Below are 60868 nucleotides of genomic sequence, written 5' to 3'. Positions count from 1 at the left end.
AGTTTTGGGATAAACAGTAAACAATAAACTACCAATTCTATATAAATCTTTATATCCGATTGTATTCAGAAGACATGGATTAAATCATATGGGTTACATTTTTATAAAACATGGTTTACATTTATATCTTTATGTTCTAGAGAAGAAAGGAAGCCATAAAAAACTATGCACTAAATAAGAGTAAATAAATGCTCAATGTTATAATTATCCATATGGATTGCAGCTACTTGAACAGTAATTTTTTGAAGGACCGGACTCTTGCTGAGCACTTTAAATCAAAAGACTAATAAACAATTTTTAATTTTGTCAAAAGTGTATATTATTATTTAGGATAGTTCACATTGAGGGCATAAAACAAGCCAAAGAGGAGAGTAACAGCTGTGGCAAAATTCTTGCACATTATCCAGCCCAATCTGTTCTTATAGTATTACAGAGAGACACCTTATACTGTATTTGGGTTTGAGTGGATAGCGGCAACATCATCTTCACCGATAGTTAAGATCCTCATCTTCTCCCCTTGTGAATGTCTTCTAGCTCTGTGTCATGCAGTAGAAAATAAATCGGCATCTTTTGTTGATTAACAGGAAGGACACAGCAGCAGATAAAATATTTTCACCTTAAACATACTTCACACATACTACACATTCTATTATTTAATATACAAAGCAAACATAGATATTTTTAACATAACTGATCTTACGTCTGTCAGAGCAGAAACTAAAGCTGATGCTCTAGAAATCAGGACAGAAGTGGTTGAAAGTGGACAAAAGTGACGGATTAAAACACCGGGTGTAAATGGGAATCTCCCTTGTCTACTTGCGATCCGATCGACTAAAACGCATCTTAATACCAGGTGTAAACAGGGCCTACACTGCAAAAAAAAAAGCTTTTCTTACTTAGTATTTTTTGTCTGGTTTCCAGTCCAGATATCTAAAAATTCTTAAATCAAGATGCATTTACTAGATAAGTAAAATTAGACAAGATATTATGTCTTGTTTTCCGGGGGAATTAATCAAAATTAAGTGAGTTTTTTCTTAAAACAAGCAAAATTATCTGTCCATGGGGTAAGAAAAATAATCTTAATTCAAACAGAAACAAGATTATTTTTATTAGCCCATGGACATATAATTTTGCTTGTTTTAAGCAAAAACTCACTTAATTTTGATTTATTTCCCCAGAAAACAAGACATAATATCTAATGGCATTTTACTATTTTAGTAAATGCATCTTGTTTTACGAATCTTTTTGATATTTGGACTGGAAACAAGACAAAAATACTAAGTAAGAAAAGCATTTTTGCAGTGTAGAATAATAAATAAATACTTTATATATCCACAATTAGGCACTCACCTTCAGAGCATCATGAAACACAGGAACTCCAGGATGGTACGTACACGCATCTGCAAAACACATCAGTCATGAAACTCTAGAGGGCGCAGGCTGATAGTCTTTTACATGCAATCTGCACAAAATCACATCATTACTGCATGGCACAAGCTGATTGGCCTCTGCTGATCCTGCAGCCAATGAGATCGCTTGCTCAACATTTAAATGGTCTGGTTGTTTGTTTGCTGTAAGCTGGTCCTGAAGTTCCTCTGAACCCCTCCTCCTCCCCAGCTCCACCTAGATGTGCTACAGGATTTATGTATATTATTTATGCAGCCGCCGCATATCTTACATGATCTGTGTATCTATTAGCAGTAGCGAGTCCATAATCAACAGTAATAATCAACAGCAGTGTAGCAGATCTAATCCACCAAGACCAAATACGTAAACATTACCATATTCAATAACATGCTAAAACTATCCGAGAGTTGTCAGGATTGAAATTATTTTATACTTACAACACTTAGAATCACGTGTAACATTATTATCCAATCACTTATTTTAACATTTGTGAATGATACAATCATTGGTAGTGGCATAAGTGTATTATTGTTAATTTTTTTTTTTTACATTACTGTTTTTATTAAATTCATATTTTTGTCATTTTTTTCTTAATTTTTATTTTATTTTTAATCAGAGTAGCTGAAACTGAATGAGAGCAAAAACAATGTTTCAAGGATTTTCTGTAAAATTGTTCATTTTTCACAGTAAAGTTCAAGAAAAAGCTCTATTATAATTAGACGTAAACTCGGGTAACACTTAAAATAATATTAACATACATTATATACAGTAAGTAACACTTTCGATCATGAATAAACTTTGTAACTAGATTAGTGTAACAAACACTCACCCAATGGATTGATTTCTGGATCAAATCTCAGCCCGCACTCATATCACAGTTTTTTAGTTGTTGGCTTTAGAAATACTTGATACATCAAGAGGAATATGATAGAAATTAACATTGCAAGTAGGGGCAGGAGGGAAAAAAATAAGAAACCAGTAAAAGAATGTGAAGATTTATTTGGAAACATTAATAGATCATCATATAAAAAATGTATTAATAATAAAACAAATATTTGACAGAAATAAATGTTAAGTGAAAATATTTGCATAATCTTTGTCTTCCTCTGTTGGTATAATATACAACATCTCTTCTGTAGTGAAACTCTTGATAAAACTTAAAACACTTTTCCCAACGCTGTCTGTATTGCACAATAAATCTATTGTCTAAGGCTTGTTTTCACTTTGCTTTAACCGTTTGCCACATATTTTGAGTGTTTCACGATCTACATTGTGATCAATATCTAACAAATGTGAAACAATTCAAAGCTGCTATTTTCAGAACTCATTTTCATGAGCCATTACTATAAAACAAGAAACTGGTGTGAAGTCACACACACACGTCAGTGTGATCGCTGTGTGTCTCTGTGTCTTCAGTCTCTGTAGCGGCTCTTTATTCACCATCAGCTGATCCTGAGGAAACTGAACTGACGTCTAAACACTGAGAGTCCTACAATAAAACACACAGACAGACACATATGAGTATGAGACATTACTGAGTCACATCACATCTGGAGATCATTTCAGGAAAACACAGCCAGAGATATTAATGACAAACTGGAATAGATTAATAACAGCAAATGATAAACAATTTTCTATTCTTTATCAAACACACACACACACACACACACACACACTCACACTCACACACACTACATTTCCATGCAACCAAATAATCTTTTAGTAATCAGATTGACGGCTCGGACTGAAAAGCTTTCATGTAAACACCTTAATCGTATGATTAATGAAATGAATCGATCTGAATGAAATTTGGATCGGATTGAGTGGTTTATTCCTTTTCTAATCCGATCGAGAGGACATGTCAACACTTGATCAGATTGAAAACCCAATCTGGAAAGTTCTGTGTGTGTGCAATGACGTAATGGCGTATGATGCGTACGAGTTGTTGTAGTTGTTGAATGAAGTGTCATGAATGACCAACACAATCTCACGGCCTTCAGTCCTTCATTCAGACTCTCATCCACAGGCTGTTTCGGGTGCAGGTAGGGGTGTTTTTACTGCGGGATAAATATAAGCAGCACGGCACAACGGTTCATGTGCTCATTGTCTCCTAATTAGGACCCGACCCGTAATATTAAGTCTGCTGTTTAAAACAAACAAAGTAGGAGAATACTATGTGCAAACAGCGGGAAATATTCGTGCAGTGTGTGCATGTCAAAAACTCAATTCCCATTTGAAGCTTGTGACATATAAACACACACATCAACCCGATCATTTTATTTATCGTTCATTTAAACACTACATTTGGATTCATCAATCGGAAGTAATTAATTCCAATTGAAACAAAATGTAAACATGGATGAAAATATTCATATAGACCTAGCCTATTCATAGATCATATACCTATTCATATTCACATCACAGAATTAAACTCTCATTAAAAACAATTTTCAGAGACTAAAGTGGAGCTGAATTGTTATCTTTTATTCTCCAGTTACACACATTTGAGACCTGTCACTGAAATTGGGTAAATTTAAAGGCATGAATAAAGATATACTCACAGCAGTGTAATGTCTCCAGTTTATAATGTGGATCATCCTTCAGTTTAGAGACACACTTCACTCCTGATTCTCCTATTTTATTCCCAGACAGATTCAGTTCTCTCAGGTGTTCAGGGTTTGATCTCAGAGCTGAAGTCAGAGCAGCAACACCTTTATCTGTGACACCACACTTACTCAACCTGTAGAGAACAATGACACACACTTCACTCTCTCAGTTCAGATCAGATCAGTTTAGCAGTGAATCCATTATTAAAGAGAAAGTTCAAACTTAAAGCACAAATTAATATGTTTGATGGATCATTAGATTGAGATCTAAAATGTCTTGTGTTCAGTCTGCTTTAATAAGACTATTTACTATATACGTTAGATTTACTATGTTACTTACTAGATCTGTACTACGTAATATATATGGAGTGTCAATTAGTGTGTGTGTTTTCATTTTACAAAATTAAAAACAATACTTTAGAAAGTGTCAATGCAGAAAGATGAACATAATTAACAGTAAGAATGAATCCAGCATGTTCTTCATTTCTCAGTTCTGACTGTGTTGAGCTCGAGTCTGTTTAAAGTCAAGAGACTGAAATGTTGATTGTGTGTGAAAGTGTGTATTTCAGTGTGACTCTCAGTCCTGCAGTTTCATGTTATTGAGGATCAGCTCATGTGTTCAATCATTTACAGCTCAATAATCTGAACTCACAGCAGCAGAAAGAGGCTGAACACTTCAAATATACTTTACATTGTGATTCATGTGTGAGAGTCAAATATGATCTTACCTCAGTTTCTCCAGTTTACAGTGAGGATTCTGTAGTACATCAGACAGCAGATTCACTGATTTTCCTATTTTATTCCCAGACAGATTCAGTTCTCTAAGGTGTTCAGGGTTTGATCTCAGAGCTGAAGTCAGAGCAGCAAAACCTTCATCTGTGACGCCACAATCATACAACCTGTAGAGAACAATGACACACACTTCACTCTCTCAGTTCAGATCAGATCAGTTTAGCAGTGAATCCATTATTAAAGAGAAAGTTCAAACCTAAAGCACAAATTAATATGTTTGAGGGATCATTAGATTGAGATCTAAAATGTCACAAAACATGATCATAAAACATCTAAAGTATCATTCAATCAGGAAAAATAATCTCTTATTTGATTAAAAGTCAGTCTTGTGTTCAGTCTGCTTTAATAAATAAGACTATTCACTACATACGTTAGTTATACTATACTAGATCTGTACTATGTAATATACATGGAGTGTCAATTAGTGTGTGTGTGTGTGTGTTTTCATTTTACAAAATTAAAAACAATACTTTAGAAAGTGTCAATGCAGAAAGATGAACATAATTAACAGTAATCAGGGCGGTCTCTAGTGGGGTGAAAAGTGGTGATAATTATAGGGGCCTCCGCTGCCCAGGGGGCCCCACAAAATACAGCAGTTATACTATATATACTATATATTATATAGGCCAGTGATCTCAAACTCAATTCCTGGAGGGCCACAGCTCTGCACAGTTTTGCTCCAACCCTAAATCAAACACACCTGATCCAGCTAAACAAGGTCTTCAGGATTACTAGAAACTTCCTTGCAGGTGTGAGTTGGAGCTAAACTGTGCAGAGCTGTGGCCCTCCAGGAATTGAGTTTGAGACCACTGTTATAGGCACTCTGTTGTATGAATAATTCTAATATTTATATTAGGTTGTATGCCTGAGATTTAAAGGGGTCATATAATGGTACATGAACTTTTACAAGTTGATTGTACTGAAATGTGTGTTGGCAGTGCCTGTACACAACCATCATAAAATCCATCCATCCAGTGTTTTTTTTTTAAATCATCTTATATGTTTTCCCCTCTCTCAAATCAAGCCGTTCGACCGTGTGACGTCACACGGTCGGACACCCCTCCCTCGATTATTAATTGACAGCAGTGTTTCAACACAGACCCGCCCTCGCTCATTGTCTGCCATTGTTGATATGCTGGAGCAGAATGGCTTCTAAGCGATTGTGGTGTTCTGTTCTTGGGTGTAATAAGGGACACAGCAGTCTTTTTGATGTTCCTAAATCCGAACCGCTGAAGACGCAGTGGCTGAGTTTTGTTTTCGAAGGGAATATTCCCCACGATCAATGTCAATGCTTTCATGTTTGCGCGAATCATTTCACCAGACTGCTTTATAAACGAGGGTCAGTATAAAGCTGGTTTTGCTAAGAAGCTGCTCCTGAAAAAAGGATCGGTACCAACTATTCGTGTTCCAGCTGCACCTCCAGAAGAAGTGAGTGTAACGTTTTATTAACCATTATATTAATCTTTATGTAACGACTGAGACAAGTCAGACACAAGTATTTGTTATAGTTTAACAAATGATAATGAACAAATGAAATTAACAAAATAACTCACTCTCGGGATCTATGGTCCCATTCCCCCAAACAGGGCAAGACGGTCTTCGTTACCACGACCACGATCAGATAAGTTAGTTTTATAACCCTTAGCAATGTGAACAAGGCCCCTGCTACAAAACCCACAGATGTTAGAACAGACTCTCCTGCATTCATTTAATGATGAACTGATTAACCCTCTGGGGTCTGAGGTGTTTTCTGGGCCCTGGAGGTGTTCTGACATACTCTGACATTTGCGCTTATTTCTGTTATTGTGACATTTTCATGGCTAAAGTCTGATTACACTGTATTTAGCACAAACTCTGCTACAATAATATGTCAGCAGCATGTATGTAAAAGTTTGTAGTTTTGATATAATGACATTTATGCGTGGTTTGTGAAAAAAACAAAAATTGTCACTGAAATAAGGTCATGAAACCCATACTGATTATTTCTTCATAAGGCTTTTGAAAATTGTATCACGTAGCCTAGAATATTTGCTCCAAAACTATGTGAAAATCATTCTGCATACTCATTCAGATAAGACAATACATTGATTTAAAATTTGCAAGACATGTTTTGTGTGAGAAAGCTTTATGCGTATAGGCGTGGACATCATGAATATTTAATTTATTTCACACCTGAGAAAGACAAAGACCCTCCCATAATGGCCCTATTAGGTGCTAACAGGCCTATCATTCTGAGCAACCTTGCACAAAGAATGAGGAGATTTAACCCCCTGTTTTTTTCATATCAGTGCAAAATACTCTGTTGATTTTGAGTTTACATACTTGTGTTGTACATCATTCAAAACTGTTAAATGTCTTCTTTTATTGTGTACACTCATAATAAAAACAAAATGTTGTGTTTTACGTAAAACAAAGAAAATAAACATGATGTGCGTTCTGCCGTCAGTCTCAATGTGAAACTCATTCTGAAACGCGACAGAAAACGACCTGTAACTCAGCGAATGTTTGTCACACAGACTTGAAACGCATGTCTATACAACACTTGGAATCTCTATTTTTAAAGTATGTAAATTATATAAAAAACAAATATTCTATTTTTAAGTAATCCATACAAAAGCAGCGGCATGTACAGTTTCTCAAACGCATCCTCATTAAATTTAATTTGACCGCGCCCATGCGCGCACGAGCGATTGACATGCAAATGATCCATGCGGAGAAACGCAGACCTGTAAACGCCCTCATCACCTCAAAACAAAGAATCGGAGACTTAGGTAACTTACTCCTCTGCTTTTCATCGAGTCTGGAAGACTGTTTGTGCTGTGCTGTTTACCTTGGATTTACCTCAGAAGAATTAGAAGAACGTGATTTGAAGATGAGACGATTTTTAAGGTAAGATAAAAACTGGTGGTGCCAGATTAAAATGTATGTTATGAAATGAGTTTGGAGTAAAAACATGAACTAAGCCATAATGTCATATATGTATATGTATATATACTAGAATGGTAGGCAACCTTTCAGTGCTTGTATACGACACAAGGATGTTTTTATATTCTATAATAAAACACAGCATGGTAAAAGTAGGCTAGTATATATATATATATATATATATATTAGGGCTGTGACATTAACGCGTTAATTTCGATTAATTAATCTGAGAAAAAATAACGCGTTAAAAAAAAATAACGCAGATTAATCCATTCTGTATTGACCTTGGAACCTGGAGCCGTTCTAGCCACCATTCGATTGTAAAATGAAGGAGGGAGACGAGAACGCGCTGGCGCTGCCTGGATCATTGATTGGAACATTTACTTATAAAAAAACAGCCGGCATTTCATTGTTAATTCACCGGTGAACTTAAGGGACCAAGGTCGAATCAATGTTGGATTATGTTCCGATTGTGCAAAACGAATCAACGGTGAAATCGTGACGTTGTTTCATTGTTGATTTCGTGACGTTGTTTCACCGTCTCTTCTTTCAATGTGAGTGAATAAAGATTGTATGTCGACGTTGAACCAATGTTGAATTATGCTTCGGTTTTGCAAATTGAATCAACGTTGATATCGTGACATTGTTTCACCGTCCATCATGGGATAATGAGTCATGACAATGCTGACTGAATTTGTGATTAACTGTACACTAAAATATTTTTAACTGTCAAATTACTTGCAGCAATGGCTTAAACACATTTAATAAAAATATAACGCATGCAAAAGATTGTAAAAGAAGTTTTATTCTGAAAAAAAACAAGTCTAAAAATACTTTCTAAAACAGATGAAAAACATCTCAAACTTTAAATTGCAGCATTTTCGAAGTAATGTTAAAAACCTGTAAAGCAAGTGTAAATAATGTTTATAATTTAATGTTTAATATTAAATGTATAATTTAATAATGTTCAATAATTTAATAATGTTCAATTGTATTGTATTGATTATTTGCTAGGCACAATTATTCCAATGCTCACCATTTGAACATTATTTCAATAACATGTTCAACACAATAATTTTTAATTGATTGACAGCCCTAATTTATATGCGATTAATTTCGATTAATTAATTACAAAGCCTCTAATTAATTAGATTAATTTTTTTAATCGAGTCCCGGCCCTAATATATATATATATATATACACACACTTTTTTTAGTTGTGTACTTACATTATCCCGACTGTTTCCAACAACTTTCAAACCAGGAGAAATTTGTAATTTAATTCGAAGACACGTCCTGTTTCTTTATTTCCGTCGCCGTAAATGGCGTCATATCCGCGTTGTCCCTGGTTTCCGCTCATACTGCCATGGCAACCAGAGCTATGAACCGGAGCCCTCTGATAGTAACCAAAGCGACAGACGTGGACCACTGTGTAGTTCGCAATGTCTATCTGCACGCTGTTGTTGCTTCGTTCAAACGTAATGGACCATGGCAAGCAGCCTTTGGATAAAAAAGGAGAACTAAAAACGAGAGTCAATATCAGCGCGGTGTTTTCGAGATGCCTAGAGCTCCCATAGACAGTATATAAACGAGAGCTCCACGTCCGAGACTTCGACCGCTCCTACATGTACTTTATTAAACAGGTGAGCACATTTACATAAAACTAATCAATGTTATATAGTTCAACAATGATAAAATGTTATAATATGATCTGTATGTTATTCAAATGTTGATCTAGCTTACTGCTAGTCTCATACAGACAAACTAACACATACATTTCAACACATTCAAATGCAGTTTAGTGTGATAGTGTAATGTTAGACCAAGTGAAACAGCGCTGCGTTACCTCACAAGTTTAATTTGTCTAATAAACTGACCTGTGAGTTGTAATTCTGCACTCGCGTGTAGATCGGTAGAATGAAATGTCCATATTCCTTTTATATCCGCGGGACTCGCGTCGCGTGTGGAGCTGATAGCTGTCTCTTAGCAATCCCGACCTGCTTTATATCACAGTCATGATAAAAGCATCGATGTATTCACTCATCCATAAACATTATTAGATCGGTCGGCTTGACGTTGACGACAAGATACATAATTCTTAGCAAATGTTGCGTCATCAAACTACGCCTTTGTTATTGTAAAGAGGTTAGCGACCCCTAGTGGCGAAAAAAAATCCATACTGTACTTTATTAAAAAATAAGACAATAAATGACTTTATTTTTTAAATTTGACTGCATTCTTGTCAATTTATAAATGTTTACTTTTTGATTTATTAATTATAACAGACTGATGGGGAAAACATTATTTTGCTGTTACTTTTTAGAAATTGATTTTATTATTATTTAACAATTTATTTTTATTTTTATATAAATTTAACTTTTAAAATAAAGGTTTTACAACAACATCACCTTCTTCTGTTATATGTAGACCTCCATGCTCATCTATTGTACAGTATGTGATATTGGTGGAGGGTGGTGGGGGCCCGCATCAATATTTTTTCAGGGGGCCCCGAATCCTCTAGCTACGGCCCTGACAGTAAGAATGAATCCAGCATGTTCTTCAGTTCTCAGTTCTGACTGTGTTGAGCTCGAGTCTGTTTAAAGTCAAGAGACTGAAATGTTGATTGTGTGTGAAAGTGTGTATTTCAGTGTGACTCTCAGTCCTGCAGTTTCATGTTATTGAGGATCAGCTCATGTGTTCAATCATTTACAGCTCAATAATCTGAACTCACAGCAGCAGAAAGATAGCCTGGTTCTACCAGACTCTCGTACATTTCATTTGTACAGAGAGTCTGGCCTCTCTCCATTGAGAAACGTTTACTTCCTTGTAGGCGGGTTCTCTGTTAAAGTTCAAAACTATTGGATCTGCCCAGAGTCACTCAGGATCTGCCATAGCCAATCACTAACGTGTGGTCGTGACGTATGTCATGCGCCGAAACCGGCCGGAAACAAGAAGTCCAAATGATCAGAGGATTATGTTTAGAATAAACTTTTCTCAAACTTTTATCTGTGCGATGATCGCAGCAACAAATATAAACAATCCAGCAATAACGTGGGGACAGAGTTGCAACAACAGAGTTCGCGGGGCCGCAGACACACCGTTTCAGTTCCTTCGCTTTTTTGAGCAGTCTGTGATTTAACGTCAATTACCATCAGCTGTTAATCTGCTAATCAGCCGTCATACGAACACCTAAGAGAGTACAGGGGGGTGTTGCCCAACATTCTAAATCACAATCAAACAATAATACGTGCATAGAAAATAATCAAAGAAAGTCAAAGGAAAAAAAGGAAAAACAACAGTGCAAAATACACACGCACACAAAAACACAGCCAAATAAAATAGACCATAATCTCTACATATGACATTATTATATTTTATTATGGCTATAATGAACAGGCTGCAATGCTGGAATATGGTGTGTGTGTGTGTCGGCGGGCGCGATCAAACAGTGGAAACATGAAAACATAGGCTAGGCTACTATTTTGTTCAGGGCATCTACGAATATTATTTATTTATAAATTATAATTAAACTTGTTTAAATGTACAGTTTGGTGTTGTTTTGTTTTTAAAAGACATCATAATACAATAAATGCATTAATCTCTCAATTGGGTATTTATCATTAAAGATATAGAGTTTTGAATCTAGCGATCAAAATGACCGCTTGCGGCAGTTCTAGTAGTTATGGAATTCTGGCACTTCTAGTGCTATCGGAGTGAGCTGGAAAATCAAACTTTTCCCGAACCCCGTGGGGAGGAGGGCCACAACATCATGGCCACCAACAAAACTTAGCAAACATTGTTCTTGCTCCGGCATTAACTTCTGTATATTCGGCAGTTTTGCAACAACGGACCGAATAGCTTTTCTCACGTCTTTATCCGCTGCCATTACTCCAACTCAAACTGACGCACTACATCAACGTCATCGTTCTCAGCCACTCCCTCTGTTCGCTGATTGGTCCTACAAAAAATTGGTTTCTGGAAACCTAAGAATATACAGCAGTCCCAGACGTAGTACTGAAGTAAAATGAAATTGAGCGGAAGTACGCGGAGCCAGGCTAGCAGAAAGAGGCTGAACACTTCAAATATACTTTACATTGTGATTCATGTGTGAGAGTCAAATATGATCTTACCACAGTTTCTCCAGTTTACAGTGAGGATTCTGTAGTACATCAGACAGCAGATTCACTGATTTTCCTATTTTATTTCCAGACAGATCCAGTTCTCTCAGGTGTTCAGGGTTTGATCTCAGAGCTGAAGTCAGAGCAGTAAAACCTTCATCTGTGACGCCACAATATCTCAACCTGTAGAGAACAATGACACACACTTCACTCTCTCAGTTCAGATCAGATCAGTTTAGCAGTGAATCCATTATTAAAGAGAAAGTTCAAACTTAAAGCACAAATTAATATGTTTGATGGATCATTAGATTGAGATCTAAAATATCACAAAACATGATCATAAAACATCTAAAGTATCATTCAATCAGGAAAAATAATCTCTTAAATTACACTATTCACTACATAGGCTAGTTTTGCTGTTACTTAGATCTGTTTGTAATATTTATGGAGTAATAAACTGGGGGGTGTGTGTGTGAGTGTTTACAAAATTAAAAACAATCCTTTAGAAAGTGTCAATGCAGAAAGATGAACATAATTAACAGTAAGAATGAATCCAGCATGTTCTTCATTTCTCAGTTCTGACTGTGTTGAGCTCGAGTCTGTTTAATGTCAAGAGACTGAAATGTTGATTGTGTGTGAAAGTGTGTATTTCAGTGTGACTCTCAAGGGGGTCACACACCGGATGCGCAGCTCAGCGCCGCGCCGCGCTACGTCTAGGACAACTGTCACCTGAAAATCCGATAACATCAGCAATTTTCTGATTTCTGTAAATAAATATAAAACTAAATGTATATTGCAGCACAGGGTTAAGTCCATATATTCATTAACTATGATTTGAGACACATAAATGTAAATTTAATATAAAACTGTTTAAATGGCGCTCTGTGGCGCGGCAGGATTTTGAACACGGTCCTGAGCCGTTGCTGGGCGCCGCGGACAGACGCCGCCGGTGTGTGTACTCTCATAGAGAATAATGTGTTCGAATTTAAAAAACGTGGCGCTGCGCTGCGCGTTCGGTGTGCGACCCCCTTCAGTCCTGCAGTTTCATGTTATTGAGGATCAGCTCATGTGTTCAATCATTTACAGCTCAATAATCTGAACTCACAGCAGCAGAAAGAGGCTGAACACTTCAAATATACTTTACATTGTGATTCATGTGTGAGAGTCAAATATGATCTTACCTCAGTTTCTCCAGTTTACAGTGAGGATTCTGTAGTACATCAGACAGCAGATTCACTGATTTTCCTATTTTATTCCCAGACAGATCCAGTTCTCTCAGGTGTTCAGGGTTTGATCTCAGAGCTGAAGTCAGAGCAGCAAAACCTTCATCTGTGACGCCACAATAACTCAACCTGTAGAGAACAATGACACACACTTCACTCTCAGTTCAGATCAGATCAGTTTAGCAGTGAATCCATTATAAAAGAGAAAGTTCAAACTTAAAGCACAAATTAATAAATATAGGCTAGTTTTACTGTTACTTAGATCTGTACTATGTGATATGTATGGAGTGTCAATTAGTGTGTCTGTGTTTTTTCATTTTACAAAATTAAAAACAATCCTTTAGAAAGTGTCAATGGAGAAAGAAGAACAATTAACAGTGTGAAAGTGTATTTCAGTGTGACTCTCAGTCCTGCAGTTTCATGTTATTGAGGATCAGCTCATGTGTTCAATCATTTACAGCTCAATAATCTGAACTCACAGCAGCAGAAAGAGGCTGAACACTTCAAATATACTTTACACTGTGATTCATGTGTGAGAGTCAAATATGATCTTACCACAGTTTCTCCAGTTTACAGTGAGGATTCTGTAGTACATCAGACAGCAGATCCACTGATTTTCCTATTTTATTAAATGACAGATCCAGTTCTCTCAGGTGTTCAGGGTTTGATCTCAGAGCTGAAGTCAGAGCAGCAAAACCTTTATCTGTGACGCCACAATCATACAACCTGTAGAGAACAATGACACACACTTCACTCACTCAGTTCAGATCAGATCAGTTTAGCAGTGAATCCATTATTAAAGAGAAAGTTCAAACTTGAAGCACAAATTAATATGTTTGATGGATCATTAGATTGAGATCTAAAATGTCACAAAATATGATCATAAAACATCTAAAGTATCATTCAATCATAGGTTAGTTTTACTGATAAGCCGACTGCACACTGTGTGATTTTGGCCATGATTTGGCCGTCTGAGACAAATTTTTTAAATCCTAAAAGTTTCCTCTGATCTTAGGCCAAAACCTGAAGTGTTTGATCGTTAGTTTGTCTTTGTTTGGAAAGATGTTTGATGTGTTTCTTTTTCAAATGCACATTAAAAGCGACTCAAACTCGCAGTGCTTTCAGATGGAGCAGCGTTTACTACTGATCAGAGCCGTACGTCACTGACAAGCTGCATATAATAAATAATTGCAGCTTTTGCAATTTCATAATAGCGATTAGCAAAATCGATTTCGTGTTAATTGTGATTAATCGTGCAGCTCTATTTGATATGTTCACCGACAGCCGATTAATGACCGTTGTGATCAAATTTTCCCTCCGACGAGATTCTGACAGTGTCTGAAGATTTGACTCTCAGTCCTGCAGTGACTTCTCCTACGACAACCGTCACATTGTCTTCGTTTTTCAAGAAAAGCCATGACCAAAATAAACATTTAGAGATTTCTGTAGCCACCATTTCAATCCCGTGTGTGATTGATTGATGATGTAAAATGTGTTCAATCATTTACAGCTCAATAATCTGAACTCACAGCAGCAGAAAGAGGCTGAACACTTCAAATATACTTTACATTGTGATTCATGTGTGAGAGTCAAATATGATCTTACCACAGTTTCTCCAGTTTACAGTGAGGATTCTGTAGTACATCAGACAGCAGATTCACTGATTCTCCTATTTTATTAAATGACAGATCCAGTTCTCTCAGGTGTTCAGGGTTTGATCTCAGAGCTGAAGTCAGAGCAGCAAAACCTTTATCTGTGACGCCACAATAACTCAACCTGTAGAGAACAATGACACACACTTCACTCTCTCAGTTCAGATCAGATCAGTTTAGCAGTGAATCCATTATTAAAGAGAAAGTTCAAACTTAAAGCACAAATTAATATGTTTGATGGATCATTAGATTGAGATCTAAAATGTCACAAAATATGATCATAAAACATCTAAAGTATCATTCAATCAGGAAAAATTAATCTCATAAATGACACTATTCACTACATAGGCTAGTTTTGATTGTTACTTAGATCTGTATGTAATATGTATGGAGTAATAAATTGGTGTGTGTGTGTGTGTGTGTGTGTGTGTGTGTGTGTGTGTGTGTGTGTGTGTGTGTGTGTGTGCTATTTTACAAAATTAAAAACAATCCTTTAGAAAGCGTCAATGCAGAAAGATGAACATAATTAACAGTAAGAATGAATCCAGCATGTTCTTCATTTCTCAGTTCTGACTGTGTTGAGCTCGAGTCTGTTTAAAGTCAAGAGACTGAAATGTTGATTGTGTGTGAAAGTGTGTATTTCAGTGTGACTCTCAGTCCTGCAGTTTCATGTTATTGAGGATCAGCTCATACAATACAATATGATATTTATTTATAAAGCACATTTAAAAACAACCAAGGCTGACCAAAGTGCTGTACAGAACAGAAGGGTAAAAATAATAATAATAAAACAACCAATAAGATAACACAAAACAATAAATAAGCAATAATCGTATCTGAGTCAAGGAGTATTAAGGACCTCTGAATGACCCAGAGTTAAAATCTTTTCCAGCCACAGAGACTGAGATTTTACCTACAAAAATACATAAAATCATCCCAGAACAATTTTCGATGGACTTATAATCAAACATCATGCAACTACATAATTCTATGTTGTGTCTACCACTTATATGTGTGTATAATATGCTTAGATCCCATATAAGTCATGATTTATTATAACTATTAGATGTTTGAATGAAAGTGGGTCTCATTTCCTATCTGTATGATCGTATGTTCTTAATTCAAAAGATGGCTTGATTGAAATCTGTGTAAAATGTTTCATATTCTTATAATAGTAATAATGTCTAAACTTTGGCCCCTGTCCTCTCTGCTAGAGCTTGAGAGTAAGGAGATCCCAGATAAGCATGATTTAAGTGAAGAGAATGCCACCTCCTAAATTACGCCAGTGTCTAATTGGTCAGAACTCATCCAGGAGGCTGGACAAATGTTTGAGTTTAAAATCTTAGACCTGAAAAAAAGCTTTCTCTCAAGAGTTACAACAGTTAGGAAAAATGCGCAAAGGGAGATGAAGATGAAGATAGACTAGTAACCATGTAAACGCGCAGACGAAAGAACCCAAATTAAGATCAGAAGAACATGGGTTAAACAGCTTCATTCAAGTCATCTAACTACTCTCGTCTCAATTTTCTTTCTTTCTTAGTTTTCTTTTCTTTTCCGTGTGAGTCTCGGTTCTAAGTTAAGTTTTGCGGCACAGTTTCGGTCCACGATTCAACTGCAAAGCCTGCTTTCCAGGAACAAAGACTCTCCATCCATCCGCCAGCACTCCACGTGATTGGCCGCCCCAGACATCAGGCATGAGGACACCAGCCAATGAATGAACTCGGGAAACCCCTTTTACACAACAAAAAGGGAACCCCAAAAGGAACGCAAATATGTAAGTAGCCTCCAGACTCTTAAAGGTCCCGTTCTTCGTGATCCCATGTTTCAAACTTTAGTTAGTGTGTAATGTTGTTGTTAGAGTATAAATAATATCTGTAAAATTATAAAGCTCAAAGTTCAATGCCAAGCGAGATATTTTATTTAACAGAAGTCGCCTACAGCGAACGGCTCGTTTGGACTACACCCCTCTACTTCCTTCTTTAATGATGTCATTAAAACCGTTTTTTGACTAACCTCCGCCCACAGGAATGCTCCCTCAACTCTACCGAAATTCGTTTATGTACTTGCGCACTTCTAATAACTTACTGTGTTTACTCAGCTCTTACTGTGATTTTCTGAAGTAAAACTGACGCTTCATCTTTTGTGTGCTGTACAATAAACTTTATTAAACTCATCAGTATATGTTTGATCATCATTCAGACAGCAGACTTGTAGGCTATTAATAAATAATGGATACATACAAGCAGATGACAAATACGTTATAATAACCGTAATTAAACTACTAAACTATACCTGTTTCATCTCTATACAGCACTCTGACTCTGTAGGCATTATTGTCCGACTCGAAATGAACACGTTACTGAGAGTTTCTGATATTATCATCATTCCGTGAGATGAAATTGTCCTGAGAGACTGAGCGCGAGCTCATGAAGCTCCGCCCCCTGAGTCGTCCAGCAGCAGCTTATTTGCATTTAAAGGGCACACACTGAAACAGCTCGTTTTTCTGAGCCCCCCAAAAACACAATTTAAACATGCTGTAAAAAATGATCTGTTGGGTATTTTGAGCTGAAACTTCACATACACACTCTGGGGACATCAGAGACTTATTTTGCATCTGGTGAAAAGGGGCATAGAACGGGACCTTTAAGCTGAACTGGTGTATTGATATAAATTTAATAACCCACATAAGAAACGATAGAAGGGTTAAATTAATGATTGATGGTTCGTTCCAGGTCATGTCTTATCAGTGCATATAGAAACTTGGATTTCGTCATCTCACTCTTTCCTCACTCTCTCTTTCTTTCTGCAACTCGTATGAATGTGTGTGCGTGTGTTTGTGTTAGATATTAGTTTTATGTGTTAGAATAATCAATAAAGTCTTGTTTGTATTTTAAAGAGAAGTGTTACTTGTGTTATGTGCTTACGAATTTAATGTCTTAAACTGCTGATCTAAGTTACCTTGCTAACAAATAGTATATAACTATAGTTTGGATATTTATATCCGCTGCAGAGCTGATAGTTACAACCAGTTCAAATGAACCCTGAACGAGTCATTTGCTCGGTTGTAATAAGTGATTCTTTCGAATTCCCTATAAATTAATTAATAATTCCTTTTGAGCTAAATTGACCTGTCAGAATTACTAAATTATCTTACATACCCGTCTAAGGGTACGAGTAGTGTCAGTGTGCCAGGGCACTGGTGCAGGCTTGTGATTTTTGTACTTCAAGGGCACAATAGAATTCATGTGCAAGTGGAATTAAAAAGATTAAAGGGATAGTTCACTGTGGCGAGCAGGACGAGGTCGAGGGCCGTGGGAGGACGGCTCGAGGCCGGTGGCGTGATTAGTGATGAGCCACACCTGTGAGACGCACCGGTCTCGCATCTCTCACGGAGGAGCGGAGGCATAAAGGAGGAGCGATGATAGTGAAGAGCGAGAGAGGACAGGCCTGATTTTTAGTTCATGTTTTGTTTCTGTTTGTGTCGCCAGCAGTCGTCCGTGAGGGGCTGCTGGCTTTTACTTTCATTTTTGTATTTGTTTATTTATCATTAAAATATGTTGAATGTTCGCCGGTTCCCGCCTCCTTCTTCCCATAACATCTGAACCCCGTTACATTCACCCAAAAATGAAAATTCTGTGATTTTCTGTAGCCTACCATGATGTACGTAACTGTTTGGAGTCTGACTCTACTCTGCATAACCTGGACGCTGATGCATACCTTAAAGGGATAGTTCACCCAAAAATTAAAATTCTGTGATCATTTACTCTCCCTCAAGTTGTTCCAAACCTGTATGACTTTCTTTCTTCTGCTGAACACAAAAGAAGATATTTTGAAGAAAGTCAGTAACCAAATGTCTTATGGACCCCATTGACTTCCATAGAAAAAAAAAAATGGAAGTCAATGGGGACCAGCAACTGTTTAATTACCAACCTTCTTTAAAATATCTTCTTTTGTGTATAGCAGAAGAAAGAAAGTCATACAGGTTTGGAACAACTTGAGGGAGAGTAAATGATCACAGAATTTTAATTTTTGGGTGAACTATCCCTTTAAAGCTAGGGTAGGTAAGATTTTTCTAAAAAAACAACATTCCAAATTTGTTTAAACTGTCTTTATATACCAATACATAATTAAAATGTAAGTACTCTGAAAAAGAGAGTATAAAAATCGAGTGTCTGTAGACCTCTCACGACTGTTGTAAACACAGCTCATTATTTCCATTCACTCCACCCCCTCCCTTCTGGGCTCCTTCCAAAGCCACGCCCCCAAAACACATGAACGCGCGACGCCAAACGCTCAGGCTCAGCTGGAAGACGCATTTATTTACCTGAGACGAGTGGAGAGGAAGGAGCGCAGTGCATGCAGCGACATCATGTCAGAATCACATGTAATAAAATACCTAACTTTATCCCTATGAATATAAACAAATATGATGGCTTTTAGTACTCACTATCAAGCTAGCATATCGATACTGGTAAAGTTTAAAATATATTTTGTTTGATTCGGTAACGAGCTATATTTATAAGGCAAAGCTAGGTTGCACTGATACACGTTTTTCCATTACCATCAGTTACACTGTGATGAAGGTGAATTTCGTGTAAGAGTCATAACATATACAGTGTTTTGCATGTAAGAGTTTCCATGATGAAAACATTGTTGACTCTGATGAGGACTAACGTTACACTCCGGTGACAAGTACCGCATCGTCGGTTCGAGGACAGGTCCACTCCGGGGTCGAGGGCGAAGCAGAGGAGGTTGTTCAAGAGTGCGGGCAGGGTCCGAGGAAGTAGTTTAGCAAAGTAGCAAAGCTGGCATTGGTCCTTTTTGCTGCATTTTCTCAGCCATTGTGCGGCAAACTCCTGCTTACTCGGTGTAGTGAGCTGAATGTTTCCGGGAACGGTGACATGTGATGAGTGCACGCAGGGCTGTGCACGCAGTAGTGCTCGGGCACGAGACATGAAGGCATCTGATTGGTTCTTTACATTCGCACCGAATGGCAGTGATTGGTCAGAGTTTTTACTGTCCTACAGCTGCTACAGAGGTCAGATTTTTTTCATTCCTTTTTCTGAACACATAATGTATTGACTACTATCAGAATGGAAGGACCATTTCACCCAGTATAAAAAAAAATGTTTCTGAACAGGATTACCTACCCTACCTTTAAGGTATGCATCAGCGTCCAGGTTATGCAGAGTAGAGTCAGACTCCAAACAGTTACGTACATCATGGTAGGCTACAGAAAATTATTCACTAGAACGTTGAGTAAGACAGCGAGTTAAAAGTGCCAGTGATGGATTTCTGAGTATACGTCCAGTGAGAGCTCATGTGTTCAATCATTTACAGCTCAATAAACTGAACTCACAGCAGCAGAAAGAGGCTGAACACTTCAAATATACTTTACATTGTGATTCATGTGTGAGAGTCAAATATGATCTTACCACAGTTTCTCCAGTTTACAGTGAGGATTCTGTAGTACATCAGACAGCAGATTCACTGATTTTCCTATTTTACTCCATGACAGATTCAGTTCTCTCAGGTGTTCAGGGTTTGATCTCAGAGCTGCAGTCAGAGCAGCAAAACCTTTATCTGTGACGCCACAATCCCTCAACCTGTAGAGAACAATGACACACACTTCACTCTCTCAGTTCAGATCAGATCAGTTTAGCAGTGAATCCATTATTAAAGAGAAAGTTCAAACTGAAAGCACAAATGAATATGTTTGATGGATCATTAGATTGAGATCCAAAATGTCACAAAATATGATCATAAAACATCTAAAGTATCATTCAATCAGGAAAAATAATCTCTTATTTGCACTATATTAAAATTCAGTCTTGTGCAAAATCTGCTTTAATAAATGACACTATTCACAACATGGGTTAGTTTTACTGTTAAGCCGAATACACACTGTGCAATTTTGGCCATGATTTGGCTGTCTGAGACAAATTTTTAAAATCCTAAAAGTTTCCTCTGATCTTAGGCCAAAACCTGAAGTGTTTGATAGTTAGCTCACATCACCAAGCGTGTGATTGATTGATGATGTAAAACGTGTTCAATCATTTACAGCTCAATAATCTGAACTCACAGCAGCAGAAAGAGGCTGAACACTTCAAATACTTTACATTGTGATTCATGTGTGAGAGTCAAATATGATCTTACTCTAATTTCTCCAGTTTACAGTGAGGATTCTGTAGTACATCAGACAGCAGATTCACTGATTTTCCTATTTTATTTCCAGACAGACTCAGTTCTCTCAGGTGTTCAGGGTTTGATCTCAGAGCTGAAGTCAGAGCAGCAAAACCTTCATCTGTGACGCCACAATCCCTCAACCTGTAGAGAACAATGACACACACTTCACTCTCTCAGTTCAGATCAGATCAGTTTAGCAGTGAATCCATTATTAAAGAGAAAGTTCAAACTTAAAGCACAAATTAATAAATATAGGCTAGTTTTACTGTTACTTAGATCTGTACTATGTGATATGTATGGAGTGTCAATTAGTGTGTCTGTGTTTTTTCATTTTACAGAATTAAAAACAATCCTTTAGAAAGTGTCAATTCAGAAAGATGAACATAATTAACAGTAAGAATGAATCCAGCATGTTCTTCATTTCTCAGTTCTGACTGTGTTGAGCTCGAGTCTGTTTAAAGTCAAGAGACTGAAATGTTGATTGTGTGTGAAAGTGTGTATTTTAGTGTGACTCTCAGTCCTGCAGTTTCATGTTATTGAGGATCAGCTCATGTGTTCAATCATTTACAGCTCAATAATCTGAACTCACAGCAGCAGAAAGAGGCTGAACACTTCAAATATACTTTACATTGTGATTCATGTGTGATTCAAATATGATCTTACTCTAATCTCTCCAGTTTACAGTGAGGATTCTGTAGTACATCAGACAGCAGATTCACTGAGTTTCCTATTTTACTCCATGACAGATTCAGATGTCTCAGGTGTTCAGGGTTTGATCTCAGAGCTGAAGTCAGAGCAGCAAAACCTTTATCTGTGACGCCACAATCACTCAACCTGTAGAGAACAATGACACACACTTCACTCTCTCAGATCAGATCAGATCAGTTTAGCACTGAATCCATTATTAAAGAGAAAGTTCAAACTTGAAGCACAAATTAATATGTTTGATGGATCATTAGATTGAGATCTAAAATGTCACAAAATATGATCATAAAACATCTAAAGTATCATTCAATCATAGGTTAGTTTTACTGATAAGCCGACTGCACACTGTGTGATTTTGGCCATGATTTGGCCGTCTGAGACAAATTTTTTAAATCCTAAAAGTTTCCTCTGATCTTAGGCCAAAACCTGAAGTGTTTGATCGTTAGTTTGTCTTTGTTTGGAAAGATGTTTGATGTGTTTCTTTTTCAAATGCACATTAAAAGCGACTCAAACTCGCAGTGCTTTCAGATGGAGCAGCGTTTACTACTGATCAGAGCCGTACGTCACCGACAAGCTGCACATAATAAATAATTGCAGCTTTTGCAATTTCATAATAACGATTAGCAAAATCGATTTCGTGTTAATGAATGAATGAATGAATGAATGAATTAATGAAGGTTCATTCGGTTACTAAAACATAGGACAGAATATATATGTACAGAAAATTTATTACAAACAAGGATGGTAAACGAAAAGGTGTAGGCTGAAGGGTGTAGGTGTAGGCTGAAGCCATGGCTTATTACGCCTACCCTATTTACAATAAAACACCTACCCATCAAAATTTAAGCATAAACAATATACATGTATAAACATATACATACATACACACATACATACATATATGTAACGGAGTAAAAATAGTTGCTAGTTAAATTATATTAAAAGTGATGCAACTGCGCCATCTAGGGGCAGTTTGATTCAGTGTGACTGTGGGATTTGCGTTGCATTTACCCACACTGGAGATAAAGAGATAATGGGTAAGTCACGCAATTTGGGAGGTCTGGGACAATCGATGTTTTCTTATAATTCGAAGTACATATGTCTCGTATTTTGTCACGCAATGTACTTATAATGATTTCAGTTAACTATTTTGAGTTTAGTTGATGATTTATGTGTCTTGTAAAGCCATGTTTTAGAGATTTGCAACCAAGCATATTTTCATGTGAACTAGCGTGCTAATTGTCATTTGCTTTACATATTTTGCTATACATATTTTTACTATTTAGATTGTTGTCCCGAGATCTATTTGCTGAATCCACGATTCCACACTGTCATACTGTGTTCCAGCAATAAAGAAACCTGATCCAAGTGGTTGTCCGTGGTGATGTGTAGAAGCAACAGTAGGATGGAGTGACCCCGTCACATTGGTGCCATGACTCATCGATTTGAAGTTGGATCTTCACCCTGACCTGGGACCATTCTACTGGACGGCTTCATCATGCTGTCAGGTGGACAGCATATCGTTTCGCACATTAGTATAGGCCTCAGTTGTTTTTATTTACTGATACATTTTTCTTTGCTAGTCTTATCTGACTATATTTCAAGCAGTTTGTTGTTACTGATTGGCTGACACTGTGTTACTGATTGTTTGATGTTGCATGATACGCCAATATGAGCTACAGACAAGGGTATATCAGCACACCTTTTGGTGAAGGCATTGGTAGGGGGAGGGGGATTCCGATTTTTTTGGATTTTGACAGTCCTGTTCAGGGAGGTGACGTTCATGTCGTGGGGGATAGTCAGATTGCCGCAACGGCCCCTATAGCTAGTGGAGTCGGATTTTCTTCCCAGAATCACCACACTGAGCATGCACCACACGCACAAGTTGTTGATACGTCCACCCCAATCTCTACCCCCTGCTACCTGACATAGTGAGTCAAATGAGTGACATAATAAGGAATGTTGGTCAGCAGCTGGCGGATAGCGTTATCGCACGCCTCAGCCCAACACAAGCAGTGTCCACGCCTAGAACAGCACACATGCTCAACGCACCCACTAACACATCCACACAGAGTCTAGACTTGTCTCAAGTCCAACTGGTACCTCACAGGAAGGTGAAGGAGCCTCCAACCTTCAGAGGGGATAGCACAGACACAGTGAATGTTCGTTAGTGGGAAGACTTAATGAGGAGTTACATAGAGAAAATAAATATCAGAGCAGAGCAACAGGCAGAAGAAATACTCACGCATCTCAGAGGCCAAGCAAAAGATGTTGTGAAGTTTGGGATGAGGAACAGTGGAATTAAAGTAATTGAGAACCCGGAGGCCATCTATGGTCTTCTTTGTAAACATTTTGCTGCGGTCCCCTGTTCACCCCCTGTTCTCCCCCTAGCAGACTTTTACACTACACTGCCAAAGAGTGATGAGGGTGCATATGACTACTGGCTACGGCTCCATCAGGCTGCGGATGTTGCTACTGACCGGCTTAAAGAATAGGGTAAAACACTAGACTGCCCCGCCCTGGAAGTGACGCGCATGTTTATCAAAAATTGTCCATCTAGAGAGCTTGCCTTGACGTTCAGGTCAAAGACAATAGATAAGTGATCTGTTGAAGAGGTCCCAGATGTGCTAGATGAATATCACACTGAGATTCGCTCTAAGGGCACTGCCTCTGCTGTGGATAAGAGACTCAATGAGAAGGTGCACGTGAACAAGGTTGAAATGCAGTGCGCTGGTGTGTCTTCACCTGACAGACAAGACCTTCATGCAGCCAACTTAACTGAGTCCCCTGCTCTTGACCACGTCATCACAATGTTAGAAAAAATTCTACTTCAGAGAGCTACTCCTGCCCAGGCCATGTCAAACAGGGTGTCTAAGCCTAGACTTCCCAGGATTGAGGGTCTGAATACCATGCCATGTGCTGTATGTGGTCATGCTGCACATTCTGCCTTGACTCACTGTCGTGACAGGAAACTCTGCTTCCTATGCCATTCACCTGACCACTCTAGACGCAGCTGCCCAGCACAGAAGTCCGCTCAGTCGGGAAACTGATGGGTCTGCATCAAGAGGAGGACAGTGCAGACCCTGTTTGTGAGCCTCCTACTGACGAAACAGATGATTTTGAGTCACTATACCAGTCATTCAGTTCCAAAGTACCCCCAAGCATAACCGTTGTATTTCAAGGCCTACATAAAATACAGAGGTCTGATAGTTTGTTCTATACCACTATCTCAGCAGCGAACATAACTCTGAAAGCAATGATAGATAGTGGTTCCATGGCATGCACACTGAACGAAGCAGCAGAAGCACGCCTCTTGCAGCATAACTCAAGCCTGAGAAAATATTCTGCTGATGGGGTCATCATTGTCGGATGTGGCGGTCATCAAGTCACACCTAAAGCTATATATGATGTGGATGTGGTGGTGAACGATTGCAAGATGGTCATCCCAATGCTTGTGGTGCCTGGCCAGACTGATGAAGTGATATTGGGTAGCAATGCTATTAAGAAGATCCTTCATTTCATGAGAAAGACTGACAGCTATTGGCGGTTGATGTCTGAACCCAGTGGTGGCATTGATGAGGATTGTCATCACTTCTTCTCTGTTCTTTCAAATATGGAGAAATGGAGAGGTGACACAGTACCTGTCAAGGTTGGTACCAAGCGTGCTGCACAAGCCCTGAAAAGTGAAGCCAAAACGTCTCGATCGCCCCCCGGTGACTGGTCCTAGTATAGGTCATAACCCCCTTCTCCCCGTGTTATTCAACGGGACGTGAGAACAACTAAACAATTAAGTTACACTTCAAATATCTTTTTACCAAACGTGGTTTCTTTCATTTGCTGTTGTTTTTATCACGCTGATGTAAATTCAAGTGTCTGATTAAAAAATAAGTTGTTTTTTAGTTAGTTACGTGATGCGGTGGTGTAACGTCATGATGGACAGCTGTGATTGACAGGTTCTCTGAGCAAAGTAGTCAATGAAGCACCAACGGACATTTTTTTCGGGATCTTTGGAGGACTGAGGAGATTGTATTTACTTTATTTTAACAAGCCTCTTATCATACTGCAATCATTTTTTTGCCTGCCTGCATCAGCACCTATATCAGCAGGCAGCACAGTGGTTGTAGAACCAACTCAATCAAGATGCAGGCCAAGAAAGGTTTTGGTTGGTAGAGTTGTTGCACCGATGTGGGGCGACAGATGGCTGCCAGTGAAGATCATGAACCCCACCACTGAGCTGGTAGTGTTAAAGAGAAACACAAAATTAGCAGATGTGTCTCCCTGCATCGCTGCCGAAGACTTATCTCAGCCTGACAGCGTTCAAGTTTTCTCCCAAGCTGTGACAGGCGCTTCTACGACAAGGTCCAGAGGAGATATTAAGAGAGCATTGGATGAGCTTGGTCTACAATGACCTGGATCTGGATGCGTGTGAAGTCTCTGATCTGTGGACAGACAAGCTTTTGCAGATCATTGAGAGATATGAGACAATCTTTTCGCGGCACAAGTTGGACTGTGGAGAGGCATCTGACTTTGTGCACAAGATACATTGAAAAGCCATTCCGCCTGCCTTACCGCAGAGTGTGCCGCCAATATGAAAAGCTAAGAACAGCTCTCAATGATATGGAAGAAAGAGGCATTATTAGTAAATCCAGCAGTGAGTATGCGTCGCCACTGGTTCTTGTGTGGAAGAAAAATGGAGATCTGCGCATCTGTACGGACTTTAGATGGCTTAATGCAAGGACAGTTAAGGACGCACACCCACTGCCTCATCAGGCCGATGCTCTCGCTGCACTTGGTGGAAATGTCTACTTTTCCACCATGGACCTGACCTCTGGGTTCTACAATGTGCCTTTACATGAAGACCATAGGAAGTACACTGCTTTCTCTTCCCCCTTTGGTCTGCATGAATACAACCGGATGCCTCAAGGTCTGTCGAACAGCCCAGCTACATTCATGCGAATGATGCTTTCCATTTTCGGAGATGAGAATTTCACCAGTCTCCTATGTTACCTGCACTGAAAAAAATGATTTTTTGGCCCTGTAATTATTATTTCAATTATCTATATGAATTCTACAAAAAAATACCAATTCAGTGCTATTACTTTAAAATAGCAGTTTTTCATGTAGTGCATTACTTGGTGATTGTTTGTAATTATGTGTCCTCAGTTTTGTATGTAAATTGAATCATCAATTCAAGTAATATTCACTAAACCAGTTCATTGGCTTAATTAGTTGATATTTCCAAGTAAAATGTAATGGAGTGACATCAGTGAATCTGGCAACCTTCTCTGCATTCGGAGCATGACGTCAAAGCCCCTCCCCACATTTGAGCGGTCTTTCTCAGACATGTACCAGACAGTCCATGGTCCACATTTCGACGGTTGGCAGACTTGTTGACGGAGACGGGAAGAAGTGAATATGGAACCATGAAGGTAAGTTTTAAGCGAAACAAACTTTGTACGTTCCTGTTGGCTCACCAACTTAAGTCAGTTTCTCCGCACTGAAAGCAGCAGCGCTTGCTGCGCTAGCAAATATATATATATTTATATATCCTGAAAATTCAGCTTTGCATCACCGAAATAAATGATAATTTAAAGTATAATAAATTGAAAACCAATTATTTTAAATTGTAATAATATATCACAATATTAAATTTTTTTCTGTATTTTTGATCAAATAAATGCAGGCTTGATGAGCAGAAGAAACTTCTTTCAAAAACATTAAAAATAGTAATGTGTCCAAACTTTTGGCCTGTACTGTATATATAATATGCAGGGCCTGAACTTCAGCACGGAATTTATGATTGTGTATTTGTGAATAAAACGACCACGGTCCAGTTTGAAATAATTGCTGCACCGCTGCCATGGTGTATTTTGAAGAAAAAAAAGAAAAAGAAAAACTACTCGATGCGGACAAATGTGTGGCCTCCGTGTACACGCACTCGATTTCACTCAAGTCTTCATATTGACCTGTTTTAAATGCGACACCGAGCTGACACGGTATGCTGGACTATGAAACCTCAAATGTCCGCGTACAGTATGTAAATAAAAAAAAAAAATGAAATATCAGTGTGCATCCTTGAGTTAGTAGAAATGAGTTGAAAAGCATATAGATAACCTTTTATTTTTTTATTTTTTTTTACAGAACATATGACCTTCTGCCTGCTAATTTGGACTCCACGACTGACACAAGGTAAGATCAAATTAGTAATGATTAGGTTTAACTTTTCATATAATTTCTTTATGTGTGGCAGTTTGGTTTAATTTTGAGATGGTTAATTTGTCTGTGTCAGGTGCCACAACATGAGATGGATGTGTAAGATATGTAGCTTTGAGTCAGAGAAGAGGTTGGGATTGTTAAAACACTACAGACTAAAGCATGGAATGCTGGTCGCAGCCAGTCAGTCCCTTGTCTTCACACTGATTGCCCTTGCTCGTTTAAAACATTTAATGCCCTTAAGACCCATTTGTCTCGACACCATGTGGAGATGGTCACACAAAGTGGACCTTTTTCATTTACTTGTCTACTTTGCTGCTCTGGTTTTTTTGATTCAGAGAAGCAGTATTTTGAGCATCTTAACAACCACTTAAGGAAGTTTGAAGCAGTTGCATGTGTCTTCAAAAACTGCAACTTCAGTACAAATGTTTATACCACCTTTGCTACACATAGACACAGAAAACACCAGTCACACACCCTTGAGGATTTTAAAACTGAAGTATTAGGGTTAGGGTTAGGGTTAGGGTGTGGTCAAGCCCCTCCTTGAACTGCCACCTTAACGTGGTGGAGGGGTTTGAGTACCCGAATGACCCTAGGAGCTATGTTGTCCGGGGCTATATGCCCCTGGTAGGGTCTCCCAAGGCAAACAGGTCCTAGGCGACGGGTCAGACTAAGAGCGGTTCAAAACCCCTTATGATGAAGAAAAAACAGAGGACCGTGACGTCGCCCGGTATGGCGCAGCCGGGGCCCCACCCTGGAGCCAGGCCCGGGGTTGGGGCTCGTATGCGAGCGCCTGGTGGCCGGGCCTCCGCCCACGGGGTCCGGCCGGGCTCAGCCCGAAGGAGCGACGTGGGGCCGCCTTCCCGTGGGCTCACCACCTACAGGAGGGACCGTAAGGGGCCGGTGCTTAGAGAATCGGGTGGCAGTCGAAGGCGGGGGCCTCGACAGCCCGATCCCTGGACACGGAAACTAGCTCTAGGGACGTGGAACGTCACCTCACTGGCAGGGAAGGAGCCCGAGATTGTGGTTGAGAGGTTGAGAGGTTCCGACTAGCGATAGTCGGGCTCACCTCTACGCACAGCTTGGGCTCTGGAACCACACTCCTCGAGAGAGGATGGACTCTTCACCACTCTGGAGTTGCCCATGGTGAGAGGCGGCGGGCTGGTGTGGGTTTGCTTATAGCCCCCCAGCTCAGCTGCCATGTGTTGGAGTTTACCCCGGTGAACGAGAGGGTCGCTTCCCTGCGCCTTCGGGTCGGGGATAGGTCTCTTACTGTCGTTTGTGCCTACGGGCCAAACGGCAGTGCAGAGTACCCGGCCTTCTTGGAGTCTCTGGGAGGGGTGCTGGAAAGTGCTCCGACTGGGGACTCCGTCGTTTTACTGGGGGACTTCAACGCCCACGTGGGCAACGACAGTGACACCTGGAGGGGCGTGATTGGGAGGAACGGCCCCCCTGATCTGAACCCGAGCGGTGTTCAGTTATTGGACTTCTGTGCTAGTTACAGCTTGTCCATAACGAACACCATGTTCAAGCATAAGGGTGTCCATCAGTACACGTGGCACCAGGACACCCTAGGCCGTAGGTCGATGATCGACTTTGTGGTCGTTTCATCCGACCTCCGGCCGTATGTCTTGGACACTCGGGTGAAGAGAGGGGCGGAGCTGTCAACTGATCACCACCTGGTGGTGAGTTGGATCCGATGGCGGGGGAGGAAGCTGGACAGACTCGGCAGACCCAAACGTACTGTGAGGGTCTGCTGAGAACGTTTGGCCGAGTCTCCTGTCAGAGAGATCTTCAACTCCCACCTCCGGCAGAGCTTCGACCGGATCCCGAGGGTGGCTGGAGATATTGAGTCCGAGTGGACCATGTTCTCCACCTCCATTGTCGAAGCGGCCGCTCGGAGCTGTGGCCGTAAGGTCTCCGGTGCCTGTCGAGGCGGCAATCCCCGAACCCGGTGGTGGACACCGGAAGTAAGGGATGCCGTCAAGCTGAAGAAGGAGTCCTATCGGGCCTGGTTGGCTTGTGGGACTCCTGAGGCAGCTGACAGGTACCGGCAGGCCAAGCGGACTGCAGCCCGGGTGGTTGTGGAGGCAAAAACTCGGGCCTGGGAGGAGTTCGGTGAGGCCATGGAGAAGGACTATCGGTCGGCTTCGAAGAGATTCTGGCAAACCGTCCGGCGCCTCAGGAGAGGGAAGCAGTGCCCTACCAACGCTGTTTACAGTAGAGGTGGAGAGCTGTTGACCTCAACTGGGGATGTCGTTGGACGGTGGAAGGAATACTTCGAGGATCTCCTCAATCCCGCTGTCACGTCTTCCATTGAGGAAGCAGAGGCTGAGGGCTCAGATGTGGACTCGTCCATCACCCGGGCTGAAGTCACCGAGGTAGTCAAGGAACTCCTCGGTGGCAAGGCACCGGGGGTGGATGAGATCCGCCCTGAGTACCTCAAGTCTCTGGATGTTGTGGGGCTGTCTTGGCTGACACGCCTCTGCAGCATCGCGTGGCAGTCGGGGACGGTGCCTCTGGGATGGCACACCGGGGTGGTGGTCCCTCTTTTTAAGAAGGGGGACCGGAGGGTGTGTTCCAACTACAGGGGGATCACACTTCTCAGCCTCCCTGGGAAAGTCTATGCCAGGGTACTGGAGAGGAGAATCCGGCCGATAGTAGAACCTCGGATTCAGGAGGAACAGTGTGGTTTTCGTCCGGGCCGTGGAACACTGGACCAGCTCTATACCCTCTACAGGGTGCTGGAGGGCTCATGGGAGTTTGCCCAACCAGTCCACATGTGCTTTGTGGATTTGGAGAAGGCATTCGACTGTGTCCCTCGCGGCAGCCTGTGGAGGGTGCTCCGGTAATATGGGGTCCGGGGCCCTTTGCTAAGGGCTATCCGGTCCCTGTACGACCGGAGCAGGAGCTTGGTTCGTATTGCCAGCAGTAAGTCAGACTTGTTCCCGGTGCGTGTTGGACTCCGGCAGGGCTGCCCTTTGTCGCCGGTTCTGTTCATGATTTTTATGGACAGAATTTCTAGGCGCAGCCAGGGGCCGGAGGGGGTCAGGTTTGGTGACAACACGATTTCGTCTCTGCTCTTTGCGGATGATGTTGTCGTGTTGGCCTCATCAGACCAGGACCTTCAGCATGCACTGGGACGGTTTGCAGCCAAGTGTGAAGCGGCTGGGATGAGAATCAGCACCTCCAAATCCGAGGCCATGGTCCTCAGTCGGAAAAGGGTGGCTTGCCCACTTCAGGTTGGTGGAGAGTTCCTGTCTCAAGTGGAGGAGTTTAAGTATCTTGGGGTCTTGTTCACGAGTGAGGGAAGGATGGAACGGGAGATTGACAGACGGATCGGTGCAGCTTCTGCAGTAATGCGGTCGATGTACCGGTCTGTCGTGGTGAAGAAAGAGCTGAGCCGCAAGGCAAAGCTCTCGATTTACCGGTCAATCTACGTTCCTACCCTCACCTATGGTCATGAGCTTTGGGTCATTACCGAAAGGACAAGATCCCGGATACAGGCAGCCGAAATGAGCTTTCTCCGCAGGGTGGCTGGGCGATCCCTTAGAGATAGGGTGAGAAGCTCAGTCACCCGGGAGGAGCTCAGAGTAGAGCCGCTGCTCCTCCACATCGAGAGGGGTCAGCTGAGGTGGCTTGGGCATCTGTTCCGGATGCCTCCTGGACGCCTTCCCGGGAAGGTGTTCCGGGCGCGTCCCACTGGGAGGAGACCCCGGGGAAGACCTAGGACACGCTGGAGAGACTATGTCTCCCGGCTGGCCTGGGAACGCCTCGGTGTCCCCCCAGAAGAGCTGGAGGAAGTGTCTAGGGAGAGGGAAGTCTGGGGTTCTCTGCTTAGACTGCTGCCCCCGCGACCCGGCCCCGGATAAGCGGAAGAAGATGGATGGATGGATGGGTATTAAAAAGCCAACCTAATGAACCCATGTTTGCTCAGGATGAGACCTGTGTGGAAGAGAGCTTAGAGCTTTGGGATGGGGAACCACAGGAGTTGTCTCATGATATAAAAGAGAAATTTGGCCATCTATTTTTAAAGTTGGAAAGCATGTTCAATGTCCCAAACAAATGCATTGATGAAATAGTAGATGAGCTTCAGTTTATATCCACCTCTGCATCTGGTCCACTTTTAAGAGATGTGGTGGTGTCCACCTTGAAAAGCCATAATTGTGATCTGGATCCAGCCATTATCTCAGATTTAGTGAAAAATATTTGTGAGACACACCCTATAAGTACTGCCTTGGGGACAGGTGGCCCTTTCACAACTTCATACAAGAGAAGAGAATTTATGAAGAAGCATTTTTCAGTTGTTGAACCAGAACACATACTTGATCAAAAAAGGGCAAACCCTTCCAGTATGTCCCAATATTGCCCTCCTTGCAGGTCCTAAGTAAGTCTTTTCAAGAAAACACATTTGAAGGTGAAAACAAATCTGAAAATGACTTTAAGTACCAGACATTTCGTGATGGATCTCACTATCAAAAAAATTTGTTTTTCTCTGTAGAGGTAGTGTTAATTTCGTCACCTATTTTTAATTTAGTCTTAGTCTTGTACCAAATGTCCTTGTTAGTTTTAGTCATATTTAGTCATTCACATATCTTTTTTTGTTAGTCCAGTTTTAGTCGACTAAAAGTCTTGTCCTTTTAGTCTAGTTTTAGTCAAAAGAAAACTCAAGGTATCTTAGTCAAGTTTTAGTCGACTAAAAGTCTTTTAATTTTAGTCTAGTTTTAGTCAAAAAAGAACAATATATTTTAGTCTAGGTTTAGTCAAAAAAATTGCCTTTTTTTTAAATAACACATTATTACTGAGATTATTACTGATAAACATTTCAGTAAAAAAAAAAGTGTTTCACATATCTCAAACATTGGTTAAATGTCATAATTACCTGACAAAATACACTTGTTGAATGATTTTTGTTGAATGCAAATGTTAAACGTGTCTGGTTTACAATTTCTGATTTAGGACTCGATCTTGACTGCACATCACATGTTTTACTTTATTGATACTGCTTTTAATCGTAATGCAACGGACCGGTCATCGGGACATAAGCTGTCATGTACAATAAAAGAGCCTGCGCAGCGACAGGAAATATGATTTAACACAAAAAGCCTGCCTAGACGGTGGACTTGCGCTCAGGATTTTTTTATAATTTTTTTTTATTTTTTGAGTGCCGTGTGCGGACGAATTCTTTCTACGCACACACTGTTTTATTTCTTGATAACAGACCGGTGCTAACTATAACACACCGTTGCCATGAAAAACAGAGCGTTGCCATGAACACACAGGATTCTGCAGAGACCGTAGAGACGGAGCGCACTATTTTCTTTAGCGGAAGCAATTCAATCATTTTTAAATCAATAAACTCCTTTTTAAATCATCATTTTGTGTCAAATTATTTATTTATTTGGTAGGTAGCAATGTAATAAGTGGGATCCGAACTCGTTCTGAATATTTTAAAGGTGTAACAGCTGATGAAAAAGCAGAGACGATTATAGACGAAAATTAAGAGAGATTTTATCTTAGTTTTTATTTTATGCAAAACATTTTCGTCTCGTCTTTTTTCGTCAACAATAATGCATGTTAATTTAGTCTTAGTCAGCGTTTTTGGACAGTGGTGCAGTCTTGCCATCGTCTCGTTTTAGTCATGAAAAATAAGGTCGTTGACGAACATATTTCGTCTCGTCTGACGAAATTAACACTATGTAGAGGAGAACAGAGTGAGTCTCATCCTGTACACTGATGACTTTGAGGTATGTAATCCTCTTGGGACATCTCGAAAAAAGCACAAAGTCACAGCTGTCTATTGGGTGTTGGGAAACATTCCAGTGCAGTTACGTTCTACATTGACATCAATCTACCTTGCAATTCTGTGTAAGGCTGAAGACACCAAGCAGTTTGGATTCCAGCGAGTTTTAGAGCCACTGTTAACAGATATCCAAAGCTTGGAGAAAGATGGTCTTTTTGTTCCAGCGTTAGGGAAAGCCATTAAAGGGACTGTGGTCAGTGTGGTGGCAGATAATTTGGGGGCGCACTCTGTGGCAGGATTTGTCGAAAGCTTTGCAGGGTCATACGTCTGCCGGTGTTGTGTTGGGGAGCGATCCAAGTTTCAGTCCAATGAAGTGAGATCTGGGTCTTTTCATCAAAGAACAAAAGATCAACATACACTGCATGTACAGACAGCTGTGTCTAGTCCAGATCACCCACATTGTTATGGTGTAAAAAAACAGTGTGCATTGTCAGAAAAACTTGAGCATTTTCATGTTACATCTGGTTACCCTCCAGATGTTTTACATGATCTGCTGGAGGGCATTGTTCCAGTGGAACTGGCTTTGGCATTTGATAACTTGATAAAGAAAAAATATTTTTCTCTCATGGAACTGAATGATGCCATTTGCAATTTCCCATACAAGTGGAGTCCATCCATCCATCCATCTTCTTCCGCTTATCCGGGGCCGGGTCGCGGGGGCAGCAGTCTAAGCAGAGAACCCCAGACTTCCATACAAGTGGAGTGATAAAACAAATCGCCCTCATCTCATTCCTGCTAACTTTTCAACTCGAAAATCAGTAGGGGGCAACGCACATGAAAATTGGTGCTTATTACGTCTTTTGCCTCTGATTATAGGTTTAAAAGTACCCGAACAAGAGCCTGTATGGCAGATGCTGATGACACTGAAAGACATTGTGGACCTTGTCATGTCTCCAACCCATACCGAAGAAAGCATTTGCTATCTTGACAGCATCATTTGAGAACACCGAAGCAGATTCCTTGATGTTTTCCCCCAACATAAGCTCATTCCCAAGCACCATTTCCTTGAGCACTATCCTCAGCTCATTCGGGAATTTGGCCCCCTAGCTGCCCTCTGGACAATGAGATTCGAGGCCAAACACAGCTTTTTCAAGAAGGTGGTCACTGGTCAGACACACTGGTTGTTTCAGGAATATTTTGCTGTCCATTGCAAATAAGCACCAGCTCATGGTTGCATACCATCAATCACATTCTGTCAAACCATCATTTGCAGTCACAAAAACAACAGAGGTCTCTTTAGATGTGCTTAAGGATCTAAAAGACCTGGTGAAATGCAGATTCCCTGCTGTTAGGGCTGTGCATGTTGCCAATAATGTGTGCAGTTTAGGCACTAACTATGCAGTGGGAATGTTGTTGTGTTGTGGTTCCACTGCAGGACTGCCTGACTTTTCTGAAGTGTTACAGATAATGGTGATTTGTAACAAACTGACTTTTTTCGTGAGACAACAAAATACATGGTACAATGAACACCTGAGGAGTTATGAGCTGGAGAACACAGGGAGTGTGCAGTTACTTGAGCAAAGAGAGCTTAAAGATTTTTATCCTTTGGCTTCATACACCCTTACAGGAAGACGCCTGACAACTTTGAAGCACCACATTTGCCTATCCTTTTAAGTGTGAGGAGAGAAGCTTGTGAATAAATGTCTGTGTATTTCTCTTCTCTGTTGTTGCAGATTCTTCCTGTTGATATGGCACCCTCAGCGAAACTGCGGATAATTTTTGGGGATGATGATGTCCGCAAACTACTTTTACCTGCAGGCATCCCAAGCACACTTCAGGACCTCAATGATGTTCTTCGAGAGACATTTGATATTACAGGACTATTCACTGTTATGTACCAGGACATGGATTTCCTGTGGTCGTGGGCGTTGACCCCTCTCAGTCTGGATGGCCCCCAAAAGTGACTTTCTTTGTCTCAGGGTCAGCCTCTGTGAAGCACGTTCTGTAACTTTACGTATGAAAAGTGCCATATGAATATTGTTTGATTTGAGTATACTATATTGAGTATACCTCTTTGTTTTTATTTTCAAATGTTTTTCTCTTATGCCTGGTTCAGATTACACGTTTTTTTTGTCTGTTACGATAGTCACTGTGTCAGATTACACGATTTTGACTCCTAAAAATCTTGTCATGTCGTGGACAAGAAACATGTCAGACTACACGTTGCTTTACGACTAGTCATCGTGAGCCGTCTCACACACACATTTACTCGCACATATATTACACACGCACTCACTCACACACACACACACGCTTTCACTCACTCACTCACACACACACACTCTCTCTCTCTCTCTCACGCACACACACACACACACACACACAATCTCACACACACACACACACACACTCACTCACTCACTCACTCGCTCGCTGACTCACTCACTCACTCACTCGCGCACACACACACACACACACTCTCTCACGCACACACACACTCGCTCGCTCGCTCACTCACTCTCTCGCGCACTCACTATCGCTCACATACTCACTCACTCTAGAACCCGTCGTGGAGGACCGTTAAAAAATCAAACATGCTAGTCTTTTTGTCGTGATGTCGTGAAGCATCGCAGACGCGACGTAGGTTGTCGCCCACTATGACACACTATACGAGATGAAACGATCGAATCTTGCGTCACGACGCCCGTTGTCGTTTACGAATCCCCACGACACCCTACGTCAAATGGATCGTGCCAAAATCGGGCTAAAATCGTGTAATCTGAACCAGGCATTAACCTTTTCTTTTACTTGGAATCTATTAGTTAGTTATTTCTAATTGTGGTTTGTTTGTTTTCACAGGACGTCAGCCAAGAAGCATTGAAAGAGGACTGCAGTAATCACATGATGAAGATCATCGTCATCCATCCCAACGTGGCACAGGAAAACCAAGATCCCGTGAACGTGTCAGTCATCATAGAGGGGACAGAAGTTCTGGAGGACTGCAGAAGTGTGACAAACGCTTGCCTCCTGCTCATGGGTGTCATCTATGCCATCAACTTAAGTTACCCACTGAAACTGAAATATACGTTTGAAGTATTTCAGAAGCAGTTTCTTCAGCTTGACATCCTTAAAATGTCACCAAAGGTCCAGTCTCTCCACAAGAAACTTTTAGCGTGAGTGTGCCAGTGTTATTTGTGCTTTTGTCCAGCACAAACAATCTCTTTAGATTTTGTCAGTGATTTCAAGTGTTGGTCAGTTTTATATAAGCTCTGTTTGTTCTGATCACCTGAGAATGTCAGCAAATGTCCAGTCTCTCCACAAGAAGCTTGCCAGTGTTATTTGTGCCTTTGTCCAGCACAAACAATTTGTTTGCATTTTGTGTCTGTTTTCTGACAGTGATTTCAAGTGTTGCTCAGTTTTATATAAGTTCTTTCTGTCCTGAACGTTCTGAGAATGTTTGCAAAGGTAGTGATTGCAACTGTTAATGGACAGAGTTGATGTATGTATTCTTTACTGTTCTGAAAGTTGATTAGAAGAAAGGGGACAGTGCATGCTGAGTTTTTGAATAGCATGTTTTTTTTCCCATGCTAAGGCCAGCTATCTGATTGGTTGAAACTTGTTTGTAATAGAGCCCAATCGATGGAATTACAGAACTGGAAGGGAAAAGTCAACTCTTAACACTGTATTCCTTTGTATGCTGGAATATCAATCCTAAAGTCAGTTGGTGCTTTGTTATTCCATCCATCCATCCATCCATCCATCTTCTACCGCTTATCCGGGGCCGGGTCGCGGGGGCAGCAGTCTAAGCAGGGATGCCCAGACTTCCCTCTCCCTAGACACTTCCTCCAGCTCTTCCGGGGGGACACCGAGGCGTTCCCAGGCCAGCCGGGAGACATAAGCCGTTTCTCAATATGCGAACTTGTCTGTACTTGTGTTCTTGTGGACTTGTGAAACGTCATCAGTCGCTGCCCTAGTACTGTTCCAATTCAAAGTTCACATCTAGCCAAGCCAGTTCGAATCCCCGGATGTGTTCTTGATCCGCCCCTTTTACCGAGGATGCATCGAGAGGTGACTTGTGCGGACTTCAGACAGCCAGGTATCCCAGAATGCATCTCACACCAACCAGCAAGCGTCAATAGCAGAGGAGAAACCCCGCGTAATTTAAAAATACTGCTATAATTGTGTCACAAAATGTAGTTTTAAGAGTATTTCAGGCGAGAATGTAGTTGTTAAAAGCTCAAATCTTTGGTTTATTTATAAAGATAGCGCCTATTTGAAAATTTGATCTGACGTTTTCGGAGTTTTGAGAACCAGGCAATCGGACGCTCGGCGCTCGTACCCCGCCGAGAACAGCCTCTCTCGGCTAGTGCTGCTGACTTGCCGGTGGCTCGGATGTCTAGTCTAGTGGTTTAACTAACATGAGATATAAATCTTGTGTATATCCAACAGGCGATTTATTTATTTTATTTGTCTCATTAATAATTTGTTCCCTGGCAAAACGTTTTAGCTGAGAGCAAAGTGAAGTTTCATAGCTTTATTTAACGTTAGTCTATTTAAATTTAACGTTTTAGCGAGAACTGACTTATGTTTGACTGAATCGTTGGCTTTATTGTTGTATAGCGTCTACTTTTAGGCTACTTATACTTTTAGAATGGCTATTATTGATCATTAAAACTGACATTTAACAAAAAAGGTTATGTCATTTTATTTTATATATTTAAAACATAGCCTATACAATATTTTATTATAGTCTGCATGTTGCCTATTCTCTTCACTGTATATACATATATGACACAACCCTGTCTCTTTTTGCTAAATATTCGTTTTAATGATCAAGATTATAATGTTTTTTATTCATCATATTTTTAAAATGAAAACAAAAAGAGTCAGAGTTGTGCTTTATATTTCGTGTTGTTGTAAATATGCAGTGAAGATAATCAATTGCGTTTCCTGAACCACATTTGTGTGGCCATTATGTTAAAGATTTTTTTAAATGAAAATGAAAAGAGGCAAAGTGGTGGTTTATAACATATTTCGTTTTGTTTGTAGCCTAAAGAAATAACCGGAGTAGCCAGAGCGAGCTGCACGAGTGACGCTATCAAGTACGCCGCTGTTCCATTTGCAGAATTATCGGACTTGTGTCCTCCCGTCCTCGGGAGTTCGTTCTCCTGAGTCGAACTTGTCAGTCCGAACTACCAAGGACTCAAGTCCGAACTTTGCGTACTTGGTATTGAGAAACGGCTATAGTCTCTCCAGCGTGTCCTAGGTCTTCCCCGGGGTCTCCTCCCGGTGGGACATGCCCGGAACACCTTCCCGGGAAGGCGTCCAGGAGGCATCCGGAAAAGATGCCCGAGCCACCTCAACTGACCCCTCTCGATATGGAGGAGCAGCGGCTCTACTCTTAGCTCCTCCCGAGTGACCGAGCTTCTCACCCTATCTCTAAGGGATCGCCCAGCCACCCTGTGGAGAAAGCTCATTTCGGCCGCTTGTATCCGGAATCTTGTCCTTTCGGTCATGACCAAGGTTATAATCGTTAACGAAAACGAACGAAAAAACGAAAACTAGGTGGGAAAAAACATTGTCGTTAACTGAAATAAAAATAAAAACGAGGCATTACAAAAAAACGATAACCAACTGAAACTGTAATGTGTGTTTGGCAAAACTAACTAAAATAAAATAAAATTATAGAGTAAATGTCCTTAGTTTTCGTCTTTGTTAAGGTCTTTCATTTTTTAACGCAATTTAAAACACGCAGCGTATTCGTTCAGCTGCATTTCCTGCTCTCCCTCCGTCTCTCTGTCACACATGCGTCTCTCACATGCGCGCGCGCACACACACACACACAGCCCTTCCCCTCCCTGCACACCGCGTTTCCATGAGAACGAGTGTTCGTTCGACGTTGAAAGCAAGTTCGCGAAAGGTTGGTATCTCTATCTCGTGAACACCTTTACACAATCACACATTAAAACGTGGTATAAAAATATTTTAAATTCTGAATATAATTTTGTCAGTGTGTTAATGTCGACCCGAGAAGCGATTGCGCCTTCTTTAGAAAGTTAACTAGTCGCAAGTTTGAGGTAAAATGCACTTTTTGGTTGTGGTTGTCGATGTCAAAACACTATATAGGGTAGAGTGGGGGAAAACGCCCCCCTTAAAGGAGAACTCCGGTCAATTTTAACATTGAGCTCATTTTTTTGTCAATTTGGAGTGCTGTCAATACAGAGAACAACGACAAAAATCAGTGTTGCCTACACCGTGTTATCCTCTTTTTAAAATTTGCACCCTGTTGACTTCAATGGGGCAATATTTAAACCTGCTTTTAGCATCTTAACATCCTTGATGTGTCATTACAAGTGCACAGGTCATGTGAGTGATTCCTTCAGAGTGAACACGAGTGAATCTGACTGCAGTAGATGTGAAAGAAATGGATAAAAATGATGTTATTTAAGCCAGCGCAAATACCTGTATTTACATCCTGTTTTCGGTTGAAGTCCAAAAATGTGACATTACAGTGAAACAAAACATAAATTTGACTAGAATTGCCATCCCGGTTTTGAGTGACTATGGTAGGAGTTATTCACCAAATATTAAAATTGCTCAGCCTTCATGATTAATTAGTATTTTGACTGAAAATATTTTTGTTCACAGCGGTGGGGTAAAATGCCCCCTTTCTTACCAACCAGTTTGCTTCATAGATCAACAGCAAAATTAACAGACAATAGTTTTTAATCTCTAAACGTAAAAGGCAAGTAATGTATCAACATGTATATATATATTAATATTTATTTCAGGAATGTCCAAAATAGCCAAATTTCACTACCTTCCATCAGTGAGCTAACTGTGCTAGCAAGCTAATGCTCACTTGAGGTAATTTTTTCATGTTTTGTTCAAATATTTTTATTTTACCACCTAGTTATACTGCATTAAGTGTAAAACAAAATATTTGATAAACAGAAATATGTTATTATAGTAATTATGATAGAGAGAAACTATTGCCCCTGGGGGGGCGTTTTACCCCTCAGCGTAGGGGGCGTTTTACCCCACAAGCTATGACTTTATTAAAAAAAATGTTTAATTTTTAAAATATAATTATATTCCTTATAAATAACATATGATCTAAAAAAACTACAGACTTCACTATTCATCTATCATACATCACTGCGATATCCTGAAGAACAATATTCTCTTAAACACTTGTTTACTAATATCTGAAAATTATAGCATTTACCATGTAATCCTCTTCTCTTCAAATATGTCGCTGGTGTCAGCTTCTCCATAGAGATTTGTATATCCCCGTTATCAACGTAGTGCATAGCAACAGTAAAAATGTATCTTTACCTTTAGTTGTTATTTTGGAAAAAACAGGTGGGGGGCGTTTTCCCCCACTCTTCCCTAAGCTGTGATTCAAATATTAAATATGTTATGTCATTTTTTTACTTTTACACTGAATGTTTGCTGCTTCAATCCAGATGAGTAGGCTATGGTTACTATATAGTATATTATATATAGTACTATATTACTATAGCAGGCTATGGTACGGCTGTGGTATTTGCATAGGGTGTGAATTCTGATGTGTAGATTTTTGGTACGGCGTTTGGATTTTGTAAGAGGTAAAGGAATTTCAATGGGTTGTGAATTTTTTTCTAAAATTGTATGATGTTTTTGGTGAGTTTTTATTACACAATACTTTTTCTGATCTTTTTGAATTTTGCCCCTGACAAATAACCCAAATTACAAAAAAAGACTAAAACTAACACTAAAACTAATAAAAACTAAACTAAAACTAAGCATTTTCAAAAAATAAAAACTAAACTAAACCAACAAACCCACTTTAAAAACTAATTAAAACTAAACTGAATTTGAAAACAAAAATTCAAAACGAAATAAAAATAAAAACTAATAAAAAATGCAAAACTATAATAACCCTGGTCATGACCCACAGCTCATGACCATAGGTGAGAGTAGGAACGTAGATTGACTGGTAAATCGTATTACTGCAGAAGCTGCACCGATCCGCCTGTCAATCTCCCGTTCCATCCTTCCCTCACTCGTGAACAAGACCCCAAGATACTTGAACTCCTCCACTTGAGGCAGGAGCTCTCCGCCAACCTGAAGCGAGCAAGCCACCCTTTTCCGACTGAGAACCATGGCCTCGGACTTGGAGGTGCTGATTTTCATCCCAGCCGCTTCACACTCGGCTGCAAACCGTCCCAGTGCATGCTGGAGGTCCTGGTCTGATGAGGCCAACACGACAACATCATCCGCAAAGAGCAGAGATGAAATCGTGTGGTCCCCAAACCCAACCCCCTCCGGCCCCTGGCTGCGCCTAGAAATTCTGTCCATAAAAATTATGAACAGAACCGGCGACAAAGGGCAGCCCTGCCGGAGTCCAACACGCACCGGGAACAAGTCTGACTTACTGCTGGCAATACGAACCAAGCTCCTGCTCCGGTCGTACAGGGACCGGATAGCCCTTGGCAAAGGGCCCCGGACCCCATACTCCCGGAGCACCCTCCACAGGCCGCCGCGAGGGACACAGTCGAATGCCTTCTCCAAATCCACAAAGCACATGTAGATTGGTTGGGCAAACTCCCATGAGCCCTCCAGCACCCTGTAGAGGGTATAGAGCTGGTCCAGTGTAACACATTTACTGAATAACACATTTGTTATTCCACATTTAATTTTTCAAATTCTATACTGCTATACTTTGGAGCTTTATAACGGTCTCTGAACTCCCTTGATGTATGGACTCTATGTATATGTATATATGCACTGAAATTTGCGAGCAAGAAGTTCTATGGCCATGTTTTTGTGGTTATAATGTTATGTAGATATTTTAAATATATCTATGCCAGTTCGACTGTGAAATAAAAGTGTCCCTTAAGCTGCAAATATTTGTTTTGGAAAATATTGAATTATTTAATAGAATAATAAAAATATTTACTTAATTCGATTAATATTAACTAGTACATTCATAGTAAATATTACTTAATTACATAGAATATAACAAAGAAAAGAGGAGTAAGAAACACAAAGAAATATCAGCAATGTTCACATGGGTTTTGTAATTGGATGCAATGGTAATCTGAGTGAAAGTTACAATCTATAGATGAGTATTGCCCGTGCAATTTACTTGTGTATTTTACATACAACAATAAGTGGTTCTAGTAAGTAAATATTACTTGGAAATAACACGAGTAAAGATTACAAGCACTTTCTGTGTGGAAAAAGTTGCCTAGCTTTTTTTAAGTAAATGTCACTCCAAATTTTTTTCAGTGTGGATGACCTCATGGTCTTTGCTCCTACTGAACAGCTAGCACTTGAGCGTTTGGAGATGGTTTTCTCTCGTTTGAAGAACAACAACCTCAAGTTGGCTCCGAAAAAGTGCTACTTTCTGCGGAGAACAGTAAGGTTTCTTGGCCATGTCATCACTGAGTCGGGAGTGCAGACAGACCCTGGAAAGGTTGAAGCCATTGGCCAGATACAGGTGTCTGATCTGATGGACAGTGACGGTGTCTCTCCTTCGCAGAAGAAGATTCGGTCCTTTTTAGGGATGGTGCTATACTATCAACATTTCATTGCAGGGTGTTCGGCTAAGGCCAGACCCCTTTTCAAGCTTCTCTCAGAACAAAACAATGGGGGGAAAGCTCAGAGAGGAAGGAAACCTAAGAAAAAGTCCTGCAGTCCTGTGAAGCTCACGCTAGAAGACTGGACCCCGAGTGTCAGGATTCCTTTGACACTTTAAAGCATGATCTATTACACACTGTGACGTTAGCCCATCCTGACTTCGGGAAGCCGTTCATCCTGGCAGTAGACGCTTCGTTTGATGGGATTGGCGCGGTCATCTCCCAGCTTCAGCCTGGTGAAGAGGTTGCAAGGCCAGTGGCCTTTGCTAGCAAAACACTGTCACGTGCCCAATTGAACTACCCAGCACATCAATTAGAATTCCTTGCCTTGAAGTGGGCTATATGTGATAAGTTCTCCCACTGGCTAAAAGGGGTGCACTTCACTGCATGGTCTGACAACAACCCCTTGACCTACATCCTAACGAAACCCAGGTTGGATGCATGTGAACAAAGATGGGTGGTGAAACTAGCGGCATATGACTTTGATCTGAAGTATGTCCCAGGACCGAAGAATACCGTCGGTGATGCCCTAAGCTGTGAACCTTTTCTCCAGTCCTGTGCAAGTCATCGTCTGATGAAACAGCCTTACTTGTCTCTGTTGAATGAAGTCAATGGAGTTGTCACCGGCACAGTGCAAGATGCTTTTCGAATGACCACCAATTGTCAAGCTGTTCAGACTACCGATGACCATGTTGATGAAGTCCTGAGTCCCGAACCGGATCCCTGTTTGCCTTTTGGAGGTGCGATCAGTGCTGAGGAGGTGTCAGCAGTCATGGATGCCCATCACACTGGGGGGGTCTCTCGGCTGTCCTGCACAGGCCCAGAGTCACTGCAACTGCCTGGGGAAGATCCATCCATTGCCATTCCACTCAGCCAATTGCACAATCTACTACAGCAAGATGCTGTAGTCAGCAGAGTCCTCTTGTATGTACAGCGGCGTAGGAAGCCAAAAGCTCGCGAGAGAGCAGGTGAGCCGAGCCCTGTACTCAGGCTGTTGAAACACTGGAAGAAGTTGAGGGTGCACAATGGACTCCTCTACAGAGTGAAGAGGGACCGCCACATGGACAGGAAGATCTTTCAGTTTGTCACCCCAGAAGCTCTGAAACAGCAAGTGCTTCATGGAGTTCATGATATAGCTGGTCGCCAGGGCCGCACAAGAACACTCTCTCTGGCCACTGAACGATATTTTTGGACAGGCATGCAGAGAGATATTGTGAGTTACGTGAAGCACTGTCAGAGATGTATCTTAGGGAAGACTCTTAAGCCAGACGCCCGAGCTCCTTTCGAGAATATCCGCACCTCAGCTCCCATGGAACTAGTTTGCATCGATTTTTGGACAGCGGAATTGGGTGACAAGAAGACTACTGATGTTCTTGTTGTCACAGACCATTTCTCGAAGCTAGCTCTCGCTTTTCCCTGTCGGAACCAGTCTGCAAAGCAAGTTGCCCGATGTCTTTGGGATACATTTTTCTGCATCTATGGGTTCCAGAAAAGAATCCATTCAGATCAAGGAGCTAACTTTGAGAGCCAGCTTCTTAAAGATCTACTGGAGATGGCAGGTGTGCATAAATCCCATACGACTCCGTATCATCCCATGGGCAATGGCATTGCGGAAAGGTTCAACAGAACTCTTGGAGGCATGATAAGAGCTCTTCCTCCGAAGTGCAAGTCCAGGTGGCCACAGATGCTCCAAATGCTGACCTTCTGTTATAATTGCACGGTGCATGAGACAACAGGCTTTGCACCGTTTTCCTGATGTTTGGGCGGATCCCACGCTTGCCTGTTGATATCATGTTTCACCATGTTCTGGAGGACGCCAACGTTGTCAGCCACCATGAGTTCGTGCACAACCTTAAGAGGGACCTACTGTAACTGAAGCAGCGCGGATTGCCCAAAAGAACGCAACCAGAGAACGAGCCCATCATGCCAAAATCTACAACCGAAAGCCGTTGGCTCTGGGCGACCGCGTGTTGCTGGCCAAACGTGGTGAGAGAGGAAAGAGAAAAGTCGCGGACAGGTGGGACTCAACTCCTTTCGATGTGGTGTCTGTGAGATCCTCAGTCAATGTGTACCGAATCAGAGATACTGTCACAGGGAAGGAAAAAGTCGTACACAGAAACATGCTGCTCCCTGTAGACTTCCTGACATTCCCTGGACAGGAGGGGAACCTGGCATCCCTTGAGGAGTCACAGTCTGATAACTGGTGTGCCGGTGCACAGAGCTCTGTGGCAGTGGCTGATAAGGAGGACTCTCAAACGCGCACCATAAACTGGCTTATGCAGTCGCCGGTCCTAGCGGAAGCGGAGAGTGAGAGTGTTCCTGAGGAAGACGTCGTTGAGAAGGCCTTATCCGTAGATGCCTCTGGAGATGACCAGTCAGATGAACGGCAGGACAGTGTTCTTGATGACACTGTAACTGACCAAATCACTCATGCACACACTGACAAGTCACCAGACCTAGTACACGACATTGCACACTTACCTGTTGATAGATCTGTTGCCCTTATGCCTGGCTCACACTACAGGAGTTTTAAAATCCTAACCGATTTTGAAATCTGGTTGAAGCACACACTTAAGGAGAATCTTTGCAGATTTTCTTCCCCCAAATCTTAAACATGCTCACACTACAAGGTTTGAAAATCGCGGTGCACCACACACTACAAAATGTTATTAAGATTATCGTGCCAGAGGAAGCGTCTCACGTGATCTCACGCAGCAGATCTGAAGTGTAAAAACATGGAAACATATGGGATATGCATTGCCATGAGACACACGCATGCACGCACATACACACGCACAGAGACTTTGAACCTACCGGTACTTTGAGTTAAGAGCTTAGATCGGGCCCAAAAAAATCAAGCCCGACCCCTACCCGAGCCCATGCACGTTGTGTCCGAGCCCGGCCCGGCCCGACACAACACAACACAACACATTAACATAACTGTAATTATGAGCCCGAGCCCGATTTAAACCCGACCATTTTTTTAATACGTGGGCCAGGGGCGGTGCGAGATATTTTTTTAACGAGGGGGTGCTAGATAGCATATAAATACTATTGCAAAAATTGTCCACTTATTATTTAATATTCAATCATTTTAATTGTCACAATTAAAGTAGCCTATTCGTTTTATTAAATTGACCAAGCACAACATTCAGCATTCAATCAAATATTAATTAAAGATTTATTATTATTAGGCTAAAAATGTTAACATAATATACTATCGTTATTTCGGCATAATATGTGTGCGTGCAACAAGCTAGATGTGCATTTTTAAATCCGGTGATGCGTGCATTGATTTTGAAATCCACGCGCTTTTTAACGCGCTTTTTAGTTTCGGTTTCATTACTGAACATGTAACGTTAACGTTTGTGCCTGCTGACCACAGCGTAATACTTATTTATTTAGCAATAAATAAATGGAGATAAAAACGCATATCGAGTTGAGTCATTTTAAAATTATCTCAAGGGAAATTCCTTCAGCACGACAGCCCTGCTGTCTTTTTGACAGCACTGACGTAATCACAATCTTGCTCATCCCGATAAATATCAAACATGTTTGATATGATCGGGGCGAGCCCGATTTGTGTGAGAGCAGATCGGGAGGGGCAAGATTCGATCTGTGAACGCCTCACATTACCAGATAATCTGCGCCGAACATCGGAACCGATCGAGGTCCTCGACAAGATTTTTTCTCAGATTCTCGGGAGGGGTAAATTGGGCATAAATCGGCCTAAAACTCCTGTAGTGTGAGCCAGGCATTAGTGACACTCCACATCTAGTGGAGGTTAGACCAGACCAAGTTGTTTGTGCGCATCCTCCTAACACACAAGCCCCTTCAGTTGTCACCAGATGTGGAAGAAGTGTCAGGAATCCAAATAGGCTTATTTGTGAGATGTCAGGCCAAAGATTGTTGGGGAATACTGAACCCATTTTAGGGTCTGCATTTAGTTTCATCGCAGTGTCAATGGGAGTTTAGTATGTCCAATTAGACTTTGTTTTAGGTTTTTTTTGTGTTTTGTTTTTTTCCTCATTGCCAGCCTGATCTGTGATCTGTGATTATTTCCTGACATTCTCTACACTGTAAGGGCAAAGTTATGTACAACACTGTGAGGTGTAGATGGCATCTCTGTTTCTCTGTGATAAATACAGGGTTTGGTACCACCCTGTGTTTACGCACTTCTTATAGAAGAATTTATGATATTGAGATTTTGGTACATCAGTGCTCGTGATACACTTTTTTTTTTTTTTTTTGGTCCTTTCCTTTCCGTCTACCAGATTTTCATGTATGTTGCCCCATTTTAACATAATTTACGGGGGGTGTATGTAACGGAGTAAAAAGAGTTGCTAGTTAAATTATATTAAAAGTGATGCAACTACGCCATCTAGGGGCAGTTTGATTCAGTGTGACTGGGATTTGCGTTGCATTTACCCACACTGGAGATAAAGAGATAATGGGTAAGTCACGCAATTTGGGAGGTCTGGGACAATCGATGTTTTCTTATAATTCGAAGTACATATGTCTCGTATTTTGTCACTCAATGTACTTATAATGATTTCAGTTAACTATTTTGAGTTTAGTTGATGATTTATGTGTCTTGTAAAGCCATGTTTTAGAGATTTGCAACCAAGCATATTTTCATGTGAACTAGCGTGCTAATTGTCATTTGCTTTACATGCTATTTAGATTGTTGTCCCGAGATCTATTTGCTGAACCCACGATTCCACACTGTCATACTGTGTTCCAGCAATAAAGAAACCTGATCCAAGTGGTTGTCCGTGGTGATGTGTAGAAGCAACAGTAGGATGGAGTGACCCGTCACATATATATACATATATATACATATACATATATTCATATTAATTGCAATTAATCGTGCAGCTCTATTTGATATGTTCACAGACAGCCGATTAATGACCGTTGCGATCAAATTTTCCCTCCGACGAGATTCTGACAGTGTCAGAAGATTTGACTGTTAGTCTTGCAGTGTGACTTCTCCTACGACAACCGTCACATTGTCTTCATTTTTCAAGACAAGCCATGACCAAAATAAACATTTAGAGATTTCTGTAGCCACCATTTCAATCCCGCGTGTAACGCAGCTCACATCACCATACGTGTCATTGATTGATGATGTAAAACATGTTCAATCATTTACAGCTCAATAATCTGAACTCACAGCAGCAGAAAGAGGCTGAACACTTCAATTATACTTTACATTGTGATTCATGTGTGAGAGTCAAATATGATCTTACCACAGTTTCTCCAGTTTACAGTGAGGATTCTGTAGTACATCAGACAGCAGATTCACTGATTTTCCTATTTTATTCCCAGACAGACCCAGTTCTCTCAGGTGTTCAGGGTTTGATCTCAGAGCTGAAGTCAGAGCAGCAAAACCTTCATCTGTGACGCCACACTTACTCAACCTGTAGAGAACAATGACACACACTTCACTCTCTCAGTTCAGATCAGATCAGTTTAGCAGTGAATTCATTATTAAACAGAACGTTCAAACTTAAAGCACAAATTAATATGTTTGATGGATCATTAGATTGAGATCTAAAATGTCACAAAACATGATCATAAAACATCTAAAGTATCATTCAATCATGAAAATTTATCTCATAAATGACACTATTCACTACATAGGCTAGTTTTGATTGTTACTTAGATCTGTATGTAATATGTATGGAGTAATAAATTGGTGTGTGTGTGTGTGTGTGTGTGTGTGTGTGTGTGTGTGTGTGTGTGTGTGTGTGTGTGTGTGTGTGCTATTTTACAGAATTAAAAACAATCCTTTAGAAAGTGTCAATGCAGAGAGATGAATATAATTAACACTAAGAATGAATCCAGCATGTTCTTCATTTCTCAGTTCTGACTGTGTTGAGCTCGAGTCTGTTTAAAGTCAAGAGACTGAAATGTTGATTGTGTGTGAAAGTGTGTATTTCAGTGCGACTCTCAGTCCTGCAGTTTCATGTTATTGAGGATCAGCTCATGTGTTCAATCATTTACAGCTCAATAATCTGAACTCACAGCAGCAGAAAGAGGCTGAACACTTCAAATATACTTTACATTGTGATTCATGTGTGAGAGTCAAATATGATCTTACTCTAATTTCTCCAGTTTACAGTGAGGATTCTGTAGTACATCAGACAGCAGATTCACTGATTTTCCTATTTTATTCCCAGACAGATTCAGTTCTCTCAGGTGTTCAGGGTTTGATCTCAGAGCTGAAGTCAGAGCAGCAAAACCTTTATCTGTGACGCCACAATCACTCAACCTGTAGAGAACAATGACACACACTTCACTCTCAGTTCAGATCAGATCAGTTTAGCAGTGAATCCATTATTAAAGAGAAAGTTCAAACTTAAAGCACAAATTAATAAATATAGGCTAATTTTACTGTTACTTAGATCTGTACTATGTAATATATGTAGCGTCTGGACCAATCAGACACACACAAATTATTAATTTATTTAATGAATAATCCAGCAAACTCACTCTCCCAACAAATGCCTGTGAAACCTCCCCCAAAACTAACATCCAAATGAAGCTAACACACTGGCAGGACGCGGTGTCTTGTTACAGGACACACAGAGAGTTTTACGATCCAAAAGAATGTCCAGGAAGCTGTGACTCTTACTTAATTCTCACTGAGAAGGAGAAATAAACCCTGTAATCCTATATATTCTATATATAACCACTTGAGAAATGTAATGTGTAAACGTATCTAATTTTCCCACCTCATGATTTTCCTTTTATGTGGTTGTCTTTTGTATTCTTGTAAACTCTATTGGGTTAATATTTCAGACTTTGCATACTATGGTCAACTAAAATCAGATGTGTGGCATGTTTGGTCTCTAAAAAATCCAATCTTCGTCTCTGATTTGTAAATCTACATTACATTTTGCTAACTTTGTGACGCATTAGTATTATAAGCATCTTAAAGATTCTTGTGTTAAACATCCAATCAGATTAGTGTCAATTAGTGTGTGTGTGTGTGTGTGTTTTCATTTTACAAAATTAAAAACAATACTTTGGAAAGTGTCAATGCAGAAAGATGAACATAATTAACAGTAAGAATGAATCCAGCATGTTCTTCATTTCTCAGTTCTGACTGTGTTGAGCTCGAGTCTGTTTAAAGTCAAGAGATTGAAATGTTGATTGTGTGTGAAAGTGTGTATTTCAGTGTGACTCTCAGTCCTGCAGTTTCATGTTATTGAGGATCAGCTCATGTGTTCAATCATTTACAGCTCAATAATCTGAACTCACAGCAGCAGAAAGAGGCTGAACACTTCAAATATACTTTACATTGTGATTCATGTGTGAGAGTCAAATATGATCTTACTCTAATTTCTCCAGTTTACAGTGAGGATTCTGTAGTACATCAGACAGCAGATTCACTGATTCTCCTATTTTATTCCCAGACAGATCCAGTTCTCTCAGGTGTTCAGGGTTTGATCTCAGAGCTGAAGTCAGAGCAGCAAAACCTTCATCTGTGACGCCACAATATCTCAACCTGTAGAGAACAATGACACACACTTCACTCTCTCAGATCAGATCAGATCAGTTTAGCAGTGAATCCATTATTAAAGAGAAAGTTCAAACTTAAAGCACAAATTAATATGTTTAAGGGATCATTAGATTGAGATCTAAAATGTCACAAAACATGATCATAAAACATCTAAAGTATCATTCAATCAGGAAAAATAATCTCTTATTTGCACTATATTAAAATTCAGTCTTGTGCAAAATCTGCTTTAATAAATGACACTATTCACAACATAGGTTAGTTTTACTGTTAAGCCGAATGCACACTGTGTGATTTTGGCCATGATTTGGCCGTCTGAGACAAATTTTTAAAATCCTAAAAGTTTCCTCTGATCTTAGGCCAAAACCTGAAGTGTTTGATCGTTAGTTTGTCTTTGTTTGGAAAGATGTTTGATGTGTTTCTTTTTCAAATGCACATTAAAAGCGACTCAAACTCGCAGTGCTTTCAGATGGAGCTGCGTTTACTACTGATCAGAGCCGTACGTCACTGACAAGCTGCACATAATAAATAATCGCAGCTTTTGCAATTTTATAATAGCGATTAGCAAAATCGATTTCATGTTAATTGTGATTAATCGTGCAGCTCTATTTGATATGTTCACCGACAGCCGATTAATGACCGTTGCGATCAAATTTTCCCTCCGACGAGATTCTGACAGTGTCAGAAGATTTGACTCTCAGTCCTGCAGTGACTTCTCCTACGACAACCGTCACATTGTCTTCGTTTTTCAAGACATGCCATGACCAAAATAAACATTTAGAGATTTCTGTAGCCACCATTTCAATCCCGTGTGTGATTGATTGATGATGTAAAACATGTGTTCAATCATTTACAGCTCAATAATCTGAACTCACAGCAGCAGAAAGAGGCTGAACACTTCAAATATACTTTACATTGTGATTCATGTGTGAGAGTCAAATATGATCTTACCACAGTTTCTCCAGTTTACAGTGAGGATTCTGTAGTACATCAGACAGCAGATTCACTGATTTTCCTATTTTATTCCCAGACAGATTCAGTTCTCTCAGGTGTTCAGGGTTTGATCTCAGAGCTGAAGTCAGAGCAGCAAAACCTTCATCTGTGAGATCACAATAATTCAACCTGTAGAGGACAATGACACACACTTCACTCTCTCAGATCAGATCAGATTAGCAGTGAATCCATTATAAAAGAGAAAAATATTCATATCAATATATATTTTAAATTATATTCCAAATATGTGTACATTATTTGTCACAAGTAATGACTTGTAAATAATCTTAAATGTCTCATTGTACATTGCTATTCTTGTTATGTAAAGAGTCTACACATGAACTTTACTAGAGAACCATCACTAATTTCACATACTCCGTGATTTGATTCTTAATTGTCAATCTCACAGAAAAGTTAAAATGTTTAACTTTAATCTAAACATCAAGTAAATGTTTAATTGTCCATCTAATAGTAAAATGTAAATGTATGACTCTGCTATGTAAACCATACATCAAATGTTTTTTTTAGGAGATTTGAGCTACTTGATAAATGAGCCGTTTCTCCAGTTGTTTGCTTGGTCTTCATTTCTTTTATCATTTCTTTTAAATATTTAAATTCCTTCTTTATGTGCAAGAACATTCAACTAGTAAACCTGAATTATTTATTCATACACACATTTTCTGACTTTCTTTGTAATGCCTGAAGGAATTTTACATTGTCACGGTTTAAGAGACACATCAAATACTGACCACTGAACTCTAGACAACATCTGCAGCACTGAAGATTTATGAACTGTTATTTTCCTGATGTTTTAACAGTGAACTGATTGTTCTGATTGATACTTACTGAACTGATCTGGATTCTTTAATCACAGGAAGAAGCTTCTGAAGAACCTTTAGTTGTTCAGTTTTATCGTCTTTTCCAACAAAATCATTAATATTAAACTCCAGCTTCTCCTCTGATGTCAACAACACAAAGACTACAGCTGACCACTGAGATGAAGAGAGTTTGGCTTCCTTTATTCCTCCAGATTTCAGATACTGTTGTATTTCCTCCACTAGTGAACGATCACCCAGTTCATTCAGACAGTGGAACAGATTGATGGATTTCTCTGGAGAGTCAATGATCCTGATCTTCTCCTTGATGTACTCAACTGTTTCCTCATTGCTGTCAGATCTTCTTGTCTGTTTCATTAGTCTTTGTAGGAGAATCTGATGAGACTCCACTGACAGACCCAGAAGAAACCGCAGGAAAAGATCTAGATGTCCATTTTTACTCTGTAGAGCCTCATCCACAGCTCTCTGATGCAGCGCAGATAATGAAACATGTTTAAACATGAGCTGAAACCAGCCCTTCATTTTAGACCGCAAACTTTGTTTGGTGATTGAGTCCAACACATTGGTGTTGTTGATTGTACAGGAGAGATGCACATATAGAGCTGCTAGATGTTCCTGAACGCTCAGATGAACAAAGCAAAAGACTTTCCCCTGATACCAGCCAAACTCCTCTCTGAAGATCTGAGTGCACAATCCTGAGTACACTGATGCTTCTGTCACATCAATGCCACACTCTCTCAGGTCTTCCTCATAGAAGATCACATTGCCTTTCACAAGCTGCTGAAAAGCCAGTTTCCCCAGTTTGAGGATCATGTCTTCATCTGTCACGTTCTTCTTATAGTCCTTCTCATGTTTGATGTTGGTCTGAAGGATCAGGAAGTGTGTGTACATCTGAGTGAGAGTCTTGGGAATCTCTCCAGTCTCTGCTTCGCTCAACATCTTCTCCAGAACAGCGGCTGAGATCCAGCAGAACACTGGGATGTGACACATGATGTAGAGGCTCCTTGATGACTTCAGGTGTGAGATGATTGTATTGGCCAGACTCTGATCACTGACTCTCTTCATGAAGTATTCCTCCTTCTGTGGATCATTGAAGCCTCGTACCTCTGTCACTCGATGGACACACTCAGAGGGGACGAGATCAGCTGCTGCTGGTCTGGAGGTAATCCAGATGAGAGCAGAGGGAAGCAGATTCCCCACAATGAGGTTCGTCAGCAGCACGTCCACTGAGGTCTCTTTGGTCTGATCCCGTAGAGTCTCATTCTGGTGAAAGTTTAAGGGAAGACGACACTCATCCAGACCATCAAAGATGAACATCACTTTATATTTGTCTTTGGATATTTCCATTTCTTTAGTTTCAGGGAAAAAGACATGAAGAAGCTCTGAAAGACTGAGTGGTTTGTCCTTCATCAGATTGATCTCTCTGAAAGGAAGTGGAAATATGAGCTGGACGTCCTGATTCTCTTTCTCTTCAGCCCAGTCCAGGATGAACTTCTGCACAGAGACTGTTTTTCCAATGCCAGCGACTCCCTTTGTCAGCACAGTTCTGATGGGTTTGTCTTGTCCAGGTAAAGGTCTAAAGATGTCACTGCATTTGATCGGTGTGTCCTCTGTTGCTGCTCTTCTGGATTGTGTCTCAATCTGTCTCAGCTCATGTTCATTACTGATCTCTCCACTCTCACTCTCTGTGATGTAGAGCTCTGTGTAAATCTCATTCAGGAGTGTTGGGTTTCCCTGCTGTGCTGTTCCCTCATACAGACACTCAAACTTCTTCATCAGATTTGATCTAAACCTGTTGAGGACTTCATGGCTGTAAAATGAAATACCACAGTATTAATAAACACAATGTCTTTTTTTAATAATATATTTTGTTGATATGTAATACCTGAGATCAGTCTGTGTATCTCCACTCTTAAACTCTACTGGCAGTATCATAGACGCGTCACTCCTCATAGACACACAGCTGGGCTCTGGTTCTGATCTCTTCTGGTGAACTGAACTATAACAGAGTTTAAAGTTATACATATTTGCCATATTCAACATATTACATATCCATTTATCAATAAAACAATCACTCTTCATGATTATTTAATTCACACTGTTATTACAAAAACTGTACATTGAAATGAGTTCTTTCACAGATGTCTCTGTTTGAGCAACACTATACTGTATGCATCAAAATATTACATTAAAACATTCTTCTTGTACATTGTTAATATCTTGTAGAATATATTACTGATAATGTTCTGATAATATAAAATGTCATACTATAATCATATTTTTATAGAAATGTAATACCTGAGATCAGTCTGTGTATCTCCACTCTTAAAATGTATTATATTATCCATAGACGCGTCTCTCTTCATAGACACACAGCTGGGCTCTGGCTCTGATCTCTTCTGATGAACTGAACTATAACATAAATAGATTGTTAATACATTGAATTACTGTATTAAAAAAAAAATCAGAATTTATCCTTAAAGAACTTATTTTAGCAATGTTGATAAAAAACCTGTAGAATGAACTAAGTCTCTCATGTGTGAGTAACACTACATACATTAAAGGGCCCCTATTATACATTTTTCAAAATGACCTTTCATGTAGTGTGTAACACAGCTTTAAGTGAATGAAAACATCCTGCAAAAAGTTTAAAATCTGAAAGTGCACCGTATATAAAGTTATTGTCTTTCAAAAGTAAGAGTCGACTCAGAGTCAATAAAACAAATTGTTTTTCAAACGTTTCGTTGAGCCGTTTCGTTGTGACGTCAAGACGAAACATTAGCATATTGCCCGCCCACTTATTGCACGCAGACACCAGGGAAAACTTGAATCTCAAACACTACAGCTGATTCCTGTGGATACTGGACAGCATCAAGTGGTGGATGCTGCACATTGGTGTTGGTTGAGGAGATTTCCTCCTTCCATGTAAAGCGCTTTGAGTACCTAGATAAGCGCTATATAAATGTAACGAATTATTATTATTATTATTATTATTATTATGTCGAGAAGACTCTGTGCTCTACAATGTGAAGGTAAAGCCAGTTTTTTTTTCACTGCCCAAGGACGAGCATGTGAAGAATCAGTGGTTAAAATTCACTTTTATTAAACTCCTAAACTTTTGCTGTGTTACCTTTATTTCACTGACGACTGTTTCTCAAATCTCAATGCAGGATTCGCAAACCGCTTGCTCTTGAAAGATGGTGTTCAAAATACTTAGTTTTGAGTTTTATATTGTGTTGGTCTCCTGCTAACTGGTTAACTCACATTGTTAATACTGGTTAATGCTAATCAGTTGTGGGCCACTATTACTTATAACTGTGTCTATTAATGCAGATTGTCTGTCGTTCACACTACTTTGAGGAAAGACTGCATTGAGCAAGATTTGTTTTACCAACGTTTATGTTACATCAGTCATTCACGCTAGAGCTCGGCTAATGTATGCACTGTAATTGATACAGTTTCCACATGTTTACCACAATAAATTAGAAAATACTCTGTAAATAAATAAGTATAAGTAAAAATAATCGGTTTGTTGATGGACGTGCACTTGTTAATGTTGATGGTAAATTACAGTTGCAAAATCCCATAATGTACCTCAAACTGAGTAGTATCACTGAGAGACGTCCTGCTCGAGTCGTCCTTGCGATGGAGGTTCGGGTTGAATGACTAGTTCATTTAATTCAATCAGTTCATTCAAATCTCAGAGTAAAACTGGGAGTTGTGTAAAATATGATACACCGGTGTTTTGCCAGATGATACATTTATCTATGTATCATCTTTTTACTCTTAATGCACTTGATCTGTATCATATTTCTCTTTTAATTTCTTTTATAACTCTTTTAATTTTCCTTGCTTTTATTTTGTGATTATTTTAATTCCTTTCTGTAAAGCACTTTGAATTGCCATAGTGTATGAAATCAGGGTACCCCCAGGATCCTCCAACTTAAATTCAAGGCTTTTTAAGACCTTTTTAATACCATTTCAAATGAAATTCAATGCCAACTTCGTACCAATTCCGACAGAAGTATGAGGGGAAAATATCAAATCTGTATACATTTTTAACCCTAAAAAATAATTATGTACAAGTAGACTACTTGAATTAAATAATACATTTTATGTAAATTATCAGTCATATAAAATACATACGTAGCGTGCACGTGTGTAGGCCAATGTTAATTTTGGCAGCCATTTTTGATTTAGTCTTACTCTTCATCTTCAGACGAAAATGCGTATTGGTCTTAGTCACATTTGAGTCATTCTGCCTTTCATAGTTTTAGTTGACGAAATGTGTTTGCATTTTTTGTCAACTTTTAGTCATTACTTTTAGTCAAACTGCAGTTACTTTAATTTTGGTAGCCATTTTATATGTAGTCTTTAGACAGAAAATGTCATAATTATTCTCTCTAGGCCAATTCAATTAAGCTTATGAGAAATTAAAATTAATCTAACAGGCTGTATTGACATTGCACTCTTTAGCAGTAGCCCTTGTGCAATTCTACATATCCCTTTTCCTTAGTTCTGCAATTTTTTTAGAGTGCCGTACCCCCTCTCTTCCATGACTGCAGTCACATCTTTCCATTAAGGGACAATATTTGCCCCATTTAATCGATTTTTTTCATTTCATTTTTCACCTTTATAATACCTTTAAAAATAAATAATGCTTTAAATAAAACAATGTTCAATAAATATTCAATGTTAAAAAATGTTTAATATTAATAAAAATATATTAAAATCGCCAGTAGGTGGCGGTAACTCATTGTCTTTATCAAAGCCACAGATTTTGTTGCAAAATAGAGCAATAAGCCTGACAATACTGTTTAAAATGTAGTACATCACTTAATGTTACCCTTCTTTTTTTTTTTTTTTTTTTTTTTTTTTTTACTGTTTATTGCATAAAATCAATGTCACATTTGAAATCGTGTGGATATCGGGAAACATTGCATTCTTGCTCGCATAATGATCAGCATTAAAAACACTGCTGTATATCAGCCTGCATTTTGATCGCAGATTTAGTCGCACAAACAGCGCAAGCGGCTCGTGACAGATCTTCTCAAATGAAGATCGCTGAAGTCCAGCTTGTCTGTGTTTTCAGATCATCCGCGCTTCTTCAACAATGTAGAGAGAGCACGCGTGGATGGCTGTGGCCAGATACTACTGAAAAGACCGGGTAGAAAACATGTTCTTTTAACAGAAAAGCTCTGATTAGTAACCATCGTAACGGGTGCGCACGCTTTCGCGCGTTCTTCTATGCAGGGCCGTATTAACCATAGGGCTAGGCGATTATGGATTTATAGCGTTTTGGAAAAAAAATGGATGGATTTATAACGTTTTGGGGAAACAAATGGATGGATTTATAGCATTTTGAAAAAAAAAAAAAAACATTTTAACAGGGTAAATTGAATATCCACAAAAGTGTGGGTCTAGGTAAAAAAAAAAAAAATTTCCTGCAAACTATTGAAATGGATTTAACGCGTTTCGGAAAAGAGTTCCTCATCATTTATGTAAGATAATATTACTTGTATAATGACAACATTTTGCTCATTATCCACCCCTATATCCACTATTATCAAGTCATACTGACATAAAGTGATTGGGGGGGGGGGGGGGTATGCAGTAACTCGTAGCCCCGGGGCCCAGTGAGGCCTTAATGTGGCCCTGCTTCTATGACGTGAAGCGCGAGGTGCACTCAACGTTACACGACTAATTTTTAATTAGTCTACATTAGTAACAGTTAATTTTGTTACGGTATGAATTTAATCATAGAAAAGGCAAAAAAAAAAAATTAAGACCTTTGTAACGAAATCCAAGACTTTCTATACCAAATTCAAGGCTTTTAAGGCCTTAATTTGAGACTATCAAATTTAAGACTTTTTCAATGCTTTTAAGACCCCGCGGGTACCCTGGAAATGTGCTATATAAATAAACTTGCCTTGCCTAGTTCTTCCAGTGTTTCATCTTCGGACTCGCGCTCAGATTGATATGGTAAAATCGACGTCATTGTTCGTTACTGTCTTTAGTTTACAGTGTAGGAAGCCTCAGGACAAGCAGAGCTGACGTTGCTATGGCAATGGGCGTTTTTGTTTTCGACACAAATGCATAAACCAATCACAACAGACTGAGCTGTCTGGCCAATCAGAGCAGAGTAGCTCACGAAAAGGCGGGATTTAGAGAGACTGATTCATCTGACAAGTCGTTTGAGAATCCTTGAAAATGTGGTGAAGAGCAAATGTATATTATGAGAAAATTAAACAATTTTTTGACCTTTGAGGCATGTAAACCTGTTGTAAGAGACTCCAAAACAACATCAGAAAACTTTAAAATAGCATAATTGGGGCACATTAAAATATTAGCAACACATACAAAATAACTGTAAGCAATGTCCAAAAATAATTTCTCATATCTTGAATATATTACTGATAATGTTCTGATAATATAAAATGCCATACTTTAATCATATTTTTATAGAAATGTAATACCTGAGATCAGTCTGTGTATCTCCACTCTTAAAATGTATTATATTATCCATAGACGCGTCACTCCTCATAGACACACAGCTGGGCTCTGGCTCTGATCTCTTCTGATGAACTGAACTATAGAAGAATTTAAAGTTAAACATATTTGCCATATTCAACATATTACATAGCCATTTATCAATTAAAAACCTTACACTCTTAATGATTATTTATTTTACACAGTTATTACAAAATTGTAGGTTGAAATGAGTTATTTCACAGATTTCTCTCTGTATGAGCAACACTATATGCATGCATTAAAAATATTTTTATAGAAATGTAATACCTGAGATCAGTCTGTGTATCTTCACTCTTAAAATGTATTATGTTATCCATAGACGCGTCACTCCTCATAGACACACAGCTGGGCTCTGGTTCTGATCTCTTCTGATGAACTGAACTATTACACACAAAAAAAAAAAAAAAATTAATGGTGATAATATTTTCAGACAAGTTCTTAAGAGGTATTTTAATTAAAAACTGGCTGGTCTAATGGTTTTCACTAAAATTAAAGTTTTAACTTAATAAAAACACCTTCTTGCCTATAATTCAAAGATGATTTTATCTGGAGTTTATTCAAAATACCTGCAACCTGGATAAAAATCTTCATCTCTGGATGTTTGAGTTTCATCCATGATGAAGCTGAACAGTTGAAACAGAATCTGATCTTCTGACTCTGAATGGAAATGACAAACAATAATTCAGCTGAACGGAACCTGAGATTCAGAGAAACAGGATCATGAGACGCGGCGTACACTCAAATACACAATGTTAGTCGTGTATTAACACACATGCTAAATAAATCACAGACAACACGAAACAATGAAAGCATGTTTAGCTCTAAAATGAGAAATATCAAACACATATAAAATAACGAATATGTCCTTTAGGGGAAATAGGCTAATATTGGCCTAAATGCGGAAGTCACCTGTAAAACGTCTCGAGAACTGAACACTCACCTTGATCAACGTTTGATCATATTCAGATTCACAAAATCCACCGCCGTTTCTATCAAGTAGTTACACGAACATTCGTGTCTTAGCTTTTGTGAAGGTTTCCATTAAACAATTTGCATTTTATACTTAGTATGGAATCGATTCTGGCTGTTTAAATGGCGAAACATCAACTCTGGTCATTTATGTTCACTTTCTATTTGTTACGTTCAAATCAATAACGGCGTCACATTACGCGCGCGCTCACACACAGTCCTGCACGTGCACGGCAGACCCATGTAGAGATCTCTATTAGAGCGCTGGTGTACGGGTTCTGTTCCGCGACTCGGTGTCAGCAGGGATGGGCAGTATTTCAGATACATGTATTTAAAATACGTATTTGAAATACAAAATACTATTTTGTATTTTAAAGCCTTTGGAAAAAATCAAATGTAATTTGTAGGCTATTTAAAAAACATTTAAGATGAGTAATTTTGTATTTTCAAAATACATAAAATAGGCCTACTTTTTGCCAGTCAACCTCTTTATCTATGGAATTCCAACGCTTCCAATATTAAAAATAAATAAATACATAAATAAATATACAAATAAATGTAAAAAATAAAAAATAAATAAATAAATATATAAATAAATATACATAGAAAGGCAAAAAACGAAAATAAAGAATTATTTATAGATTTATTTCCTTATTTATGTATATATTTATTTTTTTTCCATATTTATTTATTTATTCTTTTATTTATTTCTACATTTATTCATTTCTACATTTATTTATTTCTACATTTATTTATTTGTACATTTATTTATTTCAACATTTATGTATTTCTACATTTATTTATTTCTTCATTTAT

General features: G+C 39.8%; 1 protein-coding gene across 1 annotated transcript; it reads right to left on the bottom strand.

Annotated features, from left to right (window-relative positions):
• Window positions 1–2387: 2387 nt before the first annotated feature.
• On the bottom strand, window positions 2388–60282 carry LOC308693949 (NACHT, LRR and PYD domains-containing protein 3-like). Its single transcript, XM_081371142.1, has 20 exons — window positions 60024–60282; window positions 59650–59740; window positions 59351–59464; window positions 59029–59142; window positions 54851–54964; window positions 54438–54551; window positions 52563–54362; window positions 51675–51845; window positions 49302–49472; window positions 48448–48618; window positions 21572–21742; window positions 20879–21049; window positions 20158–20328; window positions 14676–14846; window positions 13626–13796; window positions 13029–13199; window positions 11860–12030; window positions 4742–4912; window positions 3969–4147; window positions 2388–2896 (listed from the first exon to the last, which is right to left on the bottom strand). Coding segments are annotated over exons 2-20 (4368 nt in total). The 5' UTR covers window positions 59700–59740; window positions 60024–60282; the 3' UTR covers window positions 2388–2894.
• Between the last annotated feature and the right edge of the window lie 586 nt (window positions 60283–60868).

Source organism: Scardinius erythrophthalmus, assembly GCF_964197995.2.
Source record: "Scardinius erythrophthalmus genome assembly, chromosome: 7".
Classification (NCBI taxonomy): Eukaryota; Metazoa; Chordata; class Actinopteri; order Cypriniformes; family Leuciscidae; genus Scardinius; species Scardinius erythrophthalmus.
The sequence above is the reverse complement of the archived record's forward strand: the minus strand, read 5'-3'. Positions and strand labels throughout refer to the sequence as shown.

Excerpts from the sequence above, each read along its gene's own strand:
- LOC308693949 (XM_081371142.1), bottom strand. The coding sequence starts at position 59,699 with ATGGATGAAACTCAAACATCCAGAGATGAAGATTTTTATCCAGGTTGC. Across the intron at positions 48,619-49,301 it reads TGTAAACTGGAGAAATTAGA|GTTGAGTAAGTGTGGCGTCA; the intron begins GTAAGATCATAT and ends TGTTCTCTACAG. Across the intron at positions 13,200-13,625 it reads TGTAAACTGGAGAAACTGTG|GTTGAGTTATTGTGGCGTCA; the intron begins GTAAGATCATAT and ends TGTTCTCTACAG.